At 46.7% G+C, this 72,089-nt stretch overlaps 1 protein-coding gene and 1 pseudogene across 1 annotated transcript; one reads left to right on the plus strand and one right to left on the minus strand.

The window, feature by feature from the left end:
• Positions 1 to 47,406: 47,406 nt before the first annotated feature.
• Positions 47,407 to 50,858, minus strand: LOC121047869 (annotated as a pseudogene).
• Positions 50,859 to 51,501: 643 nt separating this feature from the next.
• Positions 51,502 to 52,921, plus strand: LOC115321753. Its single transcript, XM_040217485.3, has one exon. The coding sequence runs from the start codon at positions 51,667 to 51,669 to the stop codon at positions 52,843 to 52,845; it is 1,179 nt and encodes a 392-aa protein (XP_040073419.1). The 5' UTR covers positions 51,502 to 51,666; the 3' UTR covers positions 52,846 to 52,921.
• The last annotated feature ends 19,168 nt before the right edge of the window (positions 52,922 to 72,089 follow it).

A 72,089-nucleotide genomic window follows, 5' to 3' on the forward strand; every position in this document is an offset into this window, starting at 1 on the left:
TGCTCCAAGCAGAAGCACTCCACCACACTCTCGAGATTGTCGAATAGTTCAGCACTCTTTAGCCATTCAATGAGATTGGCCTTTAGGTCATACACAAACTCGAGGTATGACTCGTCCTTCCCCTTTTTGGCCTGTCGAAAGCGCAGCCGGAACGCCTCCGTGGAAAGACGGTATCTCTTAAGGAGATTCGACTTCACCACGTCGTAGCTCTCAGCGTCCTCCTTTGAGAGCCGCGCTACGACGTCGGCTGCTTGACACGGCAACAAGGTTAGCAGTCTCTGCGGCCAGGTATGACGAGCGAACGCTACCTTCTTGCAAGTCCGCTCGAAATTTACCAGAAACAGGCCAATATCCTCTCCTACCTTATAGGGCTGCATAAGGTTTTTCATCTTGAAGGATATCCTGTCTCCGCCGCCAGAGCACTCTCCGCTTCCGTCTTCCGATGGAGATTTCTTTAACTCGAGATCTAGTTTCTTGAGCTCTATTTCCTGCTGTTGCCTCTTTAGCTCAAGCTCGAGCTCCTCGCGATGAATGCGGTCGCTTCGCTCCCTCGCTTCGAGCTCCTCGCGACGAATGCGGTCGCTTCGCTCCCTCTTTTCGAGCTCCTCTCTCTGTCTGTCCTTAGCTAAGTCCAAACTCTCCGCTAGCTCATCCGCATCTGCTCCCGTGGCTTTGATGGCCTCAGTGATGAGCGCCTTCGTTTTGTTTCTCACCCCCTCCACACCCAGTTCCTCGCAAATCAGAATCAGATCTGCCTTGCCTAACGAACTGAGGTTCATGATTGCTTTGAATGTTGGCTCTGTTACTATCCTGACGGCTTCGTTAAAACCCACGCCTCAGAATGGTCTCAACCACCCGCTTCGTCTAACAAACAATTAATTGTAGCGAAAGCCTGGTGTGTCTCTAGGGACAAAAGCCGAACACTCACCCACATGTGTGGTCATCGGTTCGTGGAGTCTGCGGGGGGTCTTGATCCGCGTTGTTCAGCATCCCACCGCTGCCATCCAGCTGTTATGAGTCGACGCCCAGCCTGGTCTCTCGGGTAGCATGGCCATCTCGCTGGCGTTCAACCTTTTTCGCGAACCACGTCCCAGCCTGACAGTCGGGGAAACAGATCGGGAAGACTTAACAGGACAGAAAACTAGTTTAGTTACATGGGTATATCGTATAGCATATTGGCAAAAGGAGCGCGCCGAATGGGCAGCCGAACAGGTCCTCATATAATAAAATCGGGGTTCTGGAGCTGCCGTGCCATTGGTTGGTTAACGCCGCATTCCAAAGTTGGCCTCGACGTCAGCCTCCTCCTCTCGGCCCTGATGTTCGGTCGTTGTTCTTCTCCGAATTGAGGGCGACTAGTAGGCGATTGTCTTGCATGCGGTAGACGCAGACACAACAGACTGCCCATCTGTTCAGGGTGGGATTCTGTCTGGCGTTCCCGTGGAATGCAGACGCCTCCGTGAAATGCAGACGCCGTAGACAGAACTGACCGACGGCCACGTCGGTTCTGATGCCCCCGAGCCGAGGCCCGAGAGAAACGCTTCTCCGGTTTCGGTCGAACGTGCAAAAAGGGTTTGGATCGCACGCCAACCGTCTCGACGTTCGCTTGGTCGTCGTCCGCACCAGAATGCAAGGTCAATCCTCACAAGTACAGGGAGATGGAGACGGGTCATAACATTAGAAACTCCGCGATGCTCCGCATCACCCCATGGTTCCCCTCGGAAAGATGGTGTAATTTTTTTGCTTCCATCACACTTCATCGGAAGAACGGAGTGAAGTGGAGTCAACAGCGGTGAACTGAACGTGCGTAGCGCGCTACCGCTGCTTATATTCACACTTGAAGGAGAGGAGATTAGAGGAGGAGAGTTGCGCATGCGCGTGCGGTGTGAGTAGAAGCGAACGCACGCGAAGTGCACGCAGCTGGTAGAGAGAGAGAGCGGAGAGAGTAACGTGCAGCTGTTGGAGAGAGGGAAGGAGGAGAGTTGCGCATGCATAGTGTGAGTGCGGACTACAATGCCGACGCCGCGGGACGTAGACTCGAGCAAGAGATGCTCCGCATCTAAAAGCCTCCATGAGGAGACTTGACAGGGTCCGGTGCCCGTGTAGGTAGTGGACATCGTTTATAAATGAAAGCAAAAGGAAAATATTGAAGTAGGTACGGCATTTTCTGGTGTATAAGACTCACCTGTGTATAAGAAGCATCCCCACTTTTCGCAAGTTTCTACGTAAAAATTAGTATATAATACGCACCTGTGCATAAGACGCACCGCCGAAAATTGTGGGAAAAAAGTGTGTCTTCTGTATGAGATGCATCGTTGTATAAGATGCACCCCCCACTTTTTGCAAGTTTCTAAATAAAAAATTAGTATATAAGACGCACCTGCGTATAAAACGCACCGCCAAAAGTTTCGGAAAAAAAGTGTCTTATACACAAACTCATCTCTGTTACGTCACGGCGTGGTGGTGGCTCGTCAGGCACACTTGCAGTCTGGGGCTGTGGACGGAAGCCGCCATGGGGCGCGTGCATTCCTGTGTTACTATGAAAGAAACCGGACAAAAACCTGCCTTTTCATAAAAACGCCGCGACGGGCTTTGCCAAGAGTCGAGAAAGGTTTGAAGGTCAGTTTTCATGCGTTTGCTGCCTGCTCGGTTTGTCCGAGAACGTGAACAGGGGCCGTGAAAAAGGAAAAACATATGCCGTCGGACCACGATTGCTTGGGTCGAAAGCACTTTGGATTGAATTCACGGATACTTGCGGTCGTCAGATTTATTTGTTTTGTTCCAACATGAACGCGGGAAAGCCGGGAAAGCCGTCAAGTTGCACGGACGACCTGCGGACTACGTTCAGTGCGTCATCACGTTCAAACAGCCGCCTCATCGTTCAAGCTGTCGTCTGCTCTCTCAAATGTTTCTGCTTGTTGTCTGCTCGTTCAAATGACAGCAGCCGTGGACCAAACGTTGACCCGGTAATTGCGATAAGAAGTGCAGATTTTAAGAGGCATTTAAGTTTGAAGGTTTCTTCGGGTATAACAGTAGATATAAGGGGATGTTGATAATTGTTACCAGTGGCCATCACGGACTTGTTACGCCTGATTCACTTTGTCCAATTCTGCTTGCGATTTTCAGTATCGATGTCGACATCTCAGCTATGCTTCAGGTTTTTTCAGCCCGAGCGACGTCATGACTGAAAACAGCGAGCAGAACCTCACCATGTGAATCAGGCTTCAGCGTCCATTTTGCAGCGTCCATGCAAAATGAATCGCTGCATGTTACGTTATTCACGTCGAGTTTTGCAGTGTAATGAGCCTCGTTAATTTCGCTGAGGCCGCTCAAGTAGTCAGGCATTGCCTGGAAAACGTAGAATCAACAGTTCCAACGCGAAAAAAAGAGCGGGGACTCGCACCGAGGCCGAAAACATCCCATTCCAATCATTTGTTTATGGGCGACGGCGAGCTTCTTGCCCACACCCCCATCGCGCATGCGCGGCGTCGGTGGCGTCCGCTAGGGGCGCTTCGGTTTGTTTGTTAACATGAGTTGGTGTATACACCGGAAAATTTGGTATATGGCGATGGCAGTTTGTATGGTAGAGGTACAAACTCTTCTGTGAACTCTGCATTCACAGGGACAATATTGCTTTCTTCCACATCGGTGCTTTCTTTAGAAGCTTTTTGCTCTTGCCGCATATCTGGGAAAGTACCATGCAGGTTCTGGGTTGCTTTTCCTCAACATCCTCAATTCCTCAAAGTGAAGGACACCAAAATGTTAGAGAGACATTTGCCTAGGGGTGGAAACAAATACTGTACACTAACACGCCAACTGTAAAAATTCACTCTAAAGGTGGATGCTTTCCCGAAGAGAGCGGGCTGAGAACCAGGCAAGGTCAGATTGTGGCTATTCGAGTTCAGGGCAGAATCCACCATTTCCTAACACAACATGAACTGGGTCCCAACTGTAGTTAAACGTCTTCCAGTATTCAACCAAGAAAGTGACGGGCAAGTGGCATGGCACCTCCGGACTGCAGGAGGCTCCTTGGGTGGAGCAGGCACTTGCCATAAACTTTTGATTTCAGCATTGTCCTTGATTATTCTGTGACTGTTTTCTTTGGAAGTTTTAGATCAGTAGTGGAGCTTTCCGGATGACGTCTTCTTTTGCACCGTGGAGGTAATTCAGTACCAAACACTTTTTGAAGGCATGAACAACAATGCCATGTGGGAGGCTGTACAATGCGGCGGACACCTATTCAGCAATTTTCAAAGAATATGCCCATTTGATTCTTCCCAAAGGTGTCAAAGCCCGATTCATCAGTGACAAACTCTGAAAATTTCTTTGCGTAATTGTAATGAAGGCCACGATGAGGTCCACGGAAAACTTTTCGGTCTGGTTCACGTTTGAAAAGCACATCCTGCTGGTGCCCCCATACGTGAGTTGTGGATTCGTTCACATCCAGCCGCTGAGCGGAGGTAGGTTTTTGCCGCTCTTCGGCCATAAAAATTTCCTCCCTCTTGAATCTGGCGTCATACTGCACACGTCACACTGCCATTGGTTTGGTGCAAAAACGTCCAACGCCGCAGAAGCACGAAAGGTTGGATGTCGCGGAAGCGCAAAATGCAAAACACGAGGTCAAACAAATCCACCAGAACGACCAGAAGAAAGAACAACAGGTTTTACAATGTTTTGATGGATTGGGCTCTGAATTTGATGGATTTTATTTTAAGCAGCCATTTGGTACTTCATGCTAACAGCATAAGTTTGAAAAACTACTCGAACTTTGAAAATCACAGTTTTTTTAAAACGGCGGCATTGTTGAGGCCAATTTCGCAGTCACTGGACTATAACGCGAGGGGTAGCATCAGGTAACGAAAGTAATACAAGAATGCACGTTAGATTTGAGTAAATACGGTCCTTGCTTATTACTTCTCGACTCCAGCAGAGGAAGTGGCAGTGAAAGTTGCCTAATGTTGGTGAAGAAGGCTCGAGCGCGCAAGGATCACGCGCGAGCGGCCGAGGCGGCCGAGAGTGAGTGGACCCGCCAGCCACGTGGTTCGGTTGAGAAAAAAGCCCCCCCGGTTTATTCCGCACATCGTTTAAATACACCATTGCAAAACTTGAAGGTGGCACCACGATTCATAGTTGTTCTGTCGCTACACTAGCGTCCTCTACATCCCCCCTTCAGGAGCCCTATGCTTACAAAACTTAGAAGCTTAAAGGAAAGCCTTACGATGAAACCTTTGGCAGACTTTACGCACCCCAGTCCGTAAAGAGAAGCAATGCCTAAATACACAAGAGCAACAGAAATATGCTCAGCATAGTCCTGCTCTATGCGCAGCAGAACAAAAAGAACATGCCCTACAAGTTCAGTCGCTTAGGGGTACAGTCGAACCTCGATATAACAAACTTCAATGTAACGAAATCCTCAATTTAACGAAGTATTTTATTTTTCATAATTTTTTGCCCATAGACCCCATGTATTTTTAGTCTCTATATAACGAAGTCTATTTTGCTGCTATTTCCATATAACGAAGCGCCATTGCCATAGAAGGCAATAAATAAATAGACTCTAAAGAACAACTTTGCAAAAAAATTGTGGTTAAAAAACAAAATTATGCGCAAACGCGAGCGCTTGATAGGTTACTTCACGGGGACAGGCCTTCCAACGTTCCTAGGCTGCCCGAGGATGCGGCGCCGGTAGCGCCGGCGAGGCATGCGGCAAACCGCATTCCGCGGGGCTGGCCAGAAAATGCCGAGCAAAAAGTTAACCCGGCATAACAGCATAACCACTGACATTCACTGATCATCATAGTCCACTGTACCGCGGGTAGCGCGGGAGCCAACTTCAGCGGGGGAGCGATGTGATGGCGCGACCGCACGGGCAGTGCCATCTAAAAGAAGACCGAGAAGACCGATTATCGTCTTGCGAGCGTGATGTAAAGCAAAGGCGCAAGCAAACTGAGCACACTGTGGGCGCAAGGGGGCAAGTAAACTGCGGGCAAGAGTGCTGTGTAGGTTGGAAACATTGGCACCGCCTAAACAGCTTTATTTTTCAACCGGGCGGTTCACTCACGTGCTTGCTGCCATAGGGAAACGTAAAGTTCTTTCTTTGGATGAGAAAGCAAACGTTTTGGACGCCATCCTGAAGAAACCGCCGAGATCACGAGCACTCGGGAAGTGCTCGACGCAATGGACGTACCGAGGAGGTGCACGGTGTCGCATGGGCAGCAGGATGCCGTGCAAGCGCTCTGGGCACTCGAACGCCGTATGACGCCGCTGCTACTGTCGAACAAGGCGCAAGCGAAACTCGCGGACTACTTTGCCCCTAAATAAATGTCATTTTCGGTGAGTTTTCATATCCGTAAAATGTTTCGGAATTTTTTTTGCATGCTAAAGCCGAAGTTCGATTTAGCGAAATTTCAATGTAACGAAGTAAATTGCGAATTTTACCGACTTCGTTACATCGAGGTTTAACTGTAATCACACGCCGTCCATAACGGGAGTAGCGCGGTCGTGAAGTCCCTGGAGAAGCTGGAGGTGCTTGCAGAGATGCAAGAATTGCTCCGCCGCTGTCGCTGCCCTCGGAAGCCTGCTGCAGAGCTGCCGATTCGTCAGTTGTTTGAGGAGTTGCAGAAGATGATGGAGGGCTGCTGCAGGGGACGAGGTGTCTGCGGTTTCGCACGAGAACACCGCTGGGCGTCTGGACGACATACGACCGTGGCCTCTGAGCAGGACTCAGAACCGTTGCTGTGGACTGGGCGTCTTGTACTCACACTTCCTCCCCGTCTTGGAGAGGGCGAAGATCCCGCGTACCGTGGCGAGAATTGAAGTCTTTCTGCTGTCTACGACGCTGGGCAGCGTTGCGCTCGTTAAAGTCCTTGACTTGAGGCCAATCCCTAACCAGGCTTGCGGCGGTGACGGGTAGGCATGTTCGTAGAGAACGTCCCATCAGGAGCTGGGCCGGGCTGTATCCCGACACACCGGGAGTGTTCCGGTACGCTAGCAATGCCAGGAAAGGGTCCTCCGCTTTCCGGAACAGTTCTTTGATTGTGCGGACCATCCTCTCAGCCTCATCATTCGATTGAGGGTAGCGAGGACTACTCGTGAGGTGTGTGAATCCGTAGGATTTCGCGAAGTCCCGGAACGCTTTGCACGCAAACTGCGGCCCGTTGTCCCTGAAGAAGGTCTGTGGAATGCCGTGCCGCGCGAAAATGCACTTGATGGCACAGATGACTGCATCCGCAGACGTCGACCGGAGCGTTATGACCTCGGGGTACCTCGAACGGTAGTCCACAACGAGAAGGAAGTCCTGGCCATCTAAGTAGAACAAGTCAGCAGCAACTCGCTCCCATGGCACTGAAGGGGTTTCTGTGGCAAGCATGGGTTCGCAACGCTGAACTCGGGTGCTTGCACACGCAGTACAGTTCTCAACGGCAGTCTCGACCTGGTTCTTGAGGTCCGGCCACCACACGGAGTCTTTGGCCAGGGCCAGACACCGGTTCACACCTTGGTGTCCGTCGTGGAGCAGGCCCACGATGTCCTTGCGCAGCAGCGAAGGCACGACGAGCCGTCCACCCATGAGCAGCAGGTCTTCGCAAATGGAGAAGTCGTCCTGGTGGTCCCAGTAACTGGTCATATTCAAGGGGAGTCTATCCCGTCTTGGCCAACCTCTAGTGCAGTAGACCCTCAGCTCGGAGCACTCGGCGTCCGACGCTTGATGCCTTCTGAAGTCGTCGAGGCGCACCGCCAGAGTCGAAGGAAGGGCTGTCACGACTTGCGACACAAAGAGCTCGACACTGTCGGTGAAAGAGGCAGCTAGAGAGGGGCCTTCGGGATCCCGTGACAGCGTGTCGGCAGTGGCCAGGTACTTCCCCGGAACGTACCGTACTGAAAACTGGTACCGCAGAAGTCTGATGCGGAAACGCTGGATGCGGGGAGGCATAAGGTCGAGGTCGGCAGTGCCTAGCGACCTGACGAGTGGCTGGTGATCAGTCTCCACAGTAAAGCTGAGGCCACGCAAAAACTCTTCAAAGCGCTGCACTGCCCACGAGACTCCAAGCGCTTCTTTTTCGATCTGACTGTACCGTTCTTCAGCGGCTGTCAAGGCACGCGACGCAAACGCGACCGCTCGGCGTTCCGCTGACGGTTGCTCCTGTAGGAGTACGGCGCCCAGGCCGTACGAGCTGGCATCAGCAGATACAGTCGTGGGGTACTCGGGGTTGTAGCGGGCGACGCAAGAGCTAGAGGCCACCATCTTCTTCAGCGACTCGAAGGCGGAAGCTTGGGCTGATCCCCAGGTCCATACTGTATCCTTGTTGAGAAGGAGTCTGATCGGAGCAGTCGTGGCCGACACATTCGGCAAGAATCGTCCAACGTGGTTCAGAAGGCCCAGGAGGCGTCGCACCCCGTGTACATCCGTCGGAGGTCGCATATTCGTGATGGCGGAAACCTTGTCTGGGTCAGGTGCGATGGCTTTGGCACTGACGATCACCCCCAGGAACTTGACGGACGACACACCAAACTGACACTTGGAGGCGTTAAGGGTGACGCCAGACTGCTGGAGTCTCTTGAGGACTGCAACGAGTCTAGCATCGTGCTCCGGTCTGTCCCTGCCGAAAACAAGGATATCATCCACCATGTTGACGCACCCGTCGAGACCCTCGAGAATGCGCGACATCTGGCGTTGGAAGACCTCCGGGGCCGAGGTGATGCCGAAGGGAAGGCACCTGTAGCAGTAACGCCCAAAGGGCGTGATGAATGTCGTGTATTCCTTGCTGCTTTCGGAGAGACGAACTCGGTGAAACCCTGACGACGCATCGAGTTTCGAGAAGACGACAGCGTTTCCCAGTAGTCCCAGGACCTGGTCGATGGTCGGCATCAGGTGTCTCTCCTGTAGAACGACCTGATTAGGCTTGGTCAGGTCAACGCAGAGGCGATAGCCACCAGCAGCCTTGGGTACCACAACAAGTCCGGCGCACCACGCCGTAGGTGTCTCAACACGTCAGATGATGCCTTCTCTCTCCATTCTGTCGAGTTCATCTTTCACCACCCCGCGGAGAGGAATGGGGATCCTTCTGGGTACGTTTAGCGAGAAGGGCACAGCGAATATGCGAATATGGTACACATCAGGCATTGTACCAAGTCCCGTGAAGAGCGGAGCCTCAGCTGCAAGCGGCGTCGGGGCAGGCGACGACGGGGCGGGCGGCGACGGTGTCGTCTTCGGCAGGTTGGCGTCGGTTATCGAATCGACGAAATTGACGACCCTTAGAGCTACGATTGCAGCGTAGCCTAGCAGAGGAGTGTTTACGCCGCCGACAACGTACAGCTTCTGGTGCATTGTCCGACCTCGCCATGCCAGGGTAGCCAGGAACGTACCGAGAAGGTTGAGACGGCAGCGTCCCGGACCGACGAGTTGCTCGCCTGTGGGTTGGTCCAACGAGGCAGGACATCCTGGAAAAGAGCGGGGGACAACAGAAACGTCCGCGCCGGAATCTACCTTGAACTGTAGGGGGAGGCCGTTGACACGTACGACGACGTACCGGCCGCACGCTTGCGACGATTCAACGGAGTGCAGCTGGATAAGGCTGAGGCGCTTCGTTCTGGAGCGGCAAACCGCTGCGAAATGTCCCTTTTTTCGGCAGTGGTTGCATGTAGCTCTCCTGGCTGGACACTCAGAACGTGAGTGCAGTGCGTTGCCGCAGTAGTCACACGACGCTTTCGACCCACGAGGGTAGCTGTCCCGGCCCTGGTCCCGGCTTCGAGAAGGTTCTCGAACTTTGGAGGCAGGCGCCATCTTGGTTGACTTTCGCGACGCAGCGTCAGTGTTGAGGGGACTCGGCTGCGAAGTCGTTGCTTGACGTTTCTTCTCGTTTTCAGCGTCCTCGTGTTGTCGAGCCAGCAGGAGCACTTCTTGGAGCGTCAATTTCGGGTTCCAGCAAAGTTGGTCGGACAGACGCGAGTCGTGCAGCCCGACGACAAACCGGTCTCGTACGATGCGGTCTTCCACCTCCGGTGCCGGGTAGTTGCACTTTCTGACGAGGCTATGCAACGCCGTGAAGAACGCGTCGACGGTCTCGCCCGCCAACTGCATGCGCTTGTGGAAGCGACTTGACTCATACACCTCGTTGACGGGGTGCACGAAGTAGCCCGTGAGCTTGGCTGCGACGTCGGCGTAGGAGCGGTAGGCCTTGTCGTCCGGCATGATGGACGAAAGGACCACGCGAGCTTCGGGACCCATGCAGTATAGGAGGGTGCGCACTTTGGTTTCCTCCGAAGCGACGGACAGGCCCGATGCGAAGGAGTAATCTTCAAATTGCTGGAGCCAGGCAGGCCACAGGCTGGCTTCGTCGAACGTGAACGGCGGCGGGGCCCGTAGCGAGAAGGCAGCAGCTGACGGCAGGAGCGGCGAGACAGCGCAAGTTTCCTGGGTGTCGGGCATCTTGGCTTCTCTGACACCATGAAGAAGGCTCGAGCGCGCAAGGTGTCTCTCCTGTAGAGACACCTTGCGCGCTCCTGCCGTCTCTCCTGTAGAGACACCTCGGCGGATCCACTCACTCTCCGCCGAGGCGGCGGAGAGTGAGTGGACCCGCCAGCCACGTGGTTCGGTTGAGAGAAAGAACCCCGGTTTATTCCGCACATCGTCTAAATACACCATTGCAAAACCCGAAGGTGGCGCCACGATTCATAGTTGTTCTGTCGCTACACTAGCGTCCGCTGCAGTTGGCAAGGAGAAAATTAATAGAAGTCAGATGCAGACAGCTGCGATGGTGAAGTAAGACTGTATTCTACGTTTGATGTTGAAATAATTTGTGAACTCTTACGATGGAAGTCCTAACTAGAAAGATTCATTGAACCTCCACCAATTCTTTTGTCAATCAAAGTTTATGGAGACAACCGTCTAGAAATAATACAGCTGGCGTGCCGTTACAAGTGTTGTAAGTTGGGCGAGTTGGTATGATAACGCTTGTGTGTCGTGCACGTTTCTTTTCTGTGTCCTCGTCTTTTTGTGCGCCGTTCTGTTCACCATGTCGTTACTGTTATGTACGCACGAATTGGTCGCAGCCAACGATGAACGTTTTACTGTTTATTTGTTAACATGACTTTTGGCTAGGCGGGAAACGCGGTGGTCCCCCGGGCAGCACAGACTTGTCGAACGCCCTCAAATTCCCGGCATACAGGCGGCGGCGCCACCAGTCAGTGGCGAGTACACAACATCTCCCCCTTTCAGTCATAGCCATAACGGCACGGTGGTCGCAAGGGCCTTCCAGATCGAGAGGTTGGTCCGGACCTTGACTGTTGCAGTGATGCTGGCTGGCTGGCTGGGCAGTCAGGGAGCTCGGGCGAACAGGGCAAGCTGCCGAGAGAGATGAGGTCCTCCTCAAAGTTGCATCGTCGACGATCGATGACGAGGAACTTGGCATTGCGGCGAATTATGCCCTGGTCAGTGCCAATCCAGTAGTAACGAGGTGTTTCCGCTTTGTTGAGCACTGTCCCTGCACGCTTCAGATCGGTGATCCACACCCTCTGGGACGGCTGGAACTCTGGTCGATCCCTTACAGCATGTCGCCTGTCGTAGTTGATCGCTTGGCGTTTTCGAGCCTTGTGCTCAAAGTCTTCGACTTGATGATGATCTGGAACAGAAGGCCTCAACAGCTCCGCTGATATTGGCACACGTGTCCGCAGTCTCCGGCCAAACAACAAATCGGCAGGGCTGAAGCCGTTCTCTGAAGGTGTTGCTCGGTACGCCAAGAGTGCTCTGTAGGGATCAAATGACTTTGTCAGTTTAGTCTTCGCAATCTTGACTGCGGCCTCGGCACAGCCATTGCTCTGGGCATGTTTGGGACTTGAGGTGATATGCTTGAAACCCCAGTTTCTTGCGAAGCACAGAAATTCAGAGCGAAACTGTGGTCCATTGTCCGTCACAACTGTCTCGGGGATCCCATGTCTTGCGAAGATTGACTTCGACTTGAGGATGACGGTCTCTGGTCTTTGACTTTCAAGCAGTGCTATCTCGATGTAGCGGGAGTAGTAGTCCGTCACAACAAGGTAGCACTTCCCATTAGCATAAAAAAGGTCCATGGCTACTCTTTGCCACGGTCGGTCAGGGAAGGGAGTTGGCATGAGTGACTGGTTCCGAGGTTGCCTCTGCTTCATGCAACTGACACATTTCTCCACAGTGTCAGCAATGTCTTTTGATAGACCAGGCCACCAACAGGATTGCTGGGCTCGTCTTGTGCACTTGATGATGCCTTCGTGACCATCATGGAGAGAACTTAGCACTGAGGATCTCAGTGGAACAGGTATCAGGTATCGTTGCCCTCTCATCAGGATTCCCTCATGCAACGTTAGTTTGTTCTTGAACTGCCAGTAAGGCAAGCACTCCTGGTGCACTTGTTTTTTCGTCTTCGGCCAAGTTGTTTGAACATAGTTCTTCAGAGCTCTGCAAACAGAGTCTTGGTCTTGTGCATCTGCAAGGCTCTGCAGACATACATCTGGGACACTCACATGCCGAATGAGGGCTTGCTCAAAGTCGGCGACTTCCTCTGCGAGGCGCGAGCTGTCCTGTCCCTGCAGTGGTTGACGAGACAAGGCATCAGCAACAACCAAGTCCCTGCCGGGCATATGTTGCATGCTGTAGTCATAGCGCATCATCCTGAGATGCAGCCGTTGTAGCCTTGGGGTAAGATCATCCACTGGCTTCTGTGTGAAGAGAGGGATGGGTGGCTTATGGTCAGTTTCAATGTGGAACCTTAGACCGATGAGATAGTCCTTGAACTTCTCACATGCCCACGTAACGCCAAGGGCCTCTTTCTCTATCTGAGAATATCCCCTCTCTGCCTCTGTCAGAGTTTTCGATGCATATGCGACGGCTCGCAGGCTTTTGTCCTCTTGGCGCTGCATCAGGACCGCTCCCAGGCCAAAACTTGAGGCATCAGCAGACACGATTGTCTCCTTTGTTGGACAGTAGAGTGCGAGCACTGGTTGTGATGTAAGGCAATTCTTTACATCTTCAAAAGCATGTCGCTGCGTGCTGCCCCAGCTGAATGGAACATCCTTGTGAAGCAGATCTCTCAGGGGTCCTGTCTTGACCGCCAGGTTCGGTATGAACCGCGCGATGAAATTCACCATTCCTAGGAACCTCTTGAGTTCTGTGACGTTTGTTGGAGGTGGCATGTCTACGATGGTAGCTATCTTTTTTTTGTCTGGGGTGACACCGTCTTTGTTGATCACATGTCCCAGAAACTTGACTGTTTCCTGGGTGAACACGCACTTTTCACGGTTAAGCGTGATCCCTTTTTCCTTCAGTCTGCCGAAGACTTCACGCAGGCGACTGTCGTGCTCTTCCCTGGTCTTGGCCCACACCAGAATATCATCGATATGACACGCCACACCATCAAGTCCTTCCAAGAGTTGATGAGTCATTCTTTGAAAATGCTCAGGAGCACAGGAGATGCCGAAAGGGAGGCGGTTAAACCTGAACCGACCAAGTGGAGTGATGAAGGTGGTGAGCAGTGTTGACTCGGGGTGCAGTTTCACTTGATAAAGTAAGCATCCAAACGGGAGAAGTACTTAGCTTGTCCCAAAGTAGCCAGAATTGGCTCCACACTTGGAATCGGATGATACTCTCTCTGCACACTCTTGTTCAACATGGTGTAGTCCACACAGATGCGTATGTCACCATCCTTTTTCGGTACTACCACGATTGGCGAGCACCAATCTGTTGGCTCACTGACAGTGGGGATCACTCCTTCGTTTTCCATCTTTCGGAGTTGACGCTCCACAGCTTTCAAGAGTGGAACTGGGATGCGTCGCGGTGATGTGACTGCCACAGGCTCTACCGGCGACTTCAGCTTGATTTTGCAAGTGTAAGGGGCTTCTCCCAAACCTTGGAACACCTCTGGGAACTCGTTGATTGGGTCGAGACATGGCTCTGCTACGGCTCTACTCACTCGGCACAGTATACCGAAGCGTTCGATGAGGTCCAAGCCCAGAAGAGGCTCGTCCAGGTCCTTTGTGACGTAGAGGCTCGCCACGGTACTTTTCCCATTGTATACTACTGTTGCTTGCATCACCCCCACGATGTCCAGCCGCTGCTTCGCTGGTCCAAGAAGGAGCATGTCGGGTTTCTGGAGCGTTATCCCCTTGTCCAGCTTTGCCAGTAAACCTGTTGGAATCACGGTAACGTCCGCTTCTGTGTCTAGGCGGAACTCGACGTTGTGACCGCCTACGACGACGTTGACTTTCCACGGCTTTTTCTTCGGCCCAGTGTTGACCGTTCCTGCGAAAAAGAAGTCTGCCTCCGTCGACGTGCTTTCGTTCAGCTTGGCGACTTGCCGGAGTCGCTTGGCTTTACAGACTGATGCAAAATGGCCTTGCTTTCCGCACTTGTTGCATCGAGCTTTGGCTGCAGGACATTGCTGCTTCGGGTGCTTGACTGCATTCCCACACCAAAAACATGACTGGGTTGCGTGTGGCTGATCCACCGAAGGCTTTTGTGGACTTTTTGGGTGAAACTTCTTAGCCCTCTGTTGTGGGGCCTGCAGCCTGTCCACATGTGCAGTCTCAGTGGGCGCTGTCTCGGTAGAATGCTTGAGGGTTTCTTGTTGCTGGCCAACAGTTTCCGTTTGCTTCGTTAGCAACACCGCTCGCTCCAAAGTGAGCTCGCTTTCCATCTGTAGCTTAGTGGACAGTCTTGTCTCTCACACCGACGACGATGCGATCCCTGAGAAGCTCATCCTTGAGGTTGCCGTAGTCGCACGTCTCCACGAGCGCGTACAGCGCCGTGATGAAATCCGCTGCTGCTTCTCCCTCACGCTGTGAGCGGCTATTGAACACTGCGCGCTCGTACACGACGTTCTTTTTCACAATGAAAAAGTTCTCGAATGCCGCGACAACATCGAGATAGGATTCCGTCTTGTCCGCAGAAATGGGGAGGGAGGCGAAAATCTCCTCTGCCTTGGGTCCCATGAGGTAAACGAACGAGTTTACCTGCTCGGCTTGGGTCTTCCCTTGTAGGCCTGAGGCGGTGCGGAAACGCTCCCATCGTCTCTTCCAGGTCGTCCAGTGCTCAGGTACGAACGTGAACGGCTCCGGTGCTGAAAGGTGGTATGGCGGTGGTGGCTGCGGCGGCGGTTGAGAGGCTTGTGAAGACGCGTTCATTGTTCCGACCTGTAGGCCTAACGGTGATCCGTTGAGTTGACAGCGAGTGGCAACGCCGAACGTTCGATGCTCGTGTGCCTGCCGAGCGTTTTGCCTAGCGGCGCGTGAAGCTGAACTTAGCTTCTGACACCATGTTATGTACGCACAAATTGGTCGGAGCCAACGATGAACGTTTTACTGTTTATTTGTTAACATGACTTTTGGCTAGGCGGGAAATGCGGTGGTCCCCCGGGCAGCACAGACTTGTCGAACGCCCTCAAATTCCCTGCATACAGGCGGCGGCGCCACCAGCCAGTGGCGAGTACACAACAGTTACAAAAGGCATTGACATGCCGGACAAGGCGGCAGCCCCCCCTCCCTTTCACGGTCAGACCACCCAGCATGCCCAGTCAAAATGAATGTTTGACAGAGGACGAAAAACTACTTGATCAGCTCAGGATAAATCAAACATTCTAGCCCATAAACATTAAAGAAAACGCTGCATAAAAAGACAAAACCAAGGGAAAAAAAAATCTATGTCTCCCACGCAATGACAAAAAATAGTGACGGTCTTTAATTTCTGCACAAACATGGTGAACAATGTGGCCATACGCAACAACATAGCAGAGAAAAATGACATTGGCCGATTGGCCCTGCGTAAGTTGTTGAGTACAGTTGACACCAGGCGATTAACATTCCACTGTGCAAACATCCATACAAATTTTGTTTGATTAAAACTGTTTTAGGCAAAGTAATAAATGATTTTGGAGTGCTCAGCATTGCAAAACCAAACCAAGGTTTCCATTTTTATTGCCTCATTATCTCAATTTATCTTTTGTGCCTGTAAAATTTCTTTGTTAGCTGCATTTTCAGGTATTATTGAAGCTGTTGGATGTATTTTTGAGTACTCTATGGTTTGCAGTTTTTGCTCCAGTTGCAAGACTTTGCTTTCAGAACCGGACCATGTCTTGTCCTTTTTAGTCTTAAAAGGCCCCTGAAAAGAAAAAACAAGTTTTTTAGAGCAATTTTGACTGCGCGACATGTGATTTAGTTGGTAGTCACCTCCTTTCCACTCGTTTTCTCTCGCCATTTCGGCCACATGGAGGAGAGGCGTATCGGCTTGGCCATCACGTAAGGTGGAGAAAGTGCGGGATCACCTCGTTGAGGTGGAAAGAGTTTATGACTATTCTGCGAAGTCATGGACTTTGCACGCAGAATTTAAAATAAATCTCGCGCCTTCACTATTCCTTAGAAGTTTGTTGTTTTTTTTTTTTGTAAAAAAATTGATTTTTTGACATGCATATCCCAACTAGACTGTTTAAAAAAAAAAAAACATTTGTTTTTCTTTTTATTGGACCTTTGAAGGAACAGGGTAGGCCCAATACACTGTGTGCGTAGCGACTACCGCGCCGCCGTGCGACCGTTCGAGAATACAGTCGTTGAGAATCCAAGCAGACTGAAAACACGCCCTGTCACTTGCGCCATGCGAATCCTGTCGCCGTGGTGCGCTCCTATGTCGTTAACGCGCTGTTAATTGGTATCGTGAATTGCTGCGTTGTCTGTCGTACCAACAGGTACATGTCGTGCGTCACGGAGATGACGTTTCACGGTTTCTCAACTCATCCGGAGTCTGTCGTAACCAGCGAGATTAACAAAATACAAATGTCTGTTAACAAGAACTTGTTTATTGTTGTTTACACTAGGCATTCTGGAAGAAAGTGGTGATCTTCAATTGGGCAGTACGGCTCGCAGCATTTGCCACAATTCTATACTTCATTTTCACAAGATGTAACACCTCCTCCGGTGCCCCATTCCGCTCAAAGAAGCACTTGAGGGCGTTAATATGGTCCAGGGCTTCAGCAGTTGTTACTTTTCTTGTCACAGCCTCTTCGTCACCCTCTTTCTCCTCCTCTTGGTCACAAGTAGAGAGTCCTCTCACCTGAGCAACTATTTCTGCATCTGTCAGTTGCTCTGTACTGATGACATCGGCATCAACATTCACATAGTCCAAAAAGTCTTCTGAACCTACAACTTTTTCAACAGCTTCCCAAAACCCTGGCACTCGCTCGTCAGGATTTTCTACCAGAGGGACAGGCTCTTCATTGTCGTTGAAGACAAAACCAGCCTTCTGGAAACAGTTCTTGATGATATGTGCTTCCGCTTGTTGCCACACAGCTGAGACAACCTGCACTGCAAACTTGAGGTCACTGACGGAGTCAATATTTTGCTGCATGTTGTAGAGCAAACGTTCGGCGAGCCGCATACAATATCTCGATTTCACGGAGTGCACAATGGGTTGTAGCTTCGATGTTGTGCACGTCGGGAAGTACACCACCTTCGTGGACTGGAGCTCCGTCATTGAAGCTCCAGAATGTAGCCGATGTAGCCACAAGTACAAATTACTTTCGGAAAGGGACGTTCGAGTATGGGGCAGGTTGCGAATGTAGAAAATGTGGAGATCTGTGGAACAGGGTGTTTGCTCGATTTGACTTCGGAGTAGGAGGGCAGCCCGCACACAATCTGGAAGAGGGTTCTTGTGCGCAGGTGGACACTCGCCATTTGCCAGGGCTCTGTTGAATTTGCACCATGACTCAGCTCCGTCGAGGCACTTCCTGTGTCTGGGGCACTGTCCGTAGACGTCATGTGCAAGAGGGTGGCTTCCACTGCCCTCTTCATCCCTGGCACATTGTTACTGTTGCTCCTAAGGGCATAGCTGTAGTAGTTTTGAATCTTTTTGATTCGGTCCTGCATCAGTCTGCCCCTTCCACCGAGTGCTTCACCCTGGGCCTTCTTCTCAAGAAGGTTACGCAACGCAGCCCCCATCCGCTTGTGCACATGATTTATGCAGTCCTTTTTCTCGACCTTGACGAAGCCGTAAACTTTTGCCTCAGTCAACGCATGAAAGGTCCGGCTGTCTCCATCTGAGAAAACTGTGGTGTACCTCAGTCCGTGCTTGGCCAGGAATCTTTGAAACATGGTCAATGCAGCCTCCACTTCCATCTGACCTGAATTACAATTTATGTTCCTCTGGCACTCGTGGGCTGCATACCAGTCGCCATACCTCTCTTCCTCCGGCTCCGGTCCCAGGGCACATCCAAAGCAAAAGTTGGAGTAGACCACATAGTCAAGAACTAGGCTGGAATACAGCTCGACAATACAGCCCACACCAATGTGGGAGCTGCGCCCTCTCATCATCCAAGATCTGTCGAAGATCACGTCGATGTTGCCAACAGGGTTCAAGAAGTCAGCATAGTCTTTTGACAACTTCCCAGCTGACAGCTTCACTTGCGCTTGCTGATTTTTCGCAGGCTTGCACAAGGGTCTTCAAGTGTCCCTGGAAGGTCTTGTGGTGCACGCTGCGGTGGGACAAGTTTATGCACGCACATAAGTCTGCGAGGGCAGTGACTCCTTTCCCAATTGACTGAATCCCCTTTATTGCCCTTATGTTCACTTCGAAAGGAGTGATCTTCGCCGTTCCAGCAACTCTTGATAAAGAGAACTGCTTCTTCTCGAACTTGCATGTGGCACAGACGAGCAGAAGCTTGACTGCCAAGTCATACTCTTTGTCTGTGGCCTTGCTAAGCATCAGGGTTCCCGCACCACAGCTTTCGCACTTCGCCTGCGCAAAGAGGTCGTTGAGAACCTTCATGTCCGCTACAATGAACTGTGTCCTAGCGTCGCGTGTCTGGCCTCCTGTGGTGACGCCGAGAAGGTCGAATTTGCAGTGGGTCGCCGACTTTCCTGATAGCGCACGCTTGCATTCGTCCGATCGTACGACTCGTTGCGCCTGCTCGGCCGTGGAGTAGTATGCGGTGTCGACATGATCCGCACTAGCAAAGCTCGACAAACTGCCGATGGCTGATGCTTCTGGAAGATCCATGGCATCCGGCGGTGCCGATCGCGGTGGCACACTTGCAGCAGACACCTTCGGCTTCTTTTTCCATGGTCGTTTCATCTTCCTTCCGAAAGATTGCCGCATGCTCGATTTCAACCGAGCGTCGTCCAGCATCTCGAGAACTCGAAGCGAAACAAAACACTCGTAACTTTGTAGCAAAACTAACCAACAATGTTCAACGCAAGCGCGCAAATGGGAACTAAATTGTACGCTCAACCCCGGAGGAAACAGCAGACAAGCCTAAGGAGAAGGGCCCAGGAGCAGACTACGCACCTTTCGCCAGCGCAGGAACGGAAAGAAGGAAAGGAGAAAGAGCGGAGGGGCGCGTTTAGGTCAATAAGGGGCGCTAGGCATTAAGGGGGGGGGGGGAGGTTCGTTTATTATGCGAGTAAATACGGTAGGTCTCGCACAGAGTGTATACCTCTCATGTATTTTAGCCTGTGTATGTGACCGTTTTTCTCAGGTTCTGCTCGGGCTATAAACGTTTGCAAGTCCGGCTTCAGGGAGCTGCCATCTTGTTCGCTGGGGTGCTCTTGGACGTGTCCTAATCCAATTACAAAGCCTTGCTATGGCGTCATTATCGGATTATGGCCGCGCCCAAGTGCAGCCCACTGGGCAAGATGGCGACACCCTGAGACCGCACTTGCAAACGTGTATAGGATTCATGTTGGAATCATTCTATTCAGCTCTCTATGTTTTCTTTACTGGATTAGAATTATTGTTATATATAACTTAGTTCTTTTTCTTCTGTTTTTAGTGAACCCTTCCAATTCTCAAGCCAAAATGGACAACAGCTTGTCAAACAAAAGTGCCTGTATTAATTTCCATAATTCCGGTTCGGTAGACTTTCCCTTGTGTTATCTTGGCAGTGGCAAAATAATGCTTCTAGCTTTTATGGTTCCAGTAAAAAAGGGTTGGACGTTGCACAAATTTATGTTTTGAGATAACTGGCTTTGAAGTGAAAAAAAAAAAAGTGTGTTTGAGACGTCTTATGTTTGTCCCCTTTTAGCCTCCGTCTTGGGATTTAGAAATGTTTAACTTTAACCAGCTCGCCTGCCTTATTACGTTGTCTTGAGAAAAAGTGCTTTATTACAAACTTGCACTCTAGAAATGCATGCTGATGTATCAATTTAGTAGCCACCAGTCAAGTAGTCACCTCCACAGTCGTTATTTCTCTTCATTGTTTGCTGCCTTGCTTTGCGGGCCTCTTTTGTGACAAGCTGTGTAGCCCTGTCTGCAAAGTAAAGTTGTCGCCGGCCGGTGTCCCGCAACCACTGCACCGTGAAGCATCCTGGTAAAACACCAAACGACCTGAAAATGTCGGCTTTGGCAATGCTGCCATCATTAAAAGTCAGTACAGCATCCATTGTAGCTATTTTCAGGGTCTCAAGTCTAAGGAACACAGTCCCAGACAACATTGTTGAACGACTCATCCACTTTCTGAGTCTTTCCGTGCAGGCATTTTTTGAGAAGTTCAGGGTTAGCAAGTTGTTGGAAAATTGGTTTCAGAGCTTTAAGAACGGTTGCTTGGAGGTAATTCTGTAGATGTGAGGCTCACCATTCATCTCGCTCTTGTTGAAACTGCACCATGTGTCGGCAACCTTGGGACAGGAGTCATGGATTAATGTGTATCTCTGGACACTATGTGGATGTATGTGGCCCACAGGGTCTTTTGCTTGTCGTCCAAGCTTCCGTGTCTTTTAATGGCCAAGCCATAATAGGTCTGAAGTTTGCCAATCATAGCATCGGTCAAGTGCCCCCAGCCAGAGATCACTTTGCCATCAGAGGGCTTGTTCCTTTTGTTTTCTTTTCCAGCCTTCGCAATCGGGTGCTCATTCTCTTTTTAATGTGGCCAGTACATTCCAGCTTGCAAATTTCAGCAAGATCGCCATATGATTTTGCTGCCTTCACTGCGAGGAAGCCTTTGCTATCCCCATCCCCTAGGTACTTTATGTACCGAACACCATGCAGCTCCTCACTTATTTGAAAGATTGATAAAGCTCCTGCAGTCTCCATGCCACCGTTAGCACCCTCATAGTTTTGCCAGCATTTGTGTTCATGTTCCGCACCACAAGAGGTGCCTTTGATGCATTCATGGAACAATGCTTTGTTATGACTTCTACATCGAAAACTTTGCCAGAGTCAACACTGGTGGCGGGCGCACTGTCATTATTTAATGTGTGTCCTCGCTTTTGCCAGCTTGCGTCTAAAGTGGTAATTTGAGCTAGTTGGTACATCCATACCTGCCAAGTCTGAATAAACCAAATCAGGGAGATTTTCAAAGCAGGGGGGGGGGGGGGTCATCATTTTTTTAAAGAAATAATGACAATGAATTTACATAAAGACAACATCTCTACATTTTTATTGCATTTATCACTGACTGCGACGTAAATATTGTACTTAGCAGCAAGAAAATACATCATATGCGGAGGGCAAGTTCGTCTGCTTCTTGCGCAGGGGGTAGCGGTGACGTCGGAATGCTGAGCCCTGATTGGCTGATCGCGACCCCCCTATCTGAGCATTGTCTGCTCCTTTGCAACGTCGTCTGCTCGCAACGTCGTCTGCGTCTGTCTTACCTTTCCTGCGACTTTCGGAAGTGCAGAGGCCAGATTCACGAAACGATCTTACGCCAAAAATGTGCGTAAGACATAACTTAAGAGCAAATTCGTATTCACGAAAAGAAATTTTCGTAAGTTTTCCGCAGGTTACGACGAAATCCTACGACAGCTCCGAAGCTGTCTTAGCATTTCTTACGATCAAATCAGCATGGCCGACAGCGTCGCGGTCACGACGACCCACGGACGTTTATTTTTTTACGTACGCTTCTCACGCGTCCCGACTTCAAGCAGCAAGAAAAAAAGTAAAAAGTACTTGAAACAGACCACGACGAACAAGAACGCTGGATCCACAAACACCCAGAAAAACTCCAACGGCCAAGATTCCACCGAACGCGACCAAGCGAGCACGGCAGTTAGGCCCACGACCGGCTGGTGTGCTGAATGGAATATGCCCGCGCGACCCTTGTGAACTCTTTCCGTATTATACTTTGATCGCTGACCTCAGTTTTAGATTAAGAGGTCAATTTCTTCCTCTTGTTATCTCCTTGTTTCCCGAGGCAACGGTGACTCTCGCCGGTGAAAAAGCAGTGAATCTCCGACAGACGCAGGAAAGGTAAAGCAGCCATCGCTTTGACTAGCAGACGTAAAGCAGACGACGTTTACTGCGCCAACCCGCCGACGCCGTTAAAGAATAAGGGGTCTCGCCGCACACGAAAGGAGGGAAAAAGTATTTGGGAGGGAACTTGCGGACACTAGCCACCCTCACTGTCGGTTCTTAGCAAACAAACCTCGGCGCCTCGGGACACCTCGCCAGTGAGTCCTTTGACTTCCCTCCTTGATGCGCGTCTGCTAGTTGTTAGACAAAAACAACGTACCGCTCGAGTTATTTCGTCTGCCCTCTCTGAAAGGCGAAGTCGAGCTCGCTCGTAAAGACCTGCACTTCCGAAAGTCACACGAAAGGTAAGACAGACGCAGACGACGTTGCGAGCAGACGACGTTGCAAAGGAGCAGACAACGCTCAGATAGGGGGTCGTGATCAGCCAATCAGGGCTCGGCGTTCTGACGTCACCGCTACTTCCTTTCTCATGCGCAGAAGACGAAAATGAGCCCACTTGCGAGGCGTATATTCTCAGTATCCAGCTTACTGGCTATGCAGATTAACACATGACTACACCAGCATCAAGAACTCACTTCTGCAAGCATTTTGTTTCAGCTGAATTTGCCTTCTTCGAAAATTCTTCAGAGTATGTTTGACTGTAGCAAAATCCACTCCTGTGACACTTTGCGAGGAGGACGTTTCCCAGTGTCTTATCAGACATGGATGAGCGGAACTGCGTCCTCGTTTTTTTCACGATGCTAAATTGCCGCTCGCACTCTGCATTGCTGTGAGGTATGGACAATATACCGAGCATCACTTCAGCAATGCGGCTGAACATCAAGAGCCCGTCTGGACCTCTTAGCTTCAAGATAGCTGTCCACTGAGTGTCGGCTCGTTCTTGTTGCAGTATATCTGTAGAAATGCTGTAAGCCTGTAGCCTTACAACAGTGATGTGATTGCTGCGCGAATTGCGCCAAACTGCGCCAAGGGGCTAACCCTGCTACATCCTGCTACATTTTGCCAAAATATGGGTAATCTGCGCCAAGCCTGCGCCAAAGGGCCAATTTCGGTCGCCTTCCAAAACCGAAACTATACTGAGAACTATAATTGAGCATGCGTGAGCTAGGTGGCGCAAGCGGCCTCCCGACACATCGTACTACGTACCCTGCATCAATCGTCTATCCGGTCTTGCACGGTTTTTCCCACCGTCTCGCGTTTCGCGCTCTTGTCGTCTCAAGCATCTCGTCTCGCCTCTCGCGTTTAAAAAAAAAAAATATATATATATATATATATATATATATATATATATATCAACGATAGACGCGGGCGTGCGCGGACGGTCCGACTTTAGTGTGCCGGGTGCCGGACATGCCGTCATGCTGTGAAACAAAACCATCAAAACCACCTTTTTGCGCGGCGAGGGTCACTTTGTAAGTTGGAGCGCTTGCGCGACCACAGTCGCCGTGGTCGCGCGACGTTGTGTGTTGCCGTCCCCACATCGCTGCAGATATGGCGCTTTCTAAACTGAAACGCATCGACATTCTTGTTCTTGTTTAAATCATACACTGCTACAAAAATCCCTATTTAACTCTAAGACTGCTTTGCGAAGTATTGATTATTTAGGTTTCTCTCGGTGGGCTTTCTTTCGAGAGGGACCCTGGTACGTGAAAAATATGCCGCGAAAGAAAGTTGATGAAGAGAAGTGAGCTAAAGCAAAAAAGGCAATGTCTGCACACTGAACCCGCACATCGCGCTTGTTTTTCACGAGTTCAGTTGTTGCACAAAGCGTTTCAAGAACTTTTTGACTCTGGCTCGCGATGTCTTATATCGATGCACTCAGGAAAGAATGTACTGGTCTGTCTTTCGTCCTCTCTCTGTTTTATACTTTCTGTTATCTAGTACATCTTACCAACACGCTCGTTAGGAATATAATCAAATTCTTTTTTTTCTGTGTTTTTAGCCGGTACATCGGTGCCGGCTTGGCAAGCACGTTCCGCTGGACTGTTTATTCTCGTGTGCTCGACAATTACATTTTGCATACTATTTTGGGAACCAGTTAGCGACGGAGCGGAGTGGCATGGTTTCGGTTTCGATTGAACAGCCGTTGCCTCCGCTCGCACGACGAAGCACGTGCAACTGCAAGCCTGCCGAAGTTGCCCTCACCTGCATGCGAACATGATTGCACGATAGAGGCACCAGCCGGGACGCTTGCAGTCCATCGTTTTAAGTTTTCTTACTTTTTATAAAACTCTGGCACGTCAGCAACCAATAAAACAATGGCAAAGGTTTTTGTTTTTTTTTGCATTTGCATTTGCTTGGCAACGCTTACAGCACTGTATACTTGTGGGATGTCTTGGCTGTAAAACAAAAGCAGCGAGTTCCGTCACAACACGTCCCATCAGAACACATCACAACACAAAGTGCCCTTCATTTGTCCAGCACTTAAAACATATATTTGTTTTTCTAAGAATATCTGCTCCAGAAGCCACCTTTTCTGCACCGAAATGCTGTTTTGGTTGCTCCAAAAGCCACTTTTGCTGCTCCAAAACACTGTTTTGGCTGCTCCAAAGGCCACTTTTGCTGCTCCAAAACACTGTTTTGGCTGCTCCAAAAGGTGCTCCAAAATGGCTTAGGCCAATCACATCACTGTTACAAACTCCATTTCTAAAGCATCAAGAGCTTCAGTATACGCCTCTTCCATCCGCTGTGGCAGCAGGGTTGGAAATCGCTCCAGAAAGAACAGCACCTCTCGGAAAGACATGTTATCAATAGCCCTTAGGTCAGCAGCTTCTGCATGTGTCAGTGTAGCATCTTCCAATGGAAACTTGAGGCAGGTGTAGTCACATGCTGTACCGAAGTAGTCTCGTACAGCACCATAGAATTCCTGCTGCTTCTTTGGCTTGAGCTTGGAAATTGCAGCCCTAGCTTCTTGGCCAATAACCAAGTCTTCATCATTTTTCTGAGCTTCTCTGCTCTGGTACTTGACACTTAGCAAGGTTCCCTGCTGTTTCAACACGGCAAGGCTTACAAATCTTGATAGGATGTCTTCAAACAGACCAAACAGGTGAGACCTCAACACATGAATCTGGGGTGCCAGTACTTGCAGACAGCAGTTCACCTTCTCAAAAACACTGACTGTGTTTTGCAGTAAAAGGCACTATGCCCTACTGAGCTCCGAACTTAAGAACAAAATTCTTTCCTTACGAGTTATGTACTGCCCATTAGTCTTCTCCTTTTCTGGACCCTTGGCTTTCTTTGCTGGCAGTTGCAGAACCTGCATAGCGGGGTTTCTTCTCTTGGGCTTGCAGCCACCACCTTTTTTTGCTGGACTTCCTACTTGAGTTGAGGCCTCCTTTGGGATGCTGTAGGATGCCAGAAAGCTGGTTCTCAATTCGTCCTTCTTGACCTCACTTAAAAAAAAAACTTAAAAAGGGCGCCCACTGCTTTAGCAGTCTTGTCAAACATTTCCCAAGAGAAAGCCACCGGGTGTGAACGTGCTTTCAGATTTTTTCTGCGTTCTGTGTCATGCGTTCCTTGGAACCTTTGAAGACAATTTTTTCTCTTTGCACTTTTTTCCAGGTAATAAAAAATGTCAACAAGCAGTTCATCCACCTTTGAAGGCAAGCCCAATGCTGCCTTTTCAGCTGCAAGGTTGATAAGGTGACATGGACATCCAATTTTGATTAGATTCTCCTGTACTTCTGTCAGCGCTGCAACCACACCGTTCTTCTTACCTAGCACAACGTTGGCATTGTTTGAGCAGAACGCTACGCAGTTCGCAATCGGAATATCAAAGGACGCCAGTGCTTCTGTAATCAAGTTTCCAATGTTACGCTCTGTTGCGTGTCCTTGCAGGGTGCTTAAGCAGAGCAGCCGGCTCTCAACAAAGCCCGTATCTTGCACATAGTATGTCACTACAATAGGATACAGCTGGGACTTGCTATCATTACTGCCGCCTGTTACGACGGCGACAACTCTTTGTTTAAGCGCGGTCACGATGCATTCTTGGGCATGATTAGCAATTTTGCCGACAATGGCATTTGTCTTCGTCCTGGCGCAGGCATACCTTTTCGCAATATCCGAAGTGGGAAACATCTTGTGGAGCAGGGGGACCCACGTGGTCGGCGGCGGCCAGCGGGAGGTTATGCTCAAGTAAAAATTCGGTAAACAAGCACTCCGCACGGACAACGTCGCTGCCGCTGTCTTGTTTGTGAAAGAATTGTCCAAGCTGCTGCTGCTTCTCTTAGCTGTGAAGTTGACTGACGTGCTTCTGCGATCGGACGTGGGCGACAACATCGTTTTTGCCACCATGGGAAAGGCTTATGTCGCAACTACAAACGACGCAGAATGCGTGATGTTTGCTTTTCCGTGACTCCAGAATGCAACCGAATTCGTTTGTATAGCTTCTTAAAAATACTTGCAGATACTTTTTGCGTTCACGCTCTTTGCTTAAAGCCATTACTGGCAGAGGCCTAGGAAATGTTGCATGCCGAGGGACGCTGTAGCATGGCACTAGTGACAACAAAGAAAAGAGAATCCAAGCCACTAGCTTGGATTGGATAAAAAACGACGATCAAGTGCTTGGATAGGATAGGACTGGATTGGATTGGATTTTATGCCAATGTGGCCAGACAAAGAGCAGGACTTGGATAGAAACAGGGGCCAAGTGCGTTTTTCGGGATATTTTCCTGTCAATCATACAACCGTACGAAATTGTCCAAACCCGGGAGTCTCCCGGGTAATCCGGGAGACTCTGCAGGTATGTACATAACTAATATTAAACAGCGCACAAAATGTCGGCGGAAGAGAAAAGGACAGTAGAACGAAAGAGCAATGGCGATATCCTTATCCCCGCCATTGAGCTCCACTGCTTCTTTTGCAGCATGTTTCATTGATTTTTCGGTGGCTGTGCTGATGTGGCCGAGTACAGTGCGATCCACTCATAACGTTATCGAGGAAACCCGAAATTTCAATAGTTATAACCAATTATCGTTGTATCTGGACTAGAATCTGATTGTTTCTAGACTAGAAACTCTAGAAACTGATTGTTAGAAGCAATACATCATTATATGTGGTATCGTTATAAGTGGATTGCACTGTAGTTCTGCATTGTACATTGAAAATTTTGTGGGTGGTTTTGGGCAGGTTGAGCATAGCACACAAAGTACCCTCTGCACCCGCTCCTTTCCCAATGCACCATAAGGCACACGTGATCCTCACATTGATTTCATAAAAGCCCAGAGTTGTCCATTTTGACGTCTCAAATTGGTGTGTGGAACAGCACTTTTTGCAATTCAGAGAGTAGGTGCAGGCGACGCCAGCTCTTCGTGCTGTGTTTTCAACCAGTTGCAAGTTCTACCGCACACTTTACACGCACAGCTTTTGGCGGTGGCAAAGAACAGAAGGTCGATGCCAATCAGTGCATTGCCATGGTCACTAGCAGTTGTTTTGAACTCCTCCATGCGTGATGCCAAGTGTGACACCTTCGAAGAAGACGCACAGGTGGTGGCCACTGCGTCTGGTGTCAGGATGCGTTGTGGGAACTTGTTGGCATTAAGAATCGATTTATGCCGATTACTGTGGAAGCGACGCTTTTGAAATAACTTCTTCGTCTTCATCATCAAAATCTAACCTTGAATTAAACAATAAATTACCTTGCCTGTGGAAGCAAGCCAAAGCAGGAGCAAAAGAATGCGCGTTGCGAGTGGTACTGGCAGTGTCTGAGGATTTATTGGGCTAAAAATGGAAAGCTATGCAGTGCCAGACAAGCAATAAGCATTCCACTAAACCTAAAGAAAGCCTGCATTTTTTTTTTCCAGATTTTTTGTTAACACAAGGAAGGTAGAAATCGTGCATACCGTAATGTTCCGAAAGAACGCCCACCCAAAATGAAGAGATAAATAGTAAAAAACATTGGGGGGGGGGGGGGGGGCATATTTGAAGATGCCACAGCAAAACTTTATCAAAAATTAATGATAAACATACTGGCACCATCTACAAACCTTGTGATGCAGGAACTGATACTGCAGATCGCAGACCGCAAATTTGCTACAAACTCCTGTGTCACAGCACAGGATAGCACAGGTTACGGACGCGGCAGATTTCATGGTGCGAAGAACCCGCAAAAACTCGCCAAGAACTCTCATCTCACAGGAACGAATACTGCAAATCGCAGATGCAGCAGATTTCAAGTTTTATGGCGCAATAAACACGCGGGAACCCGCTAGAAACTTGCCTGTCATGTGAACCGATATCGAACGGGCAGATCGCGGACAAAACTGCGGGATTCCGCTACAAATTTGTATGTTACGGGGACAAATACCGCAGATCGTAAATGCAGCAGAATCATATTTCATGATGCAGTATACACGCAGGACCGACTCGCTTGGAATCGAGATCGCTCGTGCAAATCACGGACAAAATCACGGGAACCCACTACAAACTTTGCCAAGGGAATGGATACCGGAGATTGCGGACGCAACATATTCGCATTTCACGGCACGCGAGAACAGCTCACGTGTTGCAGGAGCCGATATCGAGTGCACAGATCATGGGCAAAAACACGGGAGCCCGCTATAATCTTGCTTGTCAGACAGGCTGGTACAGCAAATAGCACAATTAAAGGTGATTCTCGTCGGACATCGCATGAAGTCCGATGAGAATTAAGAGTGGGCGATGTTTCGGAATATTTATGTTACAGATATTTAGCCAGAAAAACAGTACGGGCGAGCGTTTTCTTGGAAGTTTACGATAGATGTAAAAAAGCACGGCCGGTCACCACCTAGGTTTCAGAAAGGTCATTTTTCTGGAAGTTAAATCGTGCGCGCATAAATGACACAGTATTGTTCATATTGTTCAGGACAAACATGGAATTCAAAATCTCTAAAAAACAAAAAAATAAACTTTTTCCTAAATTTTGCTCTCTGTTTTCTTAAAGAGCCTAAAATAAAGAAAATTCAGTACACTCTCTTTATTGTTACTTTAATGGTACAGGTACGAGCAAAAAGCAACCAAAACGTGGCTTCACTAGGTCTGCATACCCTCTCCCCCCACCCTCTCCCCCTCCTCAATGATACACATACAGTACACTTTCTTTGAGACAAACACGAAGACACCCTGAATATTTGTTTGACTTATCAGTTGTTTGCCTTAACAGAAGTGCCCTAATTATCATGCTGGGCATGTCTAAATTGCTTTTGACCAATAAACACAGAAGATACATTTATTTGGCTTACCATGCCAAAAGAAGAAAAAACAAAATGTTTCACACCACTGGTGGGGAACCGATCCATTCGGTGATTTGTGACTGCCTCCTCTTCTGTGCAAATCGGTGTGTTGCAATGAAAGACGACATGGGGCCAATGTTCTTGTGAAAATCTTCTTCCAGAAAGAAGTGCAGTAGCACACTTACAGCAGCATCGACCGCACCAAATGTCACTGGTGGTGCTTCCGGGACAACATCTTCACTGTCGTCTTCGTCATCATCGGCGTTTGTTGGCGGCTCAAGCACTTCCTCAATCAAGGTTTCGATACTGTCTGCTCTGCAAGTAGCCACAGAGTCATCAACAACAATGTATACTGCTATGGCTCAAGCGCTTCATCAATCTAAGTTTCAATACTGTCTGCTCTGCAAGTAGCTACAGAGTCATCAACAACAATGTATGCCGCTATGTCCAACGAAACACCACTACGGTTCAATGAGGAAGCCAGGCCGGCACCCTCCAGATCAGTGTCCTCTGACAAGTCCTCACCTTCAGATGGGTCTTCTAGTGAGCAGCTCTGCCTTGTAAATCTAGCATGGTGGAAGCAGTTTGGAATTGTAGCTTCACTGACCTGATCCCAGGCATGACACAGAAGATGGAGGGTGCTCTAGAGATTTACTGAGTACTCTTTGCCATTTTCCAGGCACAGAAGCATTCGTTGCAGCAGCAATCGTCAATAGTACCTCATTAGAGAACTGATTACACCTTGGTCCATGGGCTGCACTTTTGCAGTTGTGTTTGGGGGCAAGAACTCGAGCCGGATAGCCAAAAGTCCGCTGACCTTCCCATGCCCGGGACAGTTATCAACAAGGAAGAAGACATACATTTTTTCTTTTACAAAGTGGTGATCCACCTCGCACAGCCATTGCTCAAAGAGTGCTTGGGTCATCCATGACTTGGAGTTGGCTGTATAGCTTACCAGCAAAGTTTTCACGTTGTAGCAGCATGGGGGACTTGGCCTTGCTGATTACTAGAAATCGGAGCTTGTCAGTCCTGCTCATATTAGCACCAACGAGCACGGTAATTCGCAGCTTGCTGTGCTTGCCTCCGGTGCACACGTCGCCAGCAGACGACAGCATTTTCTCTGGAAGAAGTTGGGAGTACAGCGCAATTTTGTCAACAGTGTAGATATCAGCTGGCTCGTACTCTTCTAGCAAGTGCATCATCTTCGTTGGACTCCAGTCACCACAAGCCGACTTGTCAACGGCCGCGGCCGCCCCGACGATAGAGTAAAACACCAGTCCTTGTCGCTTTCGAAAGCGATCAAGCCAGCCGTCGCTATATGAAAAATCAATGTTCAAGCGCTATGAAATTTTTTCTCCCTTGGCGCGCAAGATGGTTCCGTTCACAGGCAAGTTGTCACTCCGTGCTCATTGAATCCACGTGATGAGAATTGCTTTCAGGTTTCCATGTGTGGCTCTGCACATTCTTTTTCGCTTTGTTGTGAAGTCACCATCGTTGTAGGCGTCTAATATCTTTCCATCTTTCACTATGCCTGATAACATTTTCTTTTTCGCTTGTGAAGTCACCATCGTTGTAGGCCTCTAATATCTTTCCATCTTTCACTATGCCTGATAACATAAATAAAAATCGAAAAACCCACCCCAACAAGCGTGTTCGATTTCAGATGAAACCACCCGTAAGTATGTGGGACAAAAACAAAGACGATGTGGAGAATGTAGCTCATACTTAAAATACACACCCTGGCAAAAGGTGCCATGTAAATATCATACTTACTCTAATCTAGGCCGGTAGCTTTTATAAAAGTATTAAAATCGTAACTCGGGGGTCGGCCTAGAAACAAGGATGCAGCTCACGACTACCCCACTTTGCGGCAATGCCAGCTACCGAAACCAAAACTGCCGTATATTCGTCGCCGGAGAGTCGTGCCGCTTCATGTTTCAGAAAGCTTTCGGTGCACGAAAAAAACTAAAACAGCCGCAACCAACAACCGCAACGTCCCCCCGTGGCCGCAGCTCGCCCGCACACCTCGGGCGCATACCGCGCAGCTCCCGCATGCCCTTCGCTATGCAAGGGGGGGAAAGGGAGGGAGAAGGACGCAATGTGCCATGCCAGCCATGCACCTTGCTCTTTGTCCCCTCCCTTCTCTCCTTCGCGGAGGCGCACACTCACAACAAAAAGAATGCTTACTTTTGTTTGTTGCTCACGGCGACTCGCGGCATTGCTCGCGTCTTCATTTGAAAACGCAAACATAAACCACTAACAGCCCCGTCGGCTTCGTGGCCGATCTACTATTGTATATCGGAAATAAATGCCGTTCTGTGTTTAATTTTTGGTGTTTGACCGTTCCTTTCTAATCAACCTAGAATTGAGGATTTTTTTTTCGGCTTCGTTGTTTTGGGGGGTTGGCGTAAAATCAATGCCGGCCTAGATTCAAGTAAATACGGTATTTCAAGCACTGTAGCTACTCTTTCTATTGGATGACTACTGATTAGCGAACGCGGTGTCCATGCTAACAGCGTCGCATAGTGTATACGTGCATAGCGCACTGAACGCTCAAACTGAGGAAGGACAGCAGCCAAAAGCACTTGCGCCTTTATGCGAAAAGGATTCAGTTCCCAAGTTTGGTGCCAAACGGACTTACCTTCAGCTTGGCGAGAGATCTTTCCCAACCACTCGCTGCGTATGTTGGTCACTGGGAATTCACGGAAGGCAACTCCTGAAGGCGTCCACGTGCTGGACTTTCACAGCGGAACACAGCAATAAACCATGCGAGCGAGCGATGTCGCGCTGCTGTGCGTGCCAAAATCATGTGCTTACAACCGAATACCAGCGTCCCCACGCCAGGAGTGCACAGGTCTAGCATTCCCGAGTGAAACGTACCAGAGACATGACATTTTTGGTGTGACGTCACTTCTTCATGTAAAGAGCTCTTCGCCGAGGATGCTCAATAGGTGGCGCTAAAAGTCTTAACAAATGCGCGGGTGTGCACATGCCGGGTATTCGCTGCCGAAAGCCTTTATTTTTGCATTGTGCACGCAATTGTTGCACTTTTGGCAAGTGCCAGAATTTTCTTTCTTTTTTTTTTTCTTGCAGCGAGCACAGATTTTGTTTGTTTCCAGACAGCACTTGATTGTTTTAATACCGACGTAAGGTACGTATTCACACAATAGAAAAATATTTACATGTACGCGAGCATGAATCAATTAACAAATGCCAATCATACAAAAATGAGAAAAAACCGCCGTAAAGGTACATATACTCACAATACAACAATATTTACACGTATACAGGAGCGTGAATCAATCAACACGAGCCAGACATAAACAAGTGAGAAAAAAACGACAAAGGTATGCATATATACACAATAGAAAAGTATCTACAGGTATGTGAGCATGAATTAATTAACAGGCGCTGAACATAAAAAGGTGAGAAAAAACGACAAACTAAACATGTTCTAGAGCACAAGGATTCAATTTGTAATTTAACATTAATAAAATATATTTCACCAAATGAATCAAGGTTAATGCAATCGTGAGTTAGAGTGGCATTTGTTAATTAACAAAACAATATCTAGTGAAATATACAAGCACAAGAGAAAAAGAATCTTGACAAGTTGGGGGCAGATAGAATGACTAAATGATAAATGTTATGTGTAAGCAAATATTTACAAAGATCACAGAGTTTAAAATGCTACAGGTCAAAGTAAACAAAAGTATTTTGAATATAATACAGACATGTTAAAAAAGCCATTGAGTCGAAAAAAAAAATTCTATGGCAACTTACCTGTCTTTCGTGCCGCAGACGACTTGTGGCTGAGAGGCCCCTGTTTAGAAAACAGACGCCACAGAAGGCAAGGTTGGCAGTACATATTAGCAAAGGTATTTAAACACTCTTAGCTGCAAAATGGTGAGGAGGAGAGAAGCTGCTTTTCAAGAGTAGGTGCCAGTGCTTTTACGACATCCTTCGAGTGCACAACTCGTTCAACCTTGCTAAAGAACAGCACCTTAAGGCAATCGACAAATGCTGCTCAAGTAGCTGTTGGCCTGCAAGCATCAACCTGTGCGGTTGTGGAATCTGGTCTCATAAACATAGTCAGATAGCTGCAATCAATGAGAGGCTCCTCCAGGCAACGGATTAGGTGGGGAGCAGGCAGCGCAGTCAATTCTTCTTAGGAAACACGCAATTGTGTTTCCTGCCACATAGTAGTGGATGTTAGCCTCGACAACATCCCGGACTGTCAGAGCCCCAACACTCACACTACCATTGTTATCCGAATCAGTCGGCTCATCACTCAGTGGGCAACAGTGCTAGGAGAGGGCATCGGCAAGCTCTTCTGCTCCATCAGGATGGCTGCTCGGTCAGCCTTGCAGTTTGACCGTGTGGAGAGCTCGAAGAGCTTGCCCACCAGAACGTGCTTCAGTCCTGTGACGAATTCAAACGCGTTCGGTGTTTTATTGCAACTATGCTGTTGTTTCACTGTTAGAAACAAGTTTTCAGTGGGGTCCTGATTAAACCTTTGTGTCAGAAGCACCTCAGTGTCACCATTCTCGTGAACATCCTCCCAAACCAAAAAAGTATGGCAGATACTGTCATCTGTGATCCCTTTATTGTGGGAAGCTGCTTAGGAGCACTGATGAATTTCCACTGCGAAATCCATGAAAGGCAAGACTTCAAGAACTCATGATGCTCAGATGTTGCTGTTATAGCTTGCGGCTGTCATCCTGACAAACAACACTGCTGTTCAGGGAGTCAAACAGCTGGTCCATTCTTTCAATGAATTCCGCAGTGAAAACAGAGTCAGGGGCAAGGATGCTCAGTGCAGCAAAGGTGAAAACAGCAGCTGCAACTGAGTTACTCAGGACTTGAGCTGCCAGTTTCACCTTCATGTTGCCAAACGGCATCTGTTTAATCTGTGAGTTTCGGAGACAATTTCAAAGGGCGGGAGTTTGAATGAACATCACAAATGTATGACAACTTCACAGTTTTACTGCCAATTTGGAGGTTTCCTTTCTTTAGGTTGTTCCAAGTGCACTTGAGCGAATGTGGTGGGCCAGACGTACATGAAGTAGACCCTCTGATCCCCTGCCATGAAAAAAGGGACCATCAGGTGTCACTCTAAGCTTGGTAGCCCTGGTGCAGTTTCTCCCACCCTGGTCATAGATGACAGCCTTAACCAGAACTTTACCAGATCCCAGGTTCTGAATTATGTCAATGGTCATCTTTTCTAGGGTTCAGCTATTTGGATACAAAGACGAATGAGAGGGGTTGTACCCACTATTTTGACACACCAGACAGATGCACAACCAGTACAGAGTTTGCGATCTCAGATGGTCTTCGTTCTGTTGTCCGCCTAACCATGAACCAAGTCTCGCTTGACGTCATAGTACAAGTTGTATTCGAACGACACCTTGTTAAACGACAATGTGCACACGGTCCTTCAAAGGCCACTTTTTTATGTTCTTGACCGTGTCGAGAAGTGAGGCTATAAGACCTGGTTCTATGGCTATGTCAATTAGCCAGGTCTGAAGAGATTTCTGAGATGGCGAACTCAATAATTTGGCCAGGTACTTGTAAGTCTTGGGGCTGTGAAAAGACAGGTTTAAAGCAAAAGGCTTAAAACTGTCTGGCCTCCTTCTCCGAAACTTGCTCAGTGGCTGGAGGTAGAGCTGTACCCAGAAGATCTCAAGGTCTTCTTTTCTGAGGTACTTGGAAGCATTTCTCACCAACTTGGTTCTTGAAAGCTGCTTGAGTCGACTTTGCCTCTCATTGGCCCTGTAGAGCATTTGCCAAAACCGTGAGTTTTAATAGCGAAGTCGCTTAATTACTCTTCGGGTACATGGTAAGTTGCCACCACCAGGCTCCAAGAGTTCCTTGGAGTTTTGTCTGGGGGTTGAGGCCCTATTAGGAATGCTTAATAAATGAAACCAAATACTTTTTTAACTTTTATAGTACCTTGCTGAGAAGCAGTGTAGGTTGAGGGCCATGGCGGGGATGATCATAAACCTGCAAGGTCCCATATGTTAAACAAATGTGAAATTTCTTGAAAACCTTACTTTTCATATGTTGACATACCTGAATCAAGCGGACTGGATGTAGAAAGCTCTGGAGCCAAGACTTCTGGATTTGTTAAAGGAACAACATCATCAAGCCATACCTTTAGTAACTTAAAGTATATTTCTGTATTAAAAGAAGGCATGTTACCCTGCTGAACAGTAGTTGGCATGGATATACCTCTGGCGGCAACATTTCGTCATCTGCAATATTATTAAAAACAAACCATCACCGCCAGTTGGTGTGTAGCTGGCAGGTGTATGATAATTCGAGAGGGATGATGATCAAAGACAGCAACAACTTATATGAAATACTTTTTGAAACTTCTATATACATAGTACCTTGCTGAGCAGCAGTGGAGGTTGAGGGTTGTGGCGGGGATGTTTGTAAACCTGCAAGGTCCCATTTGTTGTATAAAGGCCCGTTCACACTCTTGCGACCGAGTTAGACCGAGAGAGACCAGACCGGTTTTTAAGCCTCTTTCGACTTCTTAGGACCAGCTCCGCTGCAGCGGATCCGGTCCTAAGAAGTTGCAAAAGGCTTAAAAACCGGTCTGGTCTCTCTCGGTCGAAGTCGGTCGCAAGAGTGTGAACGGGCCTTAAATGTTAAATTTGTTGAGAACCTTACTTTCAATTTCTTGGCATACCCGACTCAAGCGAACCGGATATACAAGGCCTGTAACGTTTCGGCTGGGATAGCTGGAGTGACGACGCCTTCGTTCTGGCAGGCGACTTTATTTCAGTCCTATCTCAAGCAAAAAGCGCTCCCATGGTCGGTGCAGTGGCATTTTATCGAGTTCGCACCGAAAACTGGGCATGCGCCCCGTCCCGCTTATCATGCCGATAAGATACGTTACAGGCCTGGTACTGAGACTTCTTGATTCGTTAAGTGAATAATGTCATGAAGCCACAAATTTAGGTACATAAATTATATTTCATTACTAAAAGAAGGCATGATACCCTGCCGAACAGTAGTTGGCATCAGGGACGTAGCCAGGGTGGGGACTTATGGGGCTTCAGCCCTCCTCCCTCCCTTGAAATCCAGCCGACCCTATAATATACACATGCATTTTGACCCCCCCCCCCCTCCCCTCCCCTCCCCTCCTAAAGAAAATCCCTGGTTAGGCCCCTGGTTGGCATGGATGCCCCTGACGACATTTCAGCATCTGCAGTATTATAAAAACAATTGATCACAATCCAGTGGACCTGTAGCAGGTTGGTGTACGATGACTAGAGAGGAATGAGGATCAAAAACAACAAAAACTTCACTTGTATTAGTGCCTTGTGGTGTTATTGCTTTTTGTAGTCTTCATAGTTAACAGGAGCAGTAATGCTTTCATTAACAAAGAAAAGAGCTGGACTAGAATTAATATGTAAATTTGCACATGCCGTTTTGCTGAACCAAGTTAGTAAATGCCACAGAAGTCCCGAATGTCAATTGATTTTTTGTTAAAACAAAAAAAAAAAGAAACGCATTACCTTGCAGAGCTGTTGTTGACACAGAAGCCCCTATTGAGGGCACCGCATGAGTAATCATATTAGAGACATATAAATAATTGTGGCAAGGACAATTTAAAATAATGTGATTAATCATTTTGTTCACTTACTTGGATGAGCCACACTGGGTGCCAGTGATGGAGATGGGATAATTTCAGGATTTGGCGTTTAAATGAATGCAACTAGGCATGAGATAATCAGTAAGAATGAGGACTGAAGGAAGTTTTACTTTACCTTATTCCATGGCAGCAGATGAAGACGGACCTGGTCAAGTCAAAAGCGAATCATCATACATAGAGCTTGATTAGAAAAATAGTAATGCGAGGCATCTTACCCATGACCTCAGCATCAACATCAGCACGTTGTGGTGACTCCGCTTTCTCGACTGCTTGAAATATATTCCCCATTAATCTTTCTTCCTCTGATTTTTAAGTGTAAATTAACATTTCAAACTCTCAGTCAGCATCATCTTTTAGAAGTTACTTCCGTTGATCATCTCTAAGGATAGGTGGGAGAGGAGGAGTTCCTGATGGACCTGTGATAGTTTTAGGTATTAATGGAGAAGTGATTATATTTGATTTTGTCATTGTGCAGTGCAAGCATGTATGCCAAGTGCGTTTCCCGCAGTGCATGGCATTGCATCGATACTGAAATTCTTATATTCTGAAATGTATGGTCTCTACTGCGTCTTGAAAATAACAGCGAAATATTACAAGCCAAATTTGACAAGACATAGGCTGCCCGTGTTTTAATTGTTTAAATAAGGGAATAAAGGACATGGTCAGCTGTTTTTTCTCTGGCTTAGTTTAGACGGGCAGACGATGCGCTATAGTTCTTATTTCACATGCAATTTATTAATTTTCTCTACCAAAATAAAAATATAATTTTTAGATATAGTAGCTTGAAACGTAACAGCTCGGCTCAAGGAAAAATACACTTGCATAAAGGATCTCCACAACCTCAACCAAGATTGTATACATATGTATTTGGTGCGAATACCTATAATTAATTCTTCCGCAGCATAGGAGGTAATGAAAAGGTATTAACATAATAACCATAAGAGTATATCAATAACTATACTGCTTTTTCAGTTACATTTAAAAATTGAGACCAACCTGGATGTGTGCTGTGAACATCTTCGAAGTACTCAGCGTTAACAAAATAATAAACGCATGACTCTTCTGTGGACCAGGCCGCAGAAGCTACAACAGTTTGGTCCCTTCCTTTGGGCTTCCACTGTGCTTCAGTGTTGTTGGCAACTTGATGTGCCCAATTTGGTCCACGGAACCTGGAATTATATAATTTATCAAAGTTATTCAGTAGCTACACAAAAATGAAATCTTTTCAAGCTAGAACAAATAACATATTAATATGTATGCAAAAAAAAAAGCAACATTATCTGCCAGTCATGACAACATGAAACTGACATTGCTCCGTGAATAAAACAATCATACAAAAATATTCAAAGCAGCTGCATTGTGGCTTAGAACTTGCTGCGAGAGCTGCACCCTGACAAGTTGCTGGAGCAGGCCCAGGTGTGCTTTTGCTGGATGCTGGCATGTCCATGGGGTGGAATGCTAAGAAGGGCAATTTATTACATTTAATAACGAGACAAAAGTGACATCACATTACGGATAGAACAACCATAAAAGTATCATTCAAAGCAGCTGCATTGTGGCTTACAACTTGCTGCAAGAGCTGCACCCTGACAACTTGCTGGAGCAGACCCCAGTGTGCTTTTGCTGGATGCTGGCATGTCCATGGGGTGGAATGCTAAGAAGGGCAATTTATTACATTTAATAACAAGACAAAAGTGACATCACAGTATGGATAGAACAACCATAAAAGTATCATTCAAAGCAGCTGCATTGTGGCTTAGAACTTGCTGCGAGAGCTGCACCCTGACAAGCTGCTGGAACAGGCCCAGGTGTGCTTTTGCTGGATGCTGGCATGTCCATGGGGTGGAATGCTAAGAAGGGCAATTTATTACATTTAATAACAAGACAAAAGTGACATAACTATATGGATAGAGCAACCATAAAAGTATCATTCAAAGCAGCTGCATTGTGGCTTACAACTTGCTGCGAGAGCTGCACCCTGACAAGTTGCTGGAGCAGACCCCGGTGTGCTTTTGCTGGATGCTGGCATGTCCATGGGGTGGAATGCTAAGAAGGGCAATTTATTATATTTAATAACAAGACAGAAGTGACTTCACAGTCTACAGATAGAACAACCATAAAAAGTATTATTCAAAGCAGCTGCATTGCGGCTTCCCACTTGCTGCGAGAGCTGCACCCTGACAAGTTTCTAGTGCAAACCCCGGTGCGCCTTTGCTGGATGTTCATGGGGTCGCCAAGTTGGTTAGAGTTAAAGGCCAACTGCAGTGAAAATTTTGACCTCTTGAAAATGCTACATTCGTATAGTCTGATTAAGAAGGCCGGAAGTTACAAAATATGATGCCTAATGTATGCGCCAGTGCGTTGCAAGCGACCAGTGAAAATGTGTGATTTTGAAACCGAAATTTACAAAAGGGCGGTCATTACGGCCAGGTGGAACTGACGTTGCAGCTAGCCGAGCGGGCGCCGCAAGCAAAGCTGGCCAGCTAGCCGCTCGGATGGAAGCGTGTGCCCGCAAGCGGCTCCACTGGGTGATGCGTGCAGGGCGGAGTTCGGACGGTTCTTTGGCTGCCTAGCCGACCTGCTGATTGGGCCAGCTAACTTCAATGCAGCATGGCTACTGCTGTAGGGATGAGTTGTCACTCGGCTGCTCTGTTGATGGTGGCTCCTCAGATACATTGTCGGTTTGCTTGACAGCACATTGCTCACGTCTGCACCAGCATCGCGCTTTTGCCGTTTAGTGGGAGGTTGGTCACAAAGGTTTCTTACTTTCCTTTTCGCTGTCTTTTTAGGATGAAGGTGTCTCAGGTAGTCGTCGAATACCGTTGGCACTGCGTCAGGTTTGAGGCACGGTCTCTCTCTTGCGAACCCGTTAACGACGCCATTCACTGTGACTTTGAAAGTTCTCTCGACATGGCTGCCTTAAAAATGCTTGCGGTCTTCTCTTCGGATTAGCTACTCCGCTCTAGAAGCTGCGCAAGGTCCGACAGCACCGCGAACATGGAAACCTTTTTCCGGGTTTGACCTGTGGCCGCTCCAACAGAGCGGCATGAAGCATTTTTTCTCTCTTTCCTGACGCGTCACCTTAAGCATGCCGTGTTCACTTCCATGGAGTCGAAAAACACCGGAAATAAAGCCAAAGCAAGCACACACGTGAGAATGCAACTCTGAAGAAACAAAGCCAGCCCATGTACGTCCGCACTCCCGCGCATGCTCTGCCGACAGCGCCTTTACGACGAGCAGCGCCCCTGCCGGCCGAAATCGGAAGGCATCGCCGGCGCTGCCACCTCCGCCCATTGGGAAATCCCTCCGCTCGGGACACTAGCCAGTATATTCTAGGCACTGTAGTATGGTGGTGCCTCCATTGCTTACAACCCAACCGTAATTTTTAAAATTTTTTTTTACCACAACTTTAACGACATTTTAATGCCATCTTGTTGTGCTTTGGATTATACAAACAGCGTTTTTAAAGGAAGAAGGTTTTTGTTGACCCGACTGGAAATGACAAATGTTCAGCGACGAAGACAACTGGGTCGGTCGGAAAGGTTTCAACTGTTTCCGAGAGAGAGTTTGTGAGATAAGTCATGGTAAAAGTCTGGATCGTATTACCTGTCTCTTTCGGTCTCCCCAAGGAAGATTACGCAATACAATCGTGAGTCAAACACGAAACTATATTACCGACACAAATAACATTGACACGCCATTTTGCCCTATTTCATAATGGATACTGATTCGCTCGCTTGCAATCCCCGCGGGGGGCACCTGTGAAAGCAGGTGTTTCGTGAGTGGCGTCACCACGGACCCCGAGCTATGCGGATTCGCCCGCCCACGTCTGTCTGGCTGTGCGTGGCTTTCCCGCGTCCGAGTTCTGGCTTGGCCCACCCAGGATGATTCAGTCAGTCGCCACTTCTACTATCCCCTCCTTCTTTCACCCTTGTCTTCTTTTTTTCTCTCTTCTCATTTCTCTTCTTTCCTTTTAACTCCTTTGGCGGCAAGGGCTAACCTTGGGTGGCGACTAACACCTTGTCCAGAACCACACTTGGTTATAGAGACTGGGCAGCACTACAGTAAAACCTCGTTATAACGAAGCTGAAGGGGGAGCCGTAAATACTTCGTTATAACGATTAATTCGTTAAAGACATTGTTTCATTTCTACCGCAAATCAGTAAGCTAAGAAGGATGTACTCACCTCCGAATCTGACAGAGAAGCCTGCTATGCGAGTAAACTGCCGTGGCATGGGGAAAAACTCAAACGAAAGAAGAAAAAAACAGCGATCATATGCGACTTTATCCGTGCATCACATCACTGAATGCTCCGGGCTGTTACGGCTCACTTCGCAGCGAAGAAGTCCATGATCGATGTTTGCCGCGTTTTCTTCAGGCAAATGATCGCTTTTTCTGCGGCAGCTGCTATCTCGAGTCCATCCTCGCCGTCATCGTGAGCGCCAAAAATGCGGCGCCGCAGATCCGCCGCATCCAGCGTTTGCGCGGACGTCGGTACTTCGGACTCGCGAACATGCGGCTCCTTGCTGTCGTCGACACATCGTTGCTGTCCCCCATCACAGCATGCACGCACGATCGAGATCGTTTTGCGCTTCTGCTTGTCGTCGTCCATCTTGCTTTCGGACGGGTCCATGCGTTTCATGAGATGGAGGGAGGCCAGGACTCGGCGCGCTCGGCGCCCTCGGCGCGCTTGTGCATGTTGCCAGGCGACTTTTATCGCACGGGAGTTCGCGGCTTCTTGCGCGCGGGAGTTTTGAATTACCGCCTCGTTATAACGAAGTTGAAGGGTGGCCGTAATTAGTACTTCGTTATAACCATTTAGTTGTAGAAAAAAAATGGTTTGTTATACCCATTGCAAGGAAATTTTTGCTTGGTTAAAACGAGATTTTAAATGCATAGGCTTCTATGGGAGTTTCAAGGGGAATTACAATTACTTCTTTATATCCATTAATTTGTTATATCCCATTTTATTATAACGAGGTTTTACTGTAATAGAGTAATGTTTTCAGCCAAGCCTTTCTTGTTATGGAGCGTTACCTATTCCCTTGTGGGTGGTGCACCACAGTTTCCGAAAGCCCTCCCCATTCTCATGGGTTCGAAACTTGAACCTTCTGATGGGCCCCCCCCCCAAAAGGGTCTGCACCGAAGCACTCAACACAGTGAAACAATTTTTTGAACTGCTGAAATTCTTGAAGTTTCTTGTAATGCATTTGGAAGGTTACAAGCCACTTGGCAAAGTTTCCTCCTTTCTGGTCTCCAAAGTTCTTGAGCGTGTTATTGGCGCCAATTACAGTGCAAAGAAGATGGGATCCGATGATCTCCTTCTCGACGTCAACACAAAGCAGCAAAGTGATGCCCTTCTAAAACTCAACCTTGTCTCTGACTACAAAGTAAGCGTCAGTCATCACCGCAAACTGAACAGTGTTCAAGGGGTCATTTCTGAGGATTACTTGGTTGTCTCACTTCAGATGTTTCTTTCTTAGGAAAACAGCAACTGACGGAAGGAGTGACAAAGACAAGGCGCATTGCCTCTGTGAGGATCTACGTGGAGAGAGCAATCAACCGTATCAAAACCTACCGTATTTTTAAGGAGCCCTTGTCGATCAAATCAAGAAAGCACTTCAACCGTATGGTATTCATATGTGCGGGCCTTTGTAACCTGAAGCCACCACTCATTCGAGAGGAAGAACAAAGCCATCAGTAGGCTTCTTTGAAACTGGAAATTTGTAAGGCTTGCAGACTTGCAGACTGCTCAACTGTTACCTGTGTTTGTCAATGAACAACTGACTTCGTCAGTACACATACCTGATAAATAAAATGTCATTGAAGGTCACTAATGCATAATTTTTACTGTTCCCAAAACATTCTATAGATACAATCAACATTGGGAAAAAGAGGCACCTTCGGTACACAAAGTCAACACTATGACACGAGAAAAGAATATATTCATGTGTTCATTCACATAGCACTGAAACACGCATACTGTTGAGTCCCATGAAACTTTCCCTACTTGTGCATTACTTTAACTCTTGGCAACATTTCAGTGAAGTAGAACTTTCGCAGTCATGGAAAGTTGTCTTCCACATACCGCTGGTCGTACGGGACAATGACATTGATTTTTCCTTTGGCAGACCAGAGATGCAAAAACGCATTGTTCTTTTTGCAGCAAAACATGGCAAACTGTACCTGACTGTAATAACCGTTCACTTCAGTCGGTGGAAGGTGCAGCTCTCCATTGATGTTTCGGATGTAATAGTTCTTTGCTGGCGTGAGGTCCCAGACATTGTCTACAGTTGAGCCCGCTTACAACGAACCCTTCTACAACACGAAACGCATTCGCTAAAAGAGAAGTTTGTTATAAATGAACTTACCCTTGAAATTCAAGATAAATAAGTAAGCACGGCACGGATTGAAAGCGCAACACCTGCGATCAATGCGCATGGCGTCTATTCAAGTAAGTCTGAAATCGCTGTTTGCTTCCGCAGTGCAGATCCAATTATAGCGCCCTCCAGGTTGCTTAGCTGATCGATATGAACATCGCTCAGTCCTCGTGCGTAGACCAGCTGCTTCAACGAAGCTATGTGCCCCAAAGCCGTCGCTGTCGAAACCGGAGGTGAGGGAGCAACCCCATCGCCGACGTCGTCTTCGTCGTTGGACGCCGCGATGTCCTGCCGCACTTCCCGCATGATAGCTTTGTCAGAGGCGCTCTCCGAGACGATGACATCTTTGTCGGCGTCAGCGACGTCGTCCCACGTCTGCCCTTCCTCTGTCAGACTAGCAGCAACGGCTTCAGTTCGCAGGGTCGAGTCGATGCCTTGCGCATCGTCTTGGCTTGCTTTCGCTGGAGAAAACGAAATCCCAGCTTTTCGAAAGCAGTTCTTGATGCTGCCAGACCTGACTTCCATCCAGGAGGCCTTCAGCATTTCCACCGCGTTCATGAGAGAAATTGTCAGCTAAGGCCCTCGCGCACTTGGTCGGCCGATTGCGATGAGCAGCCTTTTGATGACACGGCGGTGGTAGCACATTTTGAAATTTCTGATGATCCCCATGTCGAGGGGCTGGAGCTTGGCAGCGGCGTTTGGAGGGAGGAACATCAAAGTCACAGCATTCAGCTGTGGGTTCACGTGATGAGCTGAGCAATTATCCAGGATCAACAGGATCTTCCGTTTTTGCTCGACCATGGCTTTGTCAAGCTTCGTGAGCCATTCGGCAGATTTCCCGAGTCATCCAAGCCTTGGCACTGTCTCGGTACCGTACGGGCAGGGGGTTGATGAAACAGAGCGGTTTCTTCGCCGTTCCAATCACAAACGGCAAGCGCCTGTCGCTGCCCTCTACATTACAGCACATGAGCACAGTTATCCGCACCTTGCTGTGCTTCCCACCGACGCATTTGTCGCCCTTTAAAGGGATACTTCAGCGAAATTTGAAATATTTCCGTCGTGTTCAAAAATAGGTTGAATATGATCCACAATATCCGTAAATGACAATCGCACGTTTGTATTTTGATCCTGGTGGCTGTATTTTTCGTTATAAACGGCCCACTCCGGCAAGCGCTCGGAGAAGGCCCAGCTTAGAGCACGTGACATCCAACGCAATCGTGACGTAGGTCGTCTCAAGGCGAGCACAGCTACGGCGAGGCTGACGTCGAGAGGATGGCCTAGTCGTTCCAGCCACCGAAGCGGCTGCTTTTGTACGAATTTTGAGTGACGGGTTAATCTTCTATAATCTTTTAGGGGGACAATAGCGACTTCTGCGACACACAAAAGAGATTCTCCGGAAGAGGGGAGTTCCTCCTTCCCCCCTTCTCTCGTCATGGCCGGAGACGAGACAACCTCCGTCACTAGCTGTCAAGGTTCCTAGAGGAGCATTAAAAAACGAGGCGTTAGCGACATCCACCAGGTGCTCTTTGTGAATCGTTTAATTCGTTTTAAAATTCCTTTTCGAGACTTTTTTAACAAGATATTGGTATGCTCCATGTGATACTGCTTTTTTGAACACATATAGACCAAAAAATGAGCTCCGAAATTTCGTTGTAGTATCCCTTTAATGCGTGCGTATGCACAGGCCTCATCTGGTAAAACAACGCGGTCTCGTCCGCGTTGTAGACGTCTCGCTCACTGTAGCTGTAGATCTCGTCGAGGTTGTCAGCAAGCCACCGCTCCGCTCTCTCTATGTCCACGGATGCCCCTTCCTTGACGATGGACTTGTAAACAATCCCGTGGCGCTCCTTGAAACGATGGAGCCATCCGTTTCCAGGGCTGAACTTTGTGAAATTCAGGAGAAACGCAAAGTCTCTGGCTTTCCCAAGCAGCAGGGGTCCGCTGACAGGAACGTTCATAGTTCTTGCATTTAGAAACAACTTGAAGAGAGCGTCTTCAACGTCTTTGTACGCGGCGTGCCGCAGCCGTTTTCGAGCACTGCTGTCACCATTCATGCTCATTGCTGCCATGATCTCCTTTTCCTTGGCGATCGTAGAAATGGTGGACTTCGATAAGCCATATTTCTTGCACAGGTCGCCGTTTTTCGCCCCGGCGCTCAGCTCCTGAAGGATTGCAGATTTCGTTCCCATGTCGATCGCCTTGTGTTTCTTCGCAGTTGAAGCAATGTCCGACATAACGATCGATGACTCGGCCAGTGACCGAAGACTGAACGATTGCGCGGCGGTCGAGCCGGAACCAAACGACAATAGGCAACACGCTTCAGACGGAACGAAAGACAAAAGACCGCGAAACCCCAACACCAAAAATAAAAAAAGTGCAAAAAAAAAAAAAAACGCTTTGCACACGGCTCCAACGCTTCAAGCAGAACGCGTGCAAATGTTGGGCTGGGAGGCTTGATTGTCTTGCTTTCCCCTTTCGTTCCTCTTCCCTCCCACCCCCTCCCCAAGAACCCGACGCTGTCGGGGTGTTGCGCTGCCGGTGCTCCTTCCGCGTTTTGCGCCTCTTCTCCCCTGCCTTATCTCTGCCGGCAGCTAAGGTCACGGCGCCGTTTTGTTCGTTCTATCCGAGAATCGCGCTCAGAAAGGGCCGTTAAAAGTGGGCCTTTTGTGCAGGATTCTTGCGAAATATTTTGGGGGATGAGGAATTGTTCGTACTAACCGAACGTTTGTTTTAAGTGGAGCCGTTATAAGTGGGCTCGACTGGATTAAAGGGCACTTTATCTCCAGCAGTGCTTCAATGTTTTCAAGAAGACCATCTGGGCTTGCTGAGAGCCAGGGGTAATAGCTGCTCACGGCAGTTCCAGACGGTATTACAGTCAGCGCAATCTGTCTCGCAAATGCTGCACGTGCCACAAGCTCGAACGTTCTACCATGTCTGGTAGAAGCATTGCCAGTGAAGCTTGCATTGATGAGTGATTGCGCTGTGCTGGTGCAATCTGTTGTAGGCTTCTTTGGGACACACCTAACATTGGAAGAGGCTAGGCAAATACGTCTTGCAAGGTGCCATAGTAGAGAAAAGGCCTGATTCCGTGTTGCTTCTTCCAATGTTCCAACACCAGTCTCGGATAGCACAACAAAGTCCTGGTAAAATTTGTGGCAAGGGTGGCACCCATCCGGTAGAAGCTCAGCGTTGCTGTTGTCTTGGTGGCCTATGTCAGCAAGCGGTCTGGCAATTGCAGGTGCTTCCGAGCAGGTAACGGTCAATGTATGATGAAGAAGAGTGCCATGACGACACATAAAAGACAAAATTAGCTGCACTAGTTCCAATTAGATCTCTCGAATTGCCCTTATTAGGCTTTGAACTTTCTCATTGAAATCTGAAGTGCAATTTTAGATGCTGGTCATGTGGCCGAGTCCCAAATTATTTATAATGGGCTATGCAAAAAACAGAGTTATCGAGGAAAAAATGTCACAACTGGTTATCTACTCTAACATAGCATGACAGCGTTCGCTTTCTATCATAATCAATTATACCAGGGGTGGCCAAGCTGCAGCTCTTCACGTTTAAAGTGCGGCTCGGGGCTCCCTCCTCTACCCCCCCCCCCCCCCCCCCGCACTTCCCCTAAAAGAGAAATGGAACATGTTTAAAATTGTTAGACAGGTTGCAGTTTGGTAGCGTTATGCTACAGCTACCTTACGCGCAGTTGGACTGCTTTGGACGGGGTTAGATTGAAAGTACTTTGAGTTCTCTTAATTGCTCTGGACAGAAGTTTGCCCCCTCCCCCCCCCCCCCCCCCCCAACCCGCGGCTCTTGGAAGTTTTGTGATTTTGTTTGCGGCTCTTAGGCCGGGTCAGCCTGGCCACCTCTGAATCATACCATGGCCCGTTTTGACTTTATAATCAAAATGGGGTATGCAAAATGGCTTCTCTGTTGATCAGTGCCTTAGCCAGAAAGGTGGAATTACCTGGGATGTTGAAGAGATGAAGGTAAGGTGACTTGTCGGTGGTAGTCCTGATGCTCCTTGTCTGTCATGAATTGCTGCAAGGGTTGCTTCCTTGGTGGTGGAATGTCTGCATCGACAGCAGACTTCTGCATCTTGAAGTTCACTTGTGTCATCATAACCAATTCTACATTTCTCGTCTCACTATTCCAAGATGCAGCCTCATCTGTGCAGGATTGTCCTGTGAGACTTGACTTCACCGCCATGTTTACTTTCCACATGATGGCGCCTGCGCAGCTACACACACGTGCTTCGCCGGCCATACATGTGCAGGCTGCAGTCATCACTTCTCCAGACTGTTTTGCACATATCCATGCCTGTCGTGCTACAAAAAAGAAATAGAGCAGAAAAGGGAAACGTTGAGGAAGCATGTCCGAGGAGAAGTGGGCGGCAAGAAAAGGAAGAAGGGTTTTGTTCGGCCATAACCTGTCCAGGTGAAAGCACGCCCGGCGACATCCCATGGGTGCTCCTGTCGGGTGAAACATCAGCTTGGTGGTGTGCAACCAATGCGTCAACATCCTGCATGAACGAGGCATTCGGCAACGACCCGAAGTAGCTACTGGTGGGGACGATCAACGACTTCGGCGGTGTCCCGGAGCAGAGCTTCCCAGACCAGCACCAAGGAACACTTAAGGAACATCACTCACCAACAACCAAGCTCCACTGGAAACCAGACAGCACCAAGACCCTCAGCCACACGAGGACAGACCAAAAGTGAGACAGCTTCTGACTTGTACATATGTGTATAACTAGAATGTTCCTTATTTTTCTTCTTTTTATTTATATATATATATATATCTTGATCAAAGCTTACGGTGTGACTGAATTCTTCCTTCGGCGGTTTGACCTGAACCTATAACATCACAATGCCGCACGAGGCTTCTAGTTCACAGCTTGAGATGGCCTCACTGGGGCCTTCAAAAATATGACATCACCTATTTTGGGAGCAAGGACTTGTCCTACCCATCCACTTTGCAAATAGTTATACGACTTAAGGCTTTTATATGCTTTCGCTTCCTTGAGGTCGCATACCTTTGTCTCCAGAGGATAGCAGATATTGTGAGGTTCTCCAATATCCGGCCACAGCTTGGTGTCGTCCACCCAACTGGTAATCGTTGCTTGGAAATGGAAGGAAGACGCTATGAAGGGGTTGGGGGGGGGTTCTGACGCCACTGTGTACAGCAAGACTGGGCACAGAGCTCGCTTAGCTTTGTGGTAGACTCTCCAACACGAATATATATGGGTGGTTTCATTTGAATTCGACCAAGCTTGTCGGGGTCGGTCCTCAGAATTATCTGTCAAAAATATATGTGAAATCCCAATCCCTGCGATGAACAAAACTGCCTTTCAAAAAAATTAGAAATATGTAGTTCGAGAGAAAAAAAATATGGAACGCTGCCGGGTGAAATGCGTGGAAATCGCGATTCCATTTCTGCTCAAGTTTAGACGGTCTTTACAAAATATTGAGTTATCACTTACTCCTAATACTTTTTATACTATAAGTATGCGATGTGTTATATTTTTAGAGGTAAATTATAGTTTTTTACCATTTTTAGTTATTTTTACATAAAATCGCAAACATGCCACCCAGAGCAATTTCGACTAACATTGGGATAGCTATATCAAACGAACGGTATGAAGCTATGTCATGAGACATATATCAATACGTAGCTATTTAAATAACCTATCGATTGGTATGTGTTTCTTGTTTATCGATTTTATTGAACACTATTGATTTCACCCCAAATATGTACAAAAATTGAAAATATACAAATTTCGAAATACATTTTTTCAAAAAGGCCATTTTTTATTTTCTTCTAACTTCTCTACTTCATAGCCCATAAGGTGTAGAAATAGTGTATATAAGTCTTGGGTGTAATATTTTTGTTGTATTTTGGTGACAACCAGTTAAATAAGCCAATTTTAAGCCTGTCACTCAATCCTTGGTTCATCTATTCTGGCTTCACCACAATGGTACTGGCGGCCTCAATAATAACAATCGGTTTTAGAAGCCAGTCCATCATGATCAGTTTGCCATTATATATGCTCATGACGACTCCTGGAACATCTGACATACGTTAGGGAGGGCAAAACCTACCATTCACGTTAACAGTAATGCCACCTGCGGTCTGAGAGCGGGACAAGCTAGACATTATATTTTGAGATTTGGCGGGCGAGTGTTCTTACCGATTAAATCGCTGAAGCAGAGTGCGGTTAAGTGAACTTGAATATGCAACCTATATGTTACATACGATAGCCCGGTTTGTGAGAGAAATGAAACCCCTTACTATTATTGCAAAAGCCGTTATAGCTATAGAAAGAGCAATGATTAAAATGTTCTTATTGCTTTGTAATTTCGCCTTCAAATTTCACGGCTAAAGGAAGCTTCTTGTCATTTCCTTTACTTTGAAACACGAACAGGAGCGAAATTGGTAGGAATTAAGAACGTAGAGCTCCCGAAAGCGGCAGCCGGCGTTTCACCAAGAGAGTTGGACATCTGGTTGTAATTTGTTTACGTAGTTTAAGAAATCACGAACAAAATATTTCTGACAGCCACGTAGAACTTGAAGACGACTCCTCTTCAAAATAAAAATAATAAAACAAACAGTTTTTTTTCTTGCATCAAACGGGGTGCTAACGTAAGTAGCACTCTGTTCTTCATCGAACTGACTCAAACGCGGGTCCCTTTTGATCAGCACGAGGGAGAGCAATGATTGTCTCAGACGATACATTTGAGACAATCATTGATAACCTTAGTTGACCCCGTTGACCTACGATAAGCTTTGCTGACCTCGTGCTCCCGACCGAGGCTGTTTATCGGACCGGTTCCCTGTCCCCAACTATCCTTCTCTGACCAAAGGACCTCACTGCGCAAACTTGTCTGTCTCCGTCTAGTCAAGGTTATCTAGGGGAGGAAACGAACAGTGTAGAGTTTTGACTTTATCATGCCGGTCTCCTGAACGCGCGGAACTTTGTTTACGCAGGGGTCGCAACGCATCTTAGTTATGATCAATGGGATTTTTGGCAGTTGCCAGCAAGACCAGTCTTGGGCACGCAAGCACCACACCAAAGAGGAACTCTCTGTCGGCGTCTATCTCTTTTAAGTTCGTCTATTTGATTTTGTACGTGTTTCCTAAAGTTTGCAGTCCTCATTTATCCCCCGATTTTATTATCGTCGTTTTTCGCTATTTATTACTTCCCTCCCCTTTAAATGAAAAGACATACAGCGCGCTCTTTCTCGGTGATGGTTTTCAGTGATTATATTCACACAGTCGTCAAAACTAAAACAAGAAGATAAAAGCAGAAAGAGAGAAATAATAAACAAGCAAAAGATCGCGGCAAGAAATAACACACGGGTTTGAACGTAGAATTAGGTGGCCACTCGTATTTCTCACGTCCACGTTTCAGTCATGGCTGCAGTTTTCAGCGTCAAAAGGAAGTCCTGTGCCGACTACTTTGAGAGACATAAGCGAGTGATATACCGCAACCGACATTTTCGACCCGTAACCGACCTCAACGTAGAAGCATTGAAAAGAATTCTGTCTCCAGCCAAAGCTGCTACTGTTCTGTCGACGGATATGCTCTGTCAGAACTGTTTTCGACGCACCGGTGAGCAACTTTCAGCCTGTACGGTGTGTGACCCATCTTCAAGCTCTCCGGCAAGCTTCATTGAAGAACATGAAGTAGTAGATGACATTAACGAAGAAATATCTGCTAAAGGGCTTGAGACAACTCCCTTGCGCATGCCGTCTGTCGTAAACCCGAAGAGCCGTCACTCCTATGCGGCAAGAAAACAGCGGGAAATGGAAGTGTCGTACAGCAGACAAGTACGTAAAAAGTTGGCTACAGCATATAGCCTGGAAACGAGTGAGTCAAACTCTGGGACTGAATCTTCCTGCCTTAACTGTGACGAGTGGTGGGCAAACCTCAGAGAAGCCTTTGTCAAGACACCGTCTTACCAGGAGAGATGCCAGTTGCTCACGCTTGTGCCTGCAAGTTTAACTGTTAACGAGGTCGCACGTTTAATCCCGGAGGCGTCGAGCTACATACTAAAAAAGGCCAAGCGACTTCGTGAACGTTTTGGCGTATGGGATCGTCTCGAGCCATACCAAGGCGCTAAGATAGGCGAGGACATCGTGCAGTCAGCCACGCGGTTTTACACCGACGATGATTTCGACTGTTCCCGGCAGAGCCCCAACAAAAAGGACGTTGTAAACATTATGAAGGATGGGGAACAACAAGCCGTTGTCAAGCGCTACATGACCAGGTCCATAAGAGAAGCCTACAAGCTGTTTAAGAAAGCTAACCCGGACTCCAAATTAGGATTGACCAAATTTTATTCGCTGCGACCAAAATGGGTTAAGCTGAACCCTGACCAAACCGTGTGTGCATGCGTGTGCTGCACAAATTTTGATTTGTGCTTATCTGCCCTCAACAGCGTACGGGAAGAAAAAATAACGGCTGAGGATATTGTCGCTCTGTGCCTTTGCCCAGACTCAACGCCCAATTGTTTACGGGGCGAATGCAAGAAATGCCCTAGCATTGATCGACTCTCCTTACAAGAATTACAATTGGTTCCAGATGAGGAGATTAGATTTTGCACGTGGGAGAATGGCAATTTGGTGAATAAGACTGCGGACTCGAACGCCTTTTTGAAAGAGATGCAAAAATGGGCCACAAGGTTTTCTACTCACGACTTCATCCGTAGAAGTCAACGGGAAGCTGTTCGGATTGAGAAGAGCAAGGTGACCACAAGGCATATTGTCATGAACTTTGATTTTGCGGAAAACTGGACGGTGACCCTGCCACACGAAATACAAGAGCATCACTGGCACAAGCGCCAAATCTCCGTGTTCACATGTGTTGCGTCGACATCGCAAGGTCCCAAATGTTTCGGTGTCGTGTGTGAAGACCTGTGCCATGACACTGCCCACGCAGTACTCGCTCTAAGGTGCATTGAGGACTGGCTGGAGAACAACATTCCAGTTTATACGTCATTAACGTATATATCTGACGGTGCACCAGCTCACTTTAAGAATAGATTTCAGCTCTACGAGTTCCAACGAGCCGGTCTTCCGAAGGTGAAGTGGGTTTTTTCTGCCTCAGGACACGGCAAGAGCGCCTGTGATGGAGTAGGGGGGCTACTGAAGCATCAGGCGACGGTGCACAACCTCCGTTCGCCTGTGGATGAGGCCATACAGAAATCAACGGACTTTGTGCACAAGGTGGGAAAGTGTGTAAAAAGTGTGACTCTCCTAAATTTAAAGCAAGACGACGTGAGTGATTTCCGCAAAACCAAGAGAGCCGAATGGGGATCCATACCGGTTCAAAAAGGCATCCGCCTCTCACACGTGTGGCGACTTGAAAAAGGGGAAGTCCGTCTTCAGCGAACTGCATAATCGGTATTTTAGTGCCTACATGTTGTTTCAAAATGTGTGACTTTGTTAACTGTGTAGGCAAATTCCAGACGTTTCGTAAAAGCTTCTGCATGTATAGACGGGGGAGTGTTGTGCACCTTGTATTTTATTAACGTGAATACATTAGTAGTTAAATCGAGTGCCTTTTTGTGTCGTGATACCAGCGTTTTTGTTTTTCATTTTGTGAGCTGTACTTTGTATTACGTGTGTAAGCTTATAAGCAAAATAAAACTATCTACATAGCTCAAACAGTTCAAGTTTGTGCAAAAAAATGTCCACGCGTTCATCAGCGGAAAACAATTTCCATGATCACAGAAGATAGGTACTGAGCTGCTTCATGAGTGATTGTTTGGTGTTTATAATGAAATTACACTTATTTATGTCACACTGTGCGTGAGAAATTTTAAAGATGAGAACGTTCACCTACCAGAGCTTTGGACATGTCAGCTCGTCTCACAAATAGACTGAAGGTGGCATTACTGTTAACGTGAATGGTAGGTTTTGCCCTCCGTAACGTATGTCAGATGTTCCAGGAGTCGTCATGAGCATATATAATGGCAAACTGATCATGATGAACTGGCTTCTAAAACCGATCGTTATTATTGAGGCCGCCAGTACCATTGTGGTGAAGCCAGAATAGATGAACTAAGGATTGAGTGACAGGCTTAAAATTGGCTTATTTAACTGGTTCTCACCAAAATACAACAAAAATATTACACCCAAGACTTATATACACTATTTCTACACCTTATGGGCTATGAAGTAGAGAAGTTAGAAGAAAATAAAAAATGGCCTTTTTGAAAAAATGTATTTCGAAATTTGTATATTTTCAATTTTTGTACATATTTGGGGTGAAATCAATAGTGTTCAATAAAATCGATAAACAAGAAACACATACCAATCGATAGGTTATTTAAATAGCTACGTATTGATATATGTCTCATGACATAGCTTCATACCGTTCGTTTGATATAGCTATCCCAATGTTAGTCGAAATTGCTCTGGGTGGCATGTTTGCGATTTTATGTAAAAATAACTAAAAATGGTAAAAAACTATAATTTACCTCTAAAAATATAACACATCGCATACTTATAGTATAAAAAGTATTAAGAGTAAGTGATAACTCAATATTTTGTAAAGACCGTCTAAACTTGAGCAGAAATGGAATCGCGATTTCCACGCATTTCACCCGGCAGCGTTCCATATTTTTTTTCTCTCGAACTACATATTTCTAATTTTTTTTAAAGGCAGTTTTGTTCATCGCAGGGATTGGAATTTCAGATATATTTTTGGCAGATAATTCTGAGGACCGACCCCGACAAGCTTGGTCGAATTCAAATGAAACCACCCATATAAATATAACAAAGCCACATTTAGTACACGTTGCGACACAGTTTGCGCACAAATAATTCTCACGCGAGACGATTAGAGAGAGGCACATCAATGTGCAAATATTGTGACAGTAAATTCCAAATCAGAAAAAAAAAGAAAAACGGGGATTCGTTGCACTTGCTATTTGTACTCGGTAATTATTTTTAAGTTTGAGGTTTCTACAATTTCAATTAAAGGGGTACTTCACCGATTTTTGGAGTCATATAAGCTAATAGTTGTTTTTGGTAGCTATATCTTTGCCTTTTATGAAACTGTCTTCGGCATCTTGAAATTCACCGTAATTAATTAGAATAGTGTAAATTAAGACGACCCAGAAGCCACATTCTCGACTTCCGGTCAGGAGGTTTCGTTTTCTCGGGCAGCCATGCGTGACGTCATGGGCAGGCAGTCGACGTGCGGGCAGTGTGGGGCTGATCAACGTGACTGGCACAGCGTGATCTACACAAGCAGTGTGGCAGTGCTTCGAAATGCTTGACTGCAGCAGTGACGAAGTAGAGTCTGGGGACTCAGTTCAACCGGAGCGAGCCCCGTTTGCTTTTGGTCCTCCGGCGCTGCCTTCTGGTCGTAACGGCGAACCCGGTAGCCCGGACTGGGCCCTCCCGCCCGCCGACAGGAATGAGGGCTGGTAAGAATTTGTTCCATTGTTTTATTATTCTGATGTCTGACTGAGGATGCCGTGGTACTAATCACGCGTACGTGCGTAGGTGCTGTTGCGGCGAATGTCGACCCGCAGGGCAGAATGAGGACCTTTGGTGCATGGGGGTAGCGGCAACGGCTCCGTTTCGCACCAATGGCAATGCCTGCATCACGCAGCACGAATTGTTAGCGCTGCTATGCCTCCACGGGGACCTGCTAGCAGTGCATGCACGCCATGTGCAGTACTGCAACCCAACATACTTCGAGTGCACCGACCAGAACAGGTATAGGGCCAGTCTCCACTCCGCCTCACCTCCAGAGCGGCCTGTCGAACTGACCAGCGTGGGTTCAGGACTTTTGAGGGTTCCCAAGTCCACGAGCGTTCGTACATCCCAAGCCGTTTTTCAAAGCTAGGACTATTCGCCTGGGATATTCACATGCCACGTATAACGTGGAGTGCTTGTAAGTGCGAGCAAAGCCGAAGCGTTTGAATGCTGACCTGACGGCGCTCGCACTGCCGGAGCACGCGTGCGCACCAGGTACAATCGGAGCTTGCCCTTGTTGCTCCAGCTACGCTTGCATTTTGTAAAACAGCGTGAATGCAGGATTGGCTCTTGCATGTTTTTCCTTTATAAGCCTCACATTGTAACTATTGGACGATCTTGCATTCACATATTAGTGTCATGTGTGTGCAGTGAGGCAGACATAGAGAGAACATCAAGTGCAATGGTAAATGCTCGTGTGAAAGCAAGTTGAACAAGTTCTGAACTCGCTGATCTTCTCCTTGCCTTTTTTCAGAAAGCTACGCTACACAGCCTATCGAATCTTTGTATGGTGGGTGTGGGGTTGGTTGGGCCTAGGGAATCGTCAGAGGCTGCTGGCATCTGTGCTTCACAGAATTTGAGAAGCGTTTCCTTCACCCGAATATGTAACCTTCGCATGGGCATAGGTAAGTAACACACGAAACCCAGTTTATGAACGTATATTTAATCTATCCAAACTTGCATCTACTTAAATAAACTAAAATTAAGTTCTCCAGATAATTTTATGCCATTATGTGCCATTATATAAAAACAAAAAAATCATACACAGGAACTAATACCTTCACATTGGCCTTCAAATCAAGTGTCGAGTTTCATAAATTACAGTCAGGAAAATCATGGGTATCAAAGCGAGGTTGACTTGCCTTGTCGCAATATCTGGATCTCGTTCCTATACAAGGCCCGCAACGCTGGTGTTGGAGAGTCACAAAGTCTAGCTTGCTCACTCACCGTGATGCAAGAATGAGGAGCAGCTCATTCCACTTCTGAATTTAACGCTGAGAAAATATGTTTAAATAGAAAAAAGGATGTAAGGAAAGAAAGTAAAATATGTAGAACATCATGGGGCACGTTCAACACCACGCAGCACATGCTTTTGTTCAGTCTTGGTCTCTTTTCATGTGCGCTCCCTCTAAAGACACAATGGTGATGATTGGTGGCGACAACAATCGTATGACGTGTTGTTCCCATCACTTGTCACCAACTGTAGAATGCTTTACTGCAGCTGCATTCCCGTTCTGTCCCTTGAGAAAAGTTGAGCAAGTTGTAAAGACTCGGGGCTTGTCCATGTAGTCGATCTCCGCTGGAGCCATGTGTGGCCGACCAGGTCATCAGGCAGAAGGAGCTCGGAAGCAGGGCCTCTTTTGACAACGGGTTTCCTTTACATTTGTACAGGGTCGAAAAACAGCATCAGAAGACCGGGGTCCCGAAGAAGTCCGCTTCTTTTAACGGGACGCTCTTCCCTACATTCCCCACGTAGGGATTTCGGCTAGCCATGTCAGCCCCTCCCTCACACACAGCGACACACCCCCGTCTCCGCCCACACACCACCAACACCATGCAGATTAGCTGTCCCAAAGCCGTGTCCGCTTGTCCCCCGAGGGGTCGGCGGGGTTGGCGCGGCGCACATCCATGATTGCAGCGGCTTCCTCTTCCGAAGGGAAGGTAATTGGGTGTGGGGCGCCCGACTGGAGGGGTCCACCTGGGAAGTTCGGGAAAGGATGCATTGACCTCGTGGGCCACTGTGGGATTCCTGGAAGGCCGAGTGGTTGGTCTTCTTCCCACGTCGGCGGGCCTCTTGAAAGGTCGCTGACCAGCACTCTCGTCTCGCCGCCGCCGCTTGTCCTTGGGCTTTCGGGAGCCCAATGGGTTCTTGGAACGTAGAAATGCCTGGACGTTTTCCCACGTCTGCTGGCTTCTTGGAAGGTCGCTTGGACGCCTGTCGGCCTCCAGGACGGCGTTCACTACAAAGTATAGAGAGCCGTAAAAACAACAAAAAAGCAGTGAGTTTATTTCACTGCTTGTTCCGAACTGTACAAACTGTTAATTGCACTTGCGGCCCAACCAGGTGGCATAAAATTCACAGAAATAGTTCACGTCCTCAAAGTAAACAAACACAAGGCCTTTCCTGTGTGAACACATGGGTGTTGGTAATCGCGCCTTTTTTTATTTCCCTTTCTGGCGCTGATACACCCAATTTAGAGGGCGTACTGCGCGGTCATAATGCCCTAATAAAAAGGTGTACAGTGGAATCACACCCTAATTTAAGGGTGTTCGGAATAATGCCGTCCTCTAAGGGTGTTAGGAAAAAAAACACCCTACTCTAGGGGTGTTATGAATAATGCCCTTTTTTAGGGTGCTTTGCTTCACCCAAATGGGTGTTACTTATAGGACAAGCCATTTACACCCACAAGGGTGTTACGATGTTTAGTGTGTAGCCAACGTACTACCGCGGAGCGGGCAGGGTACCTGCGCTAGCTCGACCTGTGACGTTTACTACCAACAAGATAAATAAAGGGAACCTAATCAAGGAATAAAATGTACGTACCAGACGATGCAGAGGTAATCCATACGGCGTTTATTTGAGCTTAATGTCAAACAAACAGTAGACTCGATCGACGTGCGAGTGACGAGAGGAGAGTCCGCCACCAACGAAGCCACGACCGGCTAGCACCGAACACATTCCCCCGCAGCACGGTCCACCCCATTGCTCAGTCACAACTTCGAAAATGATAAGAGCAAACAACGAGGGGGTGAAACTGGTCCTCTATCACGAAAACCTTGTCGTCTATCCCGATAACCTTGTTTTTTTACTGGCACTGCCCCCGACAAACCTATAGTTTCTGCTAACAATTTTCTCTCTTCCTTAAAATTATGGGCTGACTTGAACTGCTTAAAAATTAACGTCAATAAAACAAAGGCCTTATTGTTTAGACCCAGAAATAAAATAGCACGTGTGTTTACAAATCTTTGCTTGGGCGGAAATAATATTGAATTCGTTCAGGAAATTAAAGCTTTGGGTGTTTTCTTCACGGAACATCTCACGTGGGACCAACACATAAACCACGTTGGCATGAAATTAAACAAACTTAATCCATATTTTGCCACAAAACACAAAAAAACTTCTATATATTTCTTTGTTTCTGCCGACTCTCACTTACTGTCATGTCATATGGGGAACAACTACAAATCAGAACGTGTTAAAGTTACTCGTTGCACAAAAAAGGGCTCTACGTATTATAACTAACGTTCCATGGTTTACATCAACTATAAGTATTTTAATGAATGAAGTATTATATAAATGTGTTCAAAATGCATGATTTCAGACTAGTTTCTCTTTACAAAAATGCAGTAACAATAAACAACACACCACTGCTACAATTATTTAATCTAATCAAACACATACCATCGTATAATATAAGACAGCCCGAAATATGGAAAATACCAACTGTCAGAACCTCGTATGGACATCAATCTATACTTCATACCTTGCCTGTTCTCCTTTACAAGCTTGCAAAACAAAACATTACACCCGAAACATCAACAAAACAGTCCCTGAAGTCCCATTTCATATTTTACTGATGCGATGTTTTCTAATTTTTCTTTATGCTTATATGGTTTCTCGCTGTAGTATTTTTCTTATGTGACCTTGTTGTATAGTATGTACGTATGGTTTTTTTTTTGTTTTTGTGTGCATCATGATGTCTGCAATTTCATCACCTTATGTTTTACTTGTCTAGGTATGTAGGCATGTAAGTGTGTATGTATGGCGTGTTGCATGTATAGTGTGTTATTTATGCTGATTCACCAGTTATAATATTTACGTTATCATTACTTGATTATTACTTGACCCGGTATATATCTTTTTGTGTGTTTATGTCTGTATTATTGTCACTCTACCTCTTCGTCGGTTAGACTTTAAATGTTCTGCTATGCTTTGAGTAATTATTTAGTTTGAATTTTATTGTGTACTCTATGTCAAGTGCTGGGGGCAGGGGCCTGTCAAGCTGCAACTGTAGCTTTTTTCCCTGCTCTCCACACTCCTTTGGAGTGAAAATAAACAATTATATTATTATTATTATAACTGCTATAGATGTTGAGTTCAGATCGAACAGTGCGCTGAGTAAGCTGTCTCCAGCTTTATGATTGCAAACCACAAAACTCAGCTCCAAATGACGTGCAGCGAGGAGATGTAAGATCACACAATGTTCTGCTGAAGGATAGGCCTGGGGTTGTTTTTTTTTTTTGCGCATGCTCCCTAACTTGTGCACCACATTGGTGCCTTGTACAGACTTAGAACAAAATGTTGGCTTACTCATCATCATCCATGTCACAGTCGTCCTTTTCAAGGCAGTAGAGCAGGTCATCGCTGGGCTGCCTGAAAATGTAGGAAACATTTTGTCTAAATGTACGTGCACAAATATTGTAACATAATATTTATACTATATACATAGGGTTCCGTGTTTTCGGATAAATCCGAAACACTCAGAAAAAACCCGGCGGTAAAATTTTTGGTCAATTCGGATTTATCCGATAAACTCAAAACTTCGATGTACCAATCCCCCCCCCCCCCCTTCACAAACACACACAAAAGTATTTTACAATTAACTGTTTGATCAGTGCTTAGAGTCAATGGTCCTGGAAAAATGCCACCCTGTACTTACCTTTCAAATTTCGGTCAAGACAACAGGTCATTGTACTTTCGGGTCACAACAGTAGTCACTGTTCATCTTTCCAGTTTGGGTCATACTATTTGTGCTTTAGAGGAAGGATAGGTTGCGTTTTTGTAATAGTGAAAGCCATGGACCATAGAGATTGCATTAAGTGGGGAAGAGGGACAGTTGAAACCTTTCTATTGCTTCCTTTACCACTCTACCTCGAACGGCAGGTTGATGGAATAGTATGGAATAAATACAAGCTTCCCAGCGGCTACCTCCAGGAGTTCATTGATTTTAAGATATCAACATTTATCGAAGCAACACTTCTGTGTAACTTTTGTCATAGGACAAATTAGTATTGCCAGTAGTAATGGCACCCACATCAAATCCAAATGAAGAAAATATTATTTGATACAATCGCGTTTCTTCTTTTTTTTTTTGTCTAGCATATGTTTACACTTGGGTATTATTTATTTATTTTTAATAAGAAACACTGCAAAATTAAACTCTGAATTTCGGAGAATTGGGAACTAAACAAAAGTAAACTCTGAATTTTCGGCAAAAATAAACTCCAAAAAACACCCTCCAATTTTGACGAAAAATAAACTCCGAAAACGCGGAATCCTATATATACAGTATTTCCCAAGCACAATGCCACCAAAGATTCAGCCAGAAAAATCAATGTGTGCATGTAGAAAGCTGCGACTTCGGGTTGTTGATGAGTTTTTCTCTAAAAACTTGTGCTGCGACATGAACGCTAGAATTGGTCCCTAACAAAAGTGATGAGCAACTCAGTGACTTCAGAAGTGGCAGCAGCCAGTCAGGAACGCAATATTTTTGCATGACCCCTTGTGGTGGTGATGACAACTGAAGACGGTTTTATTTGTTCAGGCTTACTAAGGCTCATTTTAGTGGGCTAAATGGCTTCACAAAAATCAGCCACCTTTCAGGAAGGTGGAGTCACACTTCCATATTGGCAGGGCACTCGCCTCCCACACTGCTAGCTGGGGTTCTATCCTAGTCAGAGCTTCTCTTATTTAGCTTCTTTTACTTTACTAGAACTTTCTAGAAGATTTGAGAACTTTGTCGTTCCTTCAAGTTCAGAATGTTTGAGGCATAAATTTTCTAGATAGAAAATACGAGACCCCTGAACAGCTACAAAAGGGACTCCGCGTAGCTGCATCAAGTCAGTCGGCCTCCTGTTGTCGTCGAAGGACACAGTAATACCCCGATTATACGTCTCCCAGTTATATGACGACCTGCGCTTTACGACAGATTTGCTTGGACCCGCAAACTCCCCATACAAACAATGCATAAAAAATCCAGTTTACACGACGGTTACCTGCCTCATACGACGATCTGGACTCAATTCCAAAAGAGTTTTTCCCATCTCCTTCTTTATCGGGCTCCTCTCTCCATGAGAAAAAACCGCAAAGCTCCTCCACCTGTGTTTATGTTTCAGTTTTTCTGCTGCTCTCCCTTCTTTTGTCGCGACCTGGCCATAGCTATTGCACACACGACACCCGGCGTTTCCCAGGCATATTAGCCGACACTGGCGGCAGTTGTTTCACCAGCTACACTTTACTATGTTTGTTTGTTGATGTTCTAAATTTTCTCAACATTTATGACTTTCTTGATGGAACAATTTTTCTTAATATTTTAGGAACACAACCTTGGGTCATCTTATTTAGACATATACTCACATCTCACTGTCATCATCGGATACCATGTCGGCCTCATCCATGTCATCCCTGAAAAACATAATATAGGTGACTCAAGCTCTGCGGATGTTTGAAGAAATATGAAATTCCATCTTCAAAAACTGCAGGAAAGCCTCCCAAATTGGAACACCTTGTGACACATACTCACCTCTCACTGTCATCATCAGGTACAATGTCGGCCTCATCCATGTCATCCCTGAAAAATATAATATAGGTGACGCAAGCTCTGCGCATGTTAGAATAAACATGAAAATCCATTTTCAAAAGCTGTAGGAAAGCCATACAAACCACCAATAGTTGCACAAGCAATGTTGCAGGAATGAGATGACTGATGAGAGTACCAGAGTGTGATCATGCTTGCCTGACTCAAGTCACTACTGCTTAGATGTCACATTTATACTTTTGTAGCAACCACTGGAAGGCACACTTACATAAATAAATAAGGAACGCATGTACATAAGCCTCATACATCTATAGGTGATCCTAATATGTTTCAACTTAGTTAAAACTGAGAGGAAGTCACCACAAACAACAAGAGGTGCTGCTAGAGCGTCAGCCACACTGCAGATGACACGTTGCATCTGCAGATGCCACTTTCTGACATACGCAAAAACTGCTCTAGTATATGAAAACGTCACTTGCATAATGACAACACTAATAATTGCTTCATAGAAGTGAGCTGGCCACTTCTCTCTAATTGAGTGAGTATTGTTTGCAAGCACCTAGCTTCTCAAATTGTGTAAGTAAAAAAATTAGCAAAATTTAAATGTAGGGCATCAGCAGATATCGGTATAGGACTGTAAGTGTCAAAGTTAGGAGGCTTCGCACCATTCAGCATCACAAATACTACAATTTACAATGCATACCAGTCGAACTGTCCACCAGGTTCGTCAACAGGATCAAACGACGGTTTCGCTTGAGGGCGGTACAGCTTGCGGAGGTGACCCTTGTCCGCCCTCAGGGCTTTCTCTCTGGCTGCACGTATGGCAATCCATGGGCTTTGTTTGGGTACGTAGAGAAGAGTGCATTTTAACAGCCTTGAGCAAACGTGTAACTGGTATCACAATGCCAGATATTACGCTAATAATTAACATACAAGTCCACCAAAGCATTATAAAGTGTGCATGACTGTAAATCAGATCAAGTGGTGTAATGAAGTTAAACTGGACAGGCTGGTCCCAGAGTTAGTTGCTACAGCATACATGTCTGCATTCATACATACAGTCAAACATATCTTCAGGCTCTATGCATCACTTTGTGCCCGCTTTTCAATTCAATGACAGTGCTGTAGACATACCACTATTCTAGTTAGGAATAATTCAGTTACTGGAACGGAAAACCAAGGTGACACAAAGGTGCAGCGTGCAGTGTTAGAAGGTAGCTGAAGAGGCAATTGGGGTCTCACCACAAAAACAATGAGTTGGAGGACCATTGCATGGGGGGTTTGAAACCGGCCAAGTTTACTTTTTCAGCAGACTATTTTTCAAGAATTGCTGTATTATCTTTCATCTAAATGATACCAAAAGAGCACACACCATCCTTATTTGACTGTCAATGACACAATTTTGAATACTCAAAGTGATTAATTTGCAGTTGCTTGTAGCTCTTGGGCGATGTGAGGATGGGGTACGGCACTGGAACAACAACTATGCGCATAGGCAGCGCAATTGAAGTTTTGCTGTTGATGTGCAAAGACAAGAGCAGTAGACGTAAAATAAAAAATAAAAAAAAACTAACAAGGGACTTGTTAGCATACCTCTGCTTCTGCCTTTGAAAGCTGTCTGCGACTTCCTGCTGGTCCCAAGTAAAACATTGGCTTGGCAGCCAACGTCAACAGCCCTGAATGCTGACGGATCTTCGGTCCAGTCTTCGCAGACATCATCCATGGATGGATCAGGGACATCTTCGGCAGATGGTCCAGATGTTGCTGCTCCACTCAATGCCTCGTCCACCAGCTGCGTTTAATAATATGCGATGTTACATCCGATGTAACTTGACTTACATTTTTTTAGTTACATACGACATTGTAGATTGAAATGCAACATTTGGTGCATGAGCAGCTTGTGCCTGTTTGAGAGCGCAGCTCCTAGTGGCCCGTTTCCGGCTTGAGCGGCGTCGCCGTCGGCGTAACTGCAACGTCACGTGACGCCCCGAGTTCACGTGACCCCACGCCAGGGTCACGTGCCCCCCCTCAGGTCACATGACCCCCCTGACCTCACACGACCTACCTGAGGTCACGTGACCCTCCTTGAGGTCACGTGACTCCCCTCAGATGACATGACCACCCCTGACGTCACACGACCCCCCCTGAGGTCACGTGACCTCAAGGAGTCACCTATCCCTCAGTACCCTTTCATCCTCCTCCTCAAATGCTGCGCTCTAATTTGGCGTTACAGGGAATTGTAAACGGCTGTCATTCTTTTTATTGGTTCTTTTTCACTCTGGCTAGTGGCCGAGCAAGTTCGGGGAAGTTATTTTCCTTATTTTGCTTAGTGCCGCAAAGGTATAGAGGCCAAACAATAGTGAAGGCCACAAGCACGAGCCCGAATGCTCTTCAATAACCCCTCGACTATGTGTGTGTCGCCATGGCACAACAAACACAGCGGGAGTCTACTGTTTGTTTCTTGTCATTTTTGTTGTCATATGCAGCAACAAGTGGGTTATATTGTATTAAAAGTTTGAATACTTCATATTTTAAGGACCATACAAAAAGAAAAAAAAAAGAACGACCCGGGTTCAACAATTTGTGGACAATAAGATCCAGCACCCTCAGCTGCGAAGTAAAACAAAAAAACACAGGGCTACAGCGTGTTTTTTTTATGTTACGCAGCTAACGTAATGCGAAACGTTGGACGTTACACACTGTGTGTTATCTCTAAGGGAACCAAGAGCGCATAGGCACGCACTCCGGTTGTATTCAAAACCAACAACAAGAACAACAACACTACAACGTGGCAGATCTATACAGATATATCTGTCACGGATGAGAAATCGTACCTAAAAGAGCGAAGAATCTCCGAATCGAGCAATCTCCATATTGAGCAATCCCTTCGAACAGGGCTGTTTGTCGCTACTATCACTCGCATTCTACAGAGCAAGCACAAAACAATTAGCCGCGCAATTCCGTAATTGAAAACGCCGTGAAAAGCATTGAACGCTGATGATACCAACCTCTGCTCGTCTCCTTTTCGCAAGTGCTCCCCTTTTGATGGGTGGTCGCTGGGGCTCTTTCTACCTGAAGAGTGTTGGAACGGCGCCAGGTTTCAGCTTGCGGTTTCCATGGACGAGGCCGAACTCCATCTTCAAGAGGCTGCTCGCCTCGAAGCAGTCGGTGTCGAAATGTGCAGAGCACGGTCGAGTCGCACTCGTCGGAGACCACCGATTGTGGCGCACAGCTCGGAGCCATTGCTCGTGCAAGGACGCTTCGCCCGGAAAACGATGGTAGGAGACGCTGCGGGTGTTTCTGGTGCTGTTGGTACATTTGACGGCACAGCAACAGTTTCCCCCACCACCACCCATGGTGGGGGGTAGAGAACTTCGCCGAGATAAAATAAAAACGAACGCAGAACACGGTGTACACCGACTCGCTACCTACAACGCGGCTGCGGAGGCAGCGGAGGGGTAATCCCGTGATGTCACCGTACCGTTGTTGCCCATCGAGACTGGCATGTTGGAATGGACTCGAACCGCGTAACTTGAAAATGCGATAACTTTACGAAAACGTTTTATTTTGCGGAAATATTTTGCGAACTAGTTCGGTCGTGTGTGCTTGTTGGTTGAGCCAAGTTTGAAGCGAATCGGAGACCATGAAAAAATCAGTGGAGTACTCCACTGATTTTTCATGGAGTACCCCTTTAAAGCAGACGTGGCAGCGCAGGTCTGAGCCGCTAACCGTGCAGTCAGTTCAAATGTTCCCGGCACCCCCAAGTTGTGACAACTCGAGTTCAGCACAAATTCACATGCTGTAATTCATGCCATCCTTGCTTCGTTCAATCCTCAATTTCACTAGCGATCCTCAATTTCACGAGCGATCCCCAATTTCGCTAGTGATTGAAACGCCGAGTTTGGTTTGGAAGCGACGACTGCCCCAGAACCGCGCTAAAAATTACCCACGAAAAGATGCCAGGAAAGCAGGATGCATTTTCTCCATTCCTGACATACCGATTAGGATAGTGCTTTCCTCCATGGATTAGGACGATGAGCCGAGGGCTCTGAAATACGGCAGCCGTGCCGGCAAAAGCAGCTGCGATCGGTGTGACTCGGTGAGCAGGGTAACAGTTCAGTAATGGCTGTCAGTCATTCGGACAAGTTCAGATTCTCTCAAATGCCCGGATGAGGGTAGACGGCGCTACACTCGTTAAAATGGCGCCACCCAGGAAGCCCAACTTGGAACGGTGTATAGAAGGCAGCAGCCTCACCATATTAGAGTCCGTCGATAGCGTAAAAAGATATTGTTATCGGGGATGCAATGAAGAAAAAGCAGTAGAAGATGCAAGACTAGTTCATTGTGTAATATGTCAGCAGAAAATGGATTTTTGAGAGTCAAATTCATTAAAACTGTTATATCGAATTGCACGATATATCGAACTAAATGCGGGTTTGACTTTACATACTTGAGGAGGAAGCGAGAGCAGAAAAGCATTTTTGGAGAGCTTGATGAGGGAGGAGCCCTGGTAGTCCCTTACACTTGTGCGACTCCTCTTCTCCTGAGAGGTGATAGAACTGGAATCTTAAGCAACAAAAAAAAAAAAAACGCAAATCAAACTTTTTTTAAAAACAATTTTCGAGACCTGTACAGTTCCTTGGTCATGAACACTTGACATGAGCAAAGTCTCTCAAATTAATAAGGTCATGAATCCTAAAACCTATTTTTATAAAGTCAATAACAAGCTCCTTCCAGAGTCTGGGTTCTAGAAAATAGCTTAATAGAAGGAAAGCTTGTTCTTAATATATATAAGGGATATATTTATATAAAAGTGACATCCTTGTGCCGTCTCCATGCCCAATAAAGATGGCAACACTGCCTTACCTTTGAGGTTTGAAAGGTGGCGGTGGGTCTCCTCCTCCTCCTTTGACATCTGACTCATCCGGCAAGAGTGCAAAATAATCTTCAATGTGCATACATAGAGAACCAGAAAACCCTCTGAGGGGCCCTAAGGAAGTGTCCGAGATCGACTTTCTATAACGGTACACAATCTACAAGCTCCAAGCATTTTGAAAATCCAGTAGTTACAGTCATTCACAGCCTATTTCCCGACTAAAATCATTATGAAAGTGAGAGGGAACGTCCATTTATTGAAGAAATGCCCCTTTCTCTGTTATATTGCAGAAAAAGGGGCATTTCCTCTATCTTTAGTCACGTTTTATGGGTAGAGCTCGTAGAATGAGTTACCACTTCAAAAAGTCGTCTCGAAAAACCTCATTGGGGACCCTTTTGGAGCAGAGAAAAGAATCTTAAGTTTTTCACACCTTACTGTCTCAGTTGTCCCATTACTGAGAGGAGTAAAGGCAAAGCATGCAAAAAATGTTTGTCTACTAGTTGCGGAAGATTTGCGTGAAACAAGTCATATCAAAGTCAGTTTGTTTACAACCAGTTGCTGAGCCAGCTAGTATGACTCAGTAGTGAGGAGCTTCTATCAAAAATTTTGAACAAACTAACTTCACACCCTGAGACCCGCTGGACTGACTGAGGGACTGGGAATAATTCAACAATGGTTAACACTGCCTAAGTCCTAGCAGTTTATGTCAAAAATTTAGTACCTTGATCTGTAGATGTTGCAACATCATCAGTTTTATCTGCTTTTTTAACCTCAATCTTGCTTTATCATAAGTCTCTGAAACAGGAGCATAAAACAGAATAACATATTAACCAACTGGACAAGGTCCAAAATAAAGGGGCTAGGTTTATACTAGGTAACTTCAGCTTAAATGAAGCATTAGTCTAACAAGAAAAATTAGCTTTGTCTTATTAAATCCACTGGGTTTAACATGCTTCTAGAATGTTCGAATGTAAACAACAAAATGTTTTCATTCAAAGCTTATGTATGAACAAGAAAATTAAATAAAACAAATCCATAAATTTAAGATAGATTGTAAATCATGCAAACACTCCAAAATCTGCTTTCTAATCAGGACCAGAAGCGTTTAGGGGCTATTGCAACACAGGCGCCACCACGTTTCAACTTGCGTGAGAGAGAGCAAAGATTTCGAATCAACTCTACGTTTGTTCGTCAAGGGCACATCATTAATTACTGCCTTCACCTTTCCTACCAAAAAGACACAGAAACTGGAGAGGCAGCATGGACCGCTTGATTAAACTGTCAGAGCAATAACTTCTACAGTAGCCTTTTATGGACAGAAAGAAACTTTAACTGAGTTACAAGCACAGATTTATGTGTGTGGTTGTTGATTGAGAATGGATTTAAAGGCATGCAAAAATATCACAAACAAGGCCTTTCACAATTCCTAGCATGTTATAAAAACCAGATGGAAACTTAGCATCACTAATATCTGACATAGATGAAATCGGCAAGTACATGCTGGCTTTCTTACTTTCCAAGCTCAGGACGACAACGCCATTCCTCTTGTATGTCAGGTCAGGAGCCCCCTGATGTTTTACGGCCTTGCTGGTTCGTGATGCTATGAAGCGCTCTGGCGAGATGCACTCATTGCCACCGAGCCAGTTCGATGGAACCACTTTGACACTGCCATCACCCAAAAAACAAACAATTGCGAACATTGTTTGAAAGAAAGACACTCTCATGCTGTCACAATAATGTTTTTGCCCAGGTTTAAAATGTGAAAAGAAAACAACACTCTCTGGTCCCCTTCAATTTCAAACAATCTAGACTGAATGGAGCTTAGGGAAAACCAAGCATTGGGAAGACCCCATATATGGGAGCAGTACACACTTTGCCTGCACACCAGACAATGGCCACACCTTGCAAGCGGACAGGCCGGATGCAATAAAAATGCTCAAGTCACTGGACTTGCAAGATGTAGTGTAAAAGTCACGGAATGTTGTGAACTGCGTCCCGACAAACGCTTTTGAACCCCTTCTTCAAAGCAAAATCTGACACAGGGACGATGCTAGAGTCAAAGAGGACGCAATAGTTATCTCCGACAGTTGCTTTCATAACAAATTGGCATTGTTACAATAGAACAGCTAATTTTTAAGTCCTTCGAAGAAACAAAATTAAGTTTAGGGGTTATTGTGGATTATTTCACTCATAAAAAAGCTTGAATGTTATGGAGTCTGTGGCGTAACACTCGATGTTATAAAATCATACCTTAATTTTCGGCGGAAATGTGTGTTAATAAATGGTCAAAATTCTACCGTTCAACCTATCAGATCTGGAGTACCACAAGATAGCATCTTAGGTCCTCTTTTATTTAACTTGTATACAAATGATATCATTAGGATCAGTAGGACCCCCTCTTTCATCATTTATGCTGATGATGCTAGCTTATTTTTTGCAGGCACTGAATTACAGGAACTGGTGTATGAAACTAACACCACACTACAGAAGCTATATGAATTGAGTGTAGTAAACTCGTTAGAAATTAATATGAGCAAAAGTAAGGCGGTCCTTCTCCGACCTAAGAATAGAAATGTTAGTTCCAATTTTAGTATTGTTCTTGGCCTGTGTCAAGGTGAACTCGTTCAAAATGTGAAGATACTTGGAGTTTATTTTAACAACCACATGTCTTGGAATGATCATAATATCAATATAGTTAAAAAAAACTTTCAAAAGTGCTGGGAAAATTGTACCAGTTGGAAAATATACTGCCTTATCGTTTATATATAAAGCTCCTTTTGAACCTCTTTTAAATTACTGTACCTTGGTGTGGAGCACTACAAGCCTGTCCGAGCTAAATAAATTAGATATTCTTCAAAAAAAGGCTGTTCGCATAATACGAAATGTGTCTTTTGACACACACACTCCTCGCCTATTTAAAGAGCTGCACCTAACGTCTATTCTTGATTCATATGAGTGTACTTTCCTCACACGATATAGATCCACCCTCCGATGTTATGAACTCTTTTTTACTTGTATTTAAAATTTAACTCCCATTTCTAAACCTTATGACTCTAGGGAAAGGGAGCGCTGGAAAATTCCATTAAATCGCACGAACTATGGGTTTCATATGTTAAGCTACAATCTTCTGTTTGTTCTAAATAAAGTTGAAAAACAAAATTTGTCAAACACTGAAAACCTACATATAAATGAAATTCAAGAATTTTGTTTTCACAAATAAAAAGTAAATTGTCTTTGTGAGCTGTAAATACATCCATTTTATATATTTTGTTTCCTGTATACATCCAGTCACTAGATGCTGTCATTCTTCGTTCTTTGTGTATAAGGCCCAATCCTTCCTCTAGCAGCAAATAGAGTATCTAAATGTTTTCTTCTTTTTTTCTTTTTTTTTTCCATGTCACTGTTGCTCCCTCTGGTTGCTGTTGTTTATTACCGTGTGCCAATTGTAAGGCTGCAGAGGCCTTGTGAAGTCAAAACTGTTTTGACTTTTTGCCTCTGCAGCCCACATCACTATCTGATGATGATGTAAATAAAATTGATTGATTGATTGTTTGACATGGAACTGTGGCCCTCGGTACAAACTCAGCAGTTGTCCTCTCATGTGCACCTGCTTATAAATTACTTGACATACAGAGCTTTTTTGAAAAGCACAGGCATTCCCGCTAGCCCTGAGCTCGCTCATTCGATTGTGCAACTGCTGAAGAGGCCGAGTTGAACTTCGCACAAGGCGTTTCAGCTGTAACATGAAGCTTTCAACTGGAAAAGCACTAAACTCATTGAGTGCCTCATAGTTTGCCACCTCGTCGGCCAAATGCACCAGGCCATGAACATTGTACGACACATTTTTACGCCCGTACAAATTTTTGAAAAAAACATACAAAAAAAACAAAGGAGCTCCTTGGCATAATTACAATATGTGACACACACACTTGGGCTTGCAAGGATGATAGCTAGATGGAATACAAGAAAATGCTGACAAGGGCTGTGTCTTCTTCGGTGTCCGTCGTCTTGTTGCTCTTTATAATCATTAAGAAAATGCTTGCATCTCCCTTGATCCAGGACACCCTTCAGCACTACTGGACCCAAGTAGAGCAAAAAGCTGCGAAGCTCAGTTGCCTTCCAGAAGCCTTGGTCCTTGAAAGGGTGCGGCAAACGTGCAAACTCAGCACAGCAGAACTGCTTCAGGCCAAGTAGACGCTGCGACACTTGATTCACTTTTGAAGGCAGGCGGTAGGACGTGCTGCCTCTTATCCAGAGAAGCTGCAACTTTTGGGTCACACCAATGCAAACCAGGTGCGTGTAATCTAGGGGAAACTGCGACGCAAGTCCAGCAGGTAGTGACTTAAGGGGGGTGTTCTTTGCATGATGCCCTTCCTGAGCTTTTTCTGCAAAATCTTTATCTGTTCGTAGAGTTGCATCGGTTTCTTGTGACTTAATACCGAGCAAGAATGCTTTTGCTGGAGCGTCACAAACGAATCCCCTGACATACACTGTGAAGAGCTGCCCGGCAAAAGACAGCCAATAAAATCCGAAAGGTATTCCTCGACCACAGCTGGCTTTGAGTAGCTGTAGTAGCAACCAGTCAGGAATACTCCACTACCTGCGACATCTGGCGTTTTCCCAAGGGTTGGCCAGAACTGACTATGTGTACTCTTAGTCAGTGGAAGGCCGTTAACATAGAACAGTGGTCTCAAACTCATTCGAGTGTGAGGGCTAGACAGCCCACACCGGAAAGGTCGCGGGCCAACGTAAGACGGGGGGGGGGGGGGGGGGGGGGAGTCAGAAAATTTTAATTAGATGAGACGGACCTCTCTCTACTTTTTTTAAAATCACGGCTTTGCCAGTGGCGTCTTTCTATTTCATTTGTTTTATGACTACTTCGCTCCCCTAACCTGATGTGATAACAACAATTAAAATGACACCGCCCCGTCAACGTGCAGTTATTTTTAATAGAACGAGAGAACAAGTACACTGTCGTCCTTGTTGCTCAATTAACTCAGAAATTAACCAAGCTCACCATGTTTCTAAAAATACGATCAGTCAATGTGGCAGTTCTTGCAGCACTCTGAGCAAATACTTGTCTTTTGATGGTGATATTTCCTTGAGGGCAAGAATCCCGAGCTCGCAGCTTTATATTTGGCAGCTCCTCCGGCTGATCGAGAGTTCACGCAATCGAGATGCATCCTTCAACGAATAGTTCGTGCTTGGAGCCTAGTAGCGGAGCAGTTGTACATTACAAAAAAGCTGGGAAGCAGAAAAAAAGCAAAATCAAAGCGCAAATGAGCACATATAGGTATAAACAATGTGAATATGTTAAAGGAGCAGAGATACTTTTTTAGTGTAAAGGAGCCAACAAGATGAGATCACTGTGGCGCATGCCATTTCTAGTGCTTAATACACGGGAAACAGGACTCGTAGCCAGTTGGGCCTGCGGGCCGCGTCCCAGCGAGTCGCGGGCA

Source organism: Ixodes scapularis, unplaced genomic scaffold (assembly GCF_016920785.2).
Source record: "Ixodes scapularis isolate PalLabHiFi unplaced genomic scaffold, ASM1692078v2 PGA_scaffold2__306_contigs__length_199485367, whole genome shotgun sequence".
NCBI lineage: Eukaryota > Metazoa > Arthropoda > Arachnida > Ixodida > Ixodidae > Ixodes > Ixodes scapularis.

Bases quoted from the DNA above. Each gene is read 5' to 3' on its own strand.
- LOC115321753 (XM_040217485.3), top strand. From the start codon at position 51,667: ATGAAGGATGGGGAACAACAAGCCGTTGTCAAGCGCTACATGACCAGG.